Raw genomic sequence first — 72,089 nt, 5'->3', positions numbered from 1 at the left:
TTGCATAATAAAAAAGTAAACAAGTTTATTAAAAAAATTTTAGTTATCAAACAAAAACTAAGAAAGTGATAAAATCCTATGTATATTTAAATGAAGATCCAATATGCAAATCTTATCAAAAGCATATATATACTTTGTCTAAAAAACAAAGACCCATAATTGGAAAAAAAAATGGATCAATTGAAAAACTAGTGCAAGTTCCTGGTTGAACCAACGGGTCAAATGAGTTTTATTGGGTTTAACTGAATCAATTCCTTATCTAGTCAAATTAGAGACTCAGCTCGGCTTGATGTTCGAGCCACTCAACTGACCGATTTTACTATCGGGTTGCGTCGAGTTTAATAAGTATGTTCCAAACTACTTTTAGAAGGAGCCTCGTGACCATTTTGAAAGAGACCAAAGTGGGAAACTTGGCTGCTACCCTAATTTATTCTATTTTCCAACTAATCTGTGAAAATAATTCTTCCCACAATAAAACCAATGCCACTTCAATAAAAATATTAAGGTCTTGTTTGGATTGCAATTTTTCATCCCAAAATTTTTAAGTTTTTCGTAAATATATTTTTCAATCAATTAATTATTTCACATATATCAAATTACTAAACTCCGAAAAAATAGCATTCCACACGAGTTCTTAATGTCTTAGGATTTACAATTGTATTGGGCCAGTTTACATCAATGTAGCAATTTTAGTCCACTAGAATGTAAGCTTTCAAACTTATAGGCCTGTCAACGGGTTGGGTTCGGGCCAAAATTGAAAATTTCAGACCTGAACCCGTTATAATATACTAGTTCCTAACCCAACCTGTTTACCTAACGGGTCTTGTGCTTAGGATCCCGGAACAGGGTCTAACGGGTCCTGGATCGGATCCGGATCTACAAAAAAAAATATGGCCCAACAAAAATAAGGTCTGAGAGAGATGTGCGGGTGGAGCAAGAGAAAAGAGAGAGAGAGATGTGCAGGTGGGTGGATTGTAAGTTTAAGGTTTGTTAATTAGGTAAAAGAATTCTTATTGTATTTAGAAATATTTATATTTAATAAATATTTATGTATTGTGAACCATCCTCTTTCCTTTTTGTATCTTGAATTTATCCCAAATATATGAAGCAAAAGAAGTTAAAGGAAGCACGCTATGGAGGATTTCATGATTTTGGTAAGTTTTATTTGAAATTTCCACCTTTGATGGGAAGATATATGTAGTTTAAATTTAGAACTTTATATATGTAAAATTTTGGCTAGATTTTCTTTACTAGAACTGCATTGTATACCCTATGATATGTTATCTTAATTATTAGTGATTTTGCCATGAAAATAGGGTTTGATTGAGAGGTACTTGAGGAATTGGGAAGATGCTGCTGAAATTTTCAACTTGTTTGGTCAAGTGAGAGAGAGTAAGCGTTGAGAGGTAAGTTTAGAGTGATTTGGACTACTTTACTCAATTTAACTTAAGAAACACCTTGATTTTCCAACATAGATTGGATTTTTAAACCTAAAACTAAGGCGATTTAAGAGGAGAAAATGTTGTTTGCCCTAAAATATTTTATAGTCGGAAGTGTCTGGTTTTAAACTCAAGATTTTGTCACTTTTTCTTTTTCAAAAGTCATGTCTACATTTAACATATTTTGGCTCCATGATTATGCCTATAATAGTGAGCTGCCAATTTACGTGATTTTTTTCGTTAATTTTTCACAAGTCTAAGATGTGATTTTTGAACTCTATGTTGGAAATTTGATATTTCTTACTATAATAATATCTGATCACAGATCTGAAAAGTGGTCCAGGAAAGTGAAGATTGAGTTGGATTTGCTAAGATTTTAATTGGTTGATGAGTGTTTCAAATTGCCATGGTAGAACTTGCCATTTGATTAAAATGCTCTCTTGTTGTGATTGGACAGTATTTGACTTGTTTAGTTGGAGAGTGTATACTTTTTATCGCACTTGTTCTAAAACTTGACCTAAAGTACTATGCACTAATTCGCATGTGAATTGAAATATTTATTAACATGGACTTGAAAGTAACTGTTCGGGATCCACACCCCATCGACTAGTTAAGTCGAATCTAGCCAACCAAGAGTTTGGTCGATGAAATTGAGATGAACATGGGTACTATTTACTATTATTTCATTGAATTCGATCCACTGAATTTGGTATATTCGAGTATTACCTTCATTGTTATCTTTGGAGTTCAGGTTTGGTAAGGGTCGATCGGTGGGATGGAGATTGGAGATAAGTGTGCCTACTGAATTTGTTCACTAATATTTCCATGATTAATGGAGTGTCACGGATCCTAATCAAGTTTTTGCTTACTAGCTCGCAAGTTAATGCTTATCTGACTCGTTTACTTGAAATATTACTGACTTATCTTGTGAACGTTTACTTTCTTCAGTTTGAGATTGAAATATATGTAACTGTCAACTTGCTACTTCGTTTGTATGTTATTTTGGAACTTCACTGGACGATAGCTCATTCCGTTTGTTTGTTTTCCTTACAGGGGACAAAAATGTGGGAATGTGAGTTGGAGAAAACTAGTGTTTTGGTCTAGATCCCTTGTTTTTTGTTCTAGCGTTCTTCTTGTTTCAGTAGTTTGATTTGAGTTTGAATCTCTTAGTATATTATAAGTCTGTATGGAAACTTGGTGACCATGAATGTATATATCTAAATTTCGAAATTGTTATTGCTTTTGTTATCGAGATTCTTGTATTATATTAGGACTTATGCATGAGACCTGATGAGATCTAGGCGAACGGTTTGTCAAACTCTTGGGTACGCCCTAAGGGGATGTGGGATCATCATAGTAATGGTTTTGATCTTGTGTTAAGGGATGATTCTCCTCCACCTCTTACACATTAAAGTACCTCTGATAAAAAGAGGGATAAGGAAAGGTGGGAGTGATCAAATTATTTGTGCTTGATAATCATTAAAAATGTCGCTCCAAAAGGATTCAAAGGAACAATATCAGAAATGACAGCTACCGCTAAGAAGTTCATTCAGGACGTTGAAAAAAGTTTTGTTAAGAACGAAAAGACTGAAATAAGTACACTCTTGACCTGCCTAATTTCAATAAAATATAGTGAAAAAGGTAATATTAGAGAGTATATCATAGAAATGTCTCATCTTGTTTCAAAATTAAACGCACTTAAGTTAGTACTCTCTGAAGAGTTACTAGTACATTTAATTTTGATTCTCTTCCTACACAGTTTAATTAATTTAAGATGACTTACAACTATCAAAAGAAGACATGTTCTATGAATGAACTCATCTCACACTGTGTAAAGAAAGAGAAAATGTTGAAATAAGATTAGACAGAGAGTGCTCATTTGATTTCAAATGACATAAAAGAAAGAAGGATAAAGAAACTGCAGGTGCAGTACCTCAAAAGAAACAACAAAAGAAATCAGTTGATTTGGAAAAAAAATAATTGTTTCTTCTGTGTAGCTAAAAGGCATAAAAAAAAAATATTGCACCAACTATCACGTTTGGCATGCTAAAAAATGTATGCCTCTTAATTTGGTTTGTTCTAAAGTTAATTTAACTTTGATACCTAAACACATATGATAACTAGATTATGGAGCAACAACTCACATCAATGTGTCCACGCAGGGTTGCCTGAATTGTGAAAAGTCCAATAATAATGAAAAATATATCTACGTAAGCAATGGCAAAATAGTTCAAGTTGAGACAATATGAGTTTTTAAATTATTGTTAAAAATCAAATTTTATTTGGATGAAACATTTATTGTACTATCTTTTCGATGAAATTTGATTTCTATTTCCGTTTTAGACAAATTTAGTTATTTTTGTTCATTTAGAAATGAAAATTTTAAATTATTTCATGATTTAAAATTGGTTGATTCTGATTCTTTAATACACTATGATAATCTATAATTAATTGATAGAATTATCTCATTTAATGAATATCTACATTTGAGTATTAGAGGAGTAAAGAAAAAATTAACTAATAAGAATTCAACTACATTATGGCATAAGAGATTGGATCATATCTCTAAACGGAGAATGAAAAAATTTGTTTCAAATGAAATTCTCGACTCCTTAAACTTTACAGATTTTGATGATTGTGTTAACTGTATAAAAGGGAAACAAATGAATAAAAGAAGATTTGAAACCAATAAGTAATTGGACGTCTTAAAACTTATACATACAGATATTTGTGGGTTATTTGTTACATTTGTTTCGAATGATCAATAATATTTTTGAATATTCATAGATAATATTTCAAGATATAGGTACATATATCTCATTCCTAAAAAATCATAGTCATTGAACGTGTTTAAAATTTTTAAATCTGAAATCGAGAATCAAATCAACAAAAGAATCAAAAGCGTTAAATCTGACTGTGGTGGTGAATACTATAGTAGATATGACGTTTCAGATGAACAGCATCTTGCTAAATACCTAAAAAAATATAGATCGTCCCATAGTACACTATATCGAGTTCATCCACTATGAATGGTGTAACTGAAAGATGAAATGGAACGCTTAAGAATAGGTAAGGAGTATGATATGTCAATCTACCTTACCAAGATCATTTTAGAGAGAAACACTTAAAACTGCAACATATATTATTAACAGAGTTTCAACTAAAACAACTATCAAAATCTCTTATGAAATTTGGACAAAAAAAAGTCCCATTTGAAACATTTACATAGTTGAGGATGTCTAACCGAGACAAGATCTTAAAAGTCAAATGAAAAGAAACTGGATTCAAGAACAATTAATTATTATTTTATTGTATTTTCTAAAAGATTCAAGAATTATAAGTTTTATTAGCCCAAGACTAAATCAATTAATTGTTATTTTAGGATTCGAGTATGGGGAAGAAGATATAGTAAAGGATATTATTTTTGAAGAGAAATATGTTAAATATTTTCACAGGTGTCATTTATTTTATTCAGAATCCTATTCCTATTCTTAATTGTGATAAAACAAATCAAAATAATGTCGAAGAACAAACTGTTATAGGAAAATAAACTCTATCTCTTCAAAAATCAGTGTCATTAAGAATATCCACTAGAGAAAGGAGAAGCGCATTGCTAGAAAATTACATTATTTTTCTTCAAAAATATGAGGATGATGCTAGATTGATGGAAGATCATCCAATCAACTTCCGTCAAATCATAAAAAGTTTAAATTTTTAAAAGTGGATTAATACCATGAATGAAGAGATTGAGTACATGAAAGACAATGAGGTCTGGAATCTTGTTGCTAAAATGAGCGAAATCTATTGGTTATAAATGGATATTTAAAATCAAGAAAGATTCAAAAAGTAATGTGAAAAGATACAAAGTTCATCTTGTCGCTAAGGGTTTTACATAAAAGGAAGGTATTAACTATAAAGAAACATTCTCTCCGATCTCTTCGAAGGATTCTTTTAAAATTATCATGACATTAGTGATGCATTTTAATCTTGAATTACACCACATGGATGTAAGGAACATTTCTTAATGGTAACATTAATGAAATGATTTATATGGTGTAGTCAAAAAATTTTGTATCAGGAGATACAAAAAATATGATTTACAAATTTAAAAAATTCAATTATGAGCTCAAGTAAGTATCTTGATAATAATACTTTAAATTTCATCAAACGATCATCTCATTTAATTTTGATATGAATTAGTAGATAATTATATATACCATAAATTTTATAGAAGTAAGTATATTTTCTTGATATTGTATGTTCATAATATTTTATTTGCCAGCAACGATATAATCCTATTGCATGAAATCAAGAGATTTCTAATTTAAAATTTTGACATAAAAAATCTTGGTGATGCATCTTTTGTACTAAGCATATAGATACACCAAAACCACTCTTGGAGTATTTTGAAATTATCACAAAAAAATTATATCAAAACAATTCTTAAACGATATGAAATGCAAAACTGTAAATCAGGTGACACACCTATAGTTAAAGGAGACAAGTATAGTATCAATTAGTGTCCTAAAAATGCTTTTGAATAAAAGAAAATGTAAAAGTTTTCTTATGCATCAATAGTAAGGAGTCTAATGCATAGTCAAGTCAGTACACGCCTGAATATTGCATAAATTATTGGGATATTAGATTGATATTTAAGCAATACTGTATTAGATCATTGGAAAACAACCAAACAGGTCTTGCGATATTTGTAAAAAATAGAAAACTACATCCTCACATATCCGAGGTCAGATAAACTCGAAATTATTAGATATACTGATTCCGATTATACGAGATGTCAAAATAGTATGAAATCAATATTAGACTATATCTACTTGGTATTTGGGGTGTCAGATCCTAAAAGAGCACTAAACAATCTTTTATATTCTCTTCAACTATGGCTACAGAATTTATAGATTGTTATGAGGCATCCGATCATTAAATTCGGTATTGAAATGTTGTCACAGGATTATGTATAATGGATGGTATCGAAAGACCACTAAAATTATTTTGTGACAATAAATCCGTAGTCCTGTATTTCAATAACAACATGAGATCGAAAAAATCTAAAAATATAGATATTAAATTCCTAACTGTTAAAAAAAGGTATAAAGTGAACAGTTGTCGATAAAGCATATCGAGACAAACTCTATGATTGCAGATCCGCTAATTAAGAAATTTTCACCCAAAATATTTTATGAGCATACTGCTTGTATAAGTGTCATGTTATTAAATGATGTTCAGTTTTAGTGGGAGTTTGTCATTTTAAATAGTCTTACGATATTGATACTTTTCGGTTATTAATAATTTAAGGATATTTTATATATAAATAAAGTTTGAATTTATTTATACTCTAATTTTGATATGGTTTGATTTCATAAAAGTTTAAGGTGAACCAATTGAAAATAGACATGTTTTGATCACATTCTATGAAATTTTCATATTACATATCCATATCATGATTTATGTTATTCAATTGTATTAGCATATGTGACCATTGATGGGTTAAATTATCAAATTGTAATAAAGATCACTTTGATCCTATGTTGATGTAATCGATGGATCGAATTAACTGTAGATACATTTTGGTAATGATAGTAAAGTTGAACTGATATGGTTAATTGCAAAACATAATTATAAAATTACACATATAGTCTAAGTGGGAGATTATTGGATTTTTAATCCAGTGTTGGAATTATATGTGAATAATTATATGTTGCAGACTATCAAATAAGATTAAATCTAAATAAAGTAATCAATTATGATTTGGACTTTAATGTATTTAAGAGGATGTGGTTCTTTAATATATAGAGATTTAAGAGCAATTTCTATTTTTATGATGGATTGAAATAGGAGTCCAAAAAACAATAGAAAATTTATCTATAAACAGGGTTATGCTCTCCAAATCACACGTATTCTTATTGTCATATTTTCTAATACTACAAAAATAATTCTTCCTTGATATCCCATCATCAGGAAAGATACCAGAGAAAAACTAAAGGTATCTTTCAAGAGATTAGCGAATACGTGTTGAGTTAGAAGGTTACCTCAAAATCTCTGAGGTTTCAAGTACCAGTTAGTCAACATAAATTCAGGTACGTTTCCACAATTTATTGTTAATTTATTTTTTAATAATTACCATAAAGATTTTGAATTTAATAGGTGATGGTTTTCACCAAAAATGAATATAAACAACCACTAACATGAAATCCTAGAAATCAACTAATCGAATTGAAAAAAAAACCTTCAGATCTTGATAACCAAACTAAAATAAAAGCACAAGAATAATGAAGGGTTTCCCTCTAAGGATTGCCTCGCTCTGTTTTCCGACATTCTTTTTGCTGTGTTATTTCATGGAAGATAAAAGTTTTCTAGATTATGCTTTCACTTGCAAAGCGGCCATCAGCTCTATGCCTTTGGCATGGGCATTGTAGTTGGCTTAATTCCCTTGTAAGAGTAGAGAAATATTTAAGCACCTGGGCAAGATTTTGTATCGCTAAAGAAGTGGGCCAAGCTCTTCATAAATTGTAATAGAATTTATGCATATGCATGCTGATGAATATGGCTTTGTGAACAATTTTTGCAGCAGATGGTTGTTAAAGATAGATGATTTTCCCCCTTCACATTAGTTGTCTAATACAGCAGTAAAAAAAAATAAAAAGTTTTGCACTTGTGTGATTTGGAAGATTATGAATCTTGCAGCCTTTTTTGCACCAGCAACTAGGGACCATTGTTGTACATGTAAAGCTAACGAGTCCTAGGATGGGATTTGACATTTGATATTCATAATTGGCCACCTATTATATCACCATACAACTTATTCAGAGCTTACCCCAGAACTAGTCTTGAATATTAGCACCAATACAATGTGAAGAGTTTTGGAAAATGAACTAATGGCAATCAAGGAGGTACGGCAAATAGCGTATTTCAGCTTATCTAGTCCCTAAGGGTCCATTTGGTTCATGGGATGACACAGAATTAGATTACTAGCTAATTCTGTGTCGCCCATGTTTGGTTTAATTTTTTGCATGGGATGATATATCCCACTTAACCTAATTAATCCCTCATGTCGGGGATAAAATAATCCCATGAGGGAGATGGTATATAACTTATTCTAGAAGGAGTAAGAGGTATATAACTTAGGATAATACCAATTCAAATTTATTTATCCTTGCTAATAGAATAATACTTTACTCTAAAATTAATAACTCTACTCTCTTGCTATAATATAGTCTAAGTTTTGGACTAATTTGCTCTTATTAATGACATAAATTTTTTGAGACAAATTTGCCCCTCCCAATAAAAAATTAAATTTTGGACTAATTTGCTAATATTACTGAAATAACATAATGTTGGACTAATTTGTCCATGCAATTAACAAAACTAATTCTTTAATTCATTTGTCCATATAAATGAAATAATTAAAATTTTGGACAAATTTGTCCCTACCAATAAAAAATCTATGTTTTTGACTAAATGAAATAACTAAAATTTAGACTAATTTGCCCCTATTATTAATAAAACTAAAATTTTGACCAATTTGCCCTTACTAAAAATTTTAGACTATTTTTCCCCTACTAAAAGCAAAACCATATTTGCGTGGTCAATTTTAGTTCATAAAAGATTAGATATGTCAATTAAGACTTGTGAGTTTGGGCCAAATTTGAACTAGGATCGAAACTCCAAGATATTTGTGACTCAAGTATGGTCTCGTAGTGCTAGCCCAAAACCTAAAATCTAAAATTTCTACTTTTTACAAGTTGATTTTGGATTTATCAAGCATGATTAATACTCCTGATTGTTGGTTTGACAAAAGGGTATTTAGTCTATAATACATAATCCCACCTCATCCTATTTCTAACCATTTCTAACCAAACATAGGATGATGTTATTTCCTATCACATCCCATCTAATGTAAAACCAACTAAACACTAGATAATACGATTACTCACTCAAGAATGACTCAACCCAAGATGAGTAATTCAAGGATAAGTAATTCCCTGTCATCCAGCCCATGTGCCAAATGCATCCTAAGGTTATACATAAGGGACATTGCGACAACAATATAACTTAATTATCTAAAGAAACTCATGCAATCAATCTAATTTAATTAGAAAACTTCATGTACATGAAAGCAATTATAAGTAAAAGAAATGAAAGCAATTATAAGTAAAAGAAATTCGTGTTCCTCGCTAACCAAATGACAGTTTTTGGATACACATTAGACTAGTTTGGTCACGCCCCGAATCCGCACGTGCCAGTCACATGACATCTGCCGTATCCTCAAGTCTCGTTCAAGAATACAAGGCAACATCATACTATACTAAATTTTAAAAGTACTACATAACATAACTAGATAAAGTGCGGTACAAGTCTCATATGAAGGATAGTCTATAAATATCCAATAAATTCGCATATTTATTCTTTGGTTGAAACAGTGGAAACAAAAGTAAATAAAACTAACAACTAGAAGTCGCTAGCCTACTAACTTCTGTTCACTTAAGAACTAATAAAAGTCATCCTCAGCGTCTTCTACGTAAATCAACTCATACTCTTCAGAATCTGCAAAGATGGTAAAAATGGGTTGAGCGACAAATCGCTCAGTAAGTAATATCTACCCCTCTGTCGGACCATGCACTCATAACTTTATAGATACATATATAGATATAAATCAAACCATTTGCACATCGATCACATCCGTAATCATGAAAGTAACGCTGTTTATAAAATAATTAGTAGCAACGAGTGGCAAGCAATTTAAAAGCATCTTATTGATAACTGCAAATGAGAAATCATAAGGTCATAAATCATTTCATATCAATTCATAAGTCTTTTCATATCAGTTTATAAGTCTCATCATATTAGTTCATAAATCATTCGATATCAACTCATAACAAGTACATGCAATGACCGGCTACTGAGTACTCAGTCTAGAGATTAAACCCCTTCTAGGTGGATGACCAATAGATTTCGTGACTATCGATCGGTCCCATTTCATATATGGGTCAATCGGCCGGACTTTATACCAGGCTACCATGACCTTGTTAATCGGCCGGATTCTATACCAGACTACCATGACAATTAGACAGGACTATAGCCCCTACCGTCTGTTCCATGACTGTTTTGAGCTTTAGTTGTCATAAATTCATTTCACACGTTACATATATAGATCTTTGATTTCATAAAAGATACAGCTTGTTGGGTATGTAATAACATATCAAAATATTTCAAATAAGTCACATGGTCCATTTTAATATAGGAAAAATATAACTTTCATAAATATCCAAGTAAAGCATTTAGTCAAATATATTTCGAGTCAACACAACAAAATATGATTGACAAAAAAAATTTCATTTTGCACCTTTAAAGTCTTAGAAGGTCAAATGCCACCTACCTTTGCCTGGCTGCTCAAGTGGGGCTACCTTAGGTCTTTCAAACTTGTATCATACCTATCAAAAACATAGGTTTCCTAATTATTTGATATTTCCTATAGATGCATAAATATACAAACTCTGAGCGAGTCAAAAATTCGTGTCTAAACCATTATATGGCCCCCTAGCAGCATTTTCCTAAATTGGACGATTTCTATTTTTGAAAAGTTTCCTAAATTGGAAGGTTTCTATTTTTAGAAAGTTTCTTAATTTGGAAAGCCCTCTTTTTTGTAAAGTTTCCTAATTTAAAAGAAAGTAATTATTCATAATCATATTTATTATCTTGACTATTATCTTACTATACATATTTATAATTTATAATTATTCATTATTATTATTGTCCTCGTCGTCGCTACTTTATTTTATTACCATCTATATATACTTGTTAATTAATTACTATTATCTTTTGCTTTACTACCATTTTTGTGCACGTGTAGACGCTATTATTATTTATGTGTACATGTATATATATTGACTTATTATTATAATTATTGTCTTAACTTATTCCACTTGTATTTATATTTTCTTCTTTTTTTATTTTTGTTTATATCTTTAATTTGCTCCATCAATATCTATATTGTTATTATTTTAAGCATTTAAAAGAAATCCAAAACTTATCTTATATTGTATAACTTAATCTAATAGTGATAGATTAAAACGTCTTAGACTTCTACTTAAATACCTTAGGCTAATTAAATAAGCCTGACTGACGAAATCTTTTAAAATATTCATTTAATTTAGGTTGGGTCTTGAAATTTAGTTCCTATGTTAGTCCAAAAAGGTGGGTTGATTATACCTAAAATTTAATTATTGAACATTCATTAAACCCATACTATATTTTTGGTCTCAAATATACTTGCTATTTTTTTCATCTTCTATTATTATTATTATAACCTTTTATTATTCGCAATTTTTTTCCTCCGGTCGGCCCTTTGGCCGCCCTTCTGGCTTGTAAACAGATGAAGATCTGATGCCCCTCCTTTTTTTTTCTCAACCTTTCCTACTTGGTCAATGTCGCCAGCCACTTGCTAGCGACTTTCCTCCTTAATTTTTTTTTTTTTTTTTGCATTGCTGAAGTTAAAGCTTCAACAATGGCGCACAATTAGTAGCCGCAACAAGCCGCTGCTGTCCCCTTCCCCTCTTTTTTTTTTTTTTATAACTTTCCAATAGGTTTGGGTAAACCCTATTCATACCATAATTAAAATTCAATACTCTAATCCTACTAACCCAGATATGAATTCTCTTAAGTCTCTTATACTAGTATATATATATATATATACATATATATATAACATAATACATATCTGTAAAATCTTTAGAATAATTAATGCGACTAATAGAATTTAAACGAGGAGTTTTACGTGAATTTGGGACTTATAGGTCTAGGCGTTTAATCGTCTGCTTGTTCGATGCCGACGTCCTCTACTTCTCCTCTACTCTTAGTTGATTCTTGCTCTAGGGGAGGCAGATGAACGAAAGGTGGGGATGGTGTTATTTTCACTCAATGGTTGTGATAAAATTCTAAACCCTAGCACTACCCACTAGTAGTTGATTTAGATAAGAGTTTTAGTTTATTATGTACTCTTATCCCATCTTATATCCTTACTAACCCATAGTTAATCCTTTACCCCATCCTACAGTTATTTTATTTATTTATTTTTTTAACCCATAGTAATTTTACCTTTTTAATTAATTGGGAAAAACAAAATGATAAAAACATGTGCAAAAACATGGGTTTTACATTCTACCCCCTTACAAAAAGTTTCGTCCTTGAAACTTACGTGCCTTGATAAAAAGATATAGGTATCTATTCCGCATGTCCTCCTCTAACTCCTAGTTGCCTCTCGCGGTGTATGGTTAGTCCACTGCACCTTCACGTAGGATATGGTCCTTCTCTTCAGAACTTGACTTTTCCGATCCACGATTCTCAAAGGTACTTCTTCCACTGATAAGTTCTCTCTTACCTCGATGGATTGATCCTCCAAAATATGGCTCGGGTCAAATACATACTTCCTCAGTTGGGAGACATTAAAAAATTTATATATCCTCTTCAGAGCAGGTGGAAGGGTCAGTCGACCGCTAAAGGTCCAACTCTCTCTAGTATTTTGTAAGGTCCTATGTATCTTGGACTTAACTTACCACGTCTTCCAAATCTCATCACTCCCTCGGTAGGGGATATGCTTGAATATACCTTTTCTTCCGGTTGAAATTCTAAAGGTCTTCTCTTTAAATCCATCCAACTCTCGAATAACTTTAATCTTCTCCAAGGTTCGTTTCACCAAATCGGGGCCAGCGATCAACTTCTCACCTACTTCATCCCAATATAAGGGAAATCTACACTTTTGCCCATATAATGCTTCGAACGGTGCCATACCGTTCCCGCTATGATAGCTATTGTTATACGAGAATTCCATTAGTTTTACTAACTTAACCCAACTATCCGAGAAGTCTAGAGCACTAGCTCTTGCCATGTCTTCCAGAGTCTGCATGGTCCTCTTCGACTGACCATCCGTTTGGGGATGGAAGCCGGTACTTAATTTTAGATTAGTCCCCATAACCTCTTGACAAGATGACCAAAATCTAGACGTGAATTTAGGGTGCCGATCCGACACTACTCTCGCAATTCATTTTCAAACTAGATATCACATTCTCTCCCCTTTTAAAGGTTTCGTCCTCGAAACCTAAAAGACATAAACATCAAAATAAGTTAACAAAATTATCAATATTCTTGCAATACATCTTGAGAATTATTCTTACAATGTCTAAATTGGATTTCCTTATTGAATTGCATTAGCCTTCTGCTGCGCACTCTTATTTATCTCAATACCTTCCATCTTCATATATATGTAGCTCAGATGGACATAATATCTCTCACAAATCCGGCATTCTAAATATCAACTTATAATGCTCCATAGAGATCAACCTATAGAAAGGATGCCATAAACACTAACAGTACCATTTCTTCTTTTGTCACACATTCTATCACAACTTACTTATCCACTATCACAAAAAGTAGTCATTATCTCGATATACGGGTTCCTGCCCATTGTGTGTAATTGGTAATAAGAATATCTTATTTCCCTCAAATCTCATATCTATCTCATTTTAAATTCCAAAAAGATCAATAATACCTCAAATAGCATCACTCCTATTGCCAAATCCTATAACCTGAGTTATTATACCACTAAATGCCATGAGAATCTTATTTCCTTCGGTCATTTTTTTTCCTAGCTCAATTCAATTTCCGAAAACATTAATATTTCAAATATCATTTCACAAACCTCTTGATCATACAAAAATTATCACCAAATTCTCATATAGGAAATTAATAATTAACTTTATCATAACCTTGGTAAAGCATTATCTATGCATAGAATTTCAAACTCTCACAAGTTTAGAAACATACCATAAGTCAATTAATTGTACTTTTTACACTATTAGAACTTAGAGTACGAAGAGAATTTATCAAGAATTATTGTTAGATTCTCCCTATATGATATGATTTTTTTTTTTAATGTAGAACACATTTATCTATAGCTTTTTTTGAGATTGGATGAGCATCACGAAAATATTTTGTACAAGGTTATAGAATATAATTATTTATAATATTTATTTATTTTCTTTTATTGTTAACTTATGTTTCTTGGTGTATACATATTTATAGAAATTATATACTTATTCAAAAATCTTGATTAACATTTGTTTGCAAAATAAATTTTTTTAAAACAAGAACTATGTAAGATAATGTATTCTAAGAAATTTTTAACATATTTATTGACTAAGCACGATGTAATAATGCCAATAAGCTAGTTCAATAATTGTTTGGGGCATAGATCTAATCGTTGTAAATCTCAAAAAAGATAAGTCTATTCACTCTTGACCACATCTCCCACCGAAGGAATACTACTACTAGACTATATCAATTTGTATGGGATAAGACCATACACCTATTAGTTGTCACCAATAGTGGTAATAGTTCAACTGGAATAAAATAGTAGCATCATCAGTAGTACTTCTATCCAGGTAAGAACACTATATATAGAGCTTGATTGCAAATAGAAAAGATCCACAACATTTCATTCTTCGTCCTTTGAAATGGTTTCATCCGTGAAGCCTAATCCCAAGTCAAGATAAGTCAATATAATCTCCAATATCGTTGTCACCCATTGTGCAATTAATCCTACACTACTTAAATTGGGTCTCTTCATTTAATCCATCACGCTTGATGCATACTTTAATTCCTTGATACTTTCAATTTCCTGCAGACAATACTTCAAATATATATAATATTTCCTACACATCTGACATCTTAAACTTAAAATGTGCAATCAAAATCATATATAATAAAAGGACATCATAAACACCAATAGTACCATTTCGACTTAAATCACACATGCAAATTTTTAAGCCTATTTATTCAATCACAATTGATCATTTTCTGGTATGTATTTCTTCTAAAGAATAAATCTTACTCCAGGCTCAATTATCACTAAATACTATGAAAATCTCTTATTTCGCTCTAATCTTTTATCCAACTTCATTCCAATTCCTAAAATCACTAAAGGGCTGCTTGTTTCACAGATTGGAATCGGAAATGGAAATGGAATCATAGACTCTGGTTTTGGAATTAAAACTTTTCATTCCAATATCTAGCTTGGTTCACACATTGGAATTAGCATCATTCCAATTCCTGATGCTTGGTTTGATGAGTGTTTCAGAATTAAATGCAATTAAATTCCAAATTTACCCCTGATATAACAATTCTTCTAAAACAAAAGAATTACACATATGACAAATTAACATCTTCATAATTGTAACTACAATAGTTATTAACTTTTTGATAAAACATAAGAAAATCATAAATAATAAAAAAATTAATACCAGAAAATAAATATAGTGGCTGCATTAACAAGGAGTAAATTCCTAAAAAAAGGAGTTTTTAAACAATCACCCAAAAAGTGACGATTTTTGAGTCTCTTCCCAAAGGGTGAAAAATGCATCCAAGGAATGTGTTCTTCCAAATAAAAATGCAACTTTCAAATATGTTATTTTATGTTTTGAAAATTTGTTTAAATATGAAAAATTGGTTAAATAGCCCATAAGATACCAGCTCTTTATGGGAAACTGGCAGGTTTTGTAATATGTTTTGTACCAACTTTATGGGAAACATACCAGCTATTTATGGGAAAAATTGATTAAATAGTGTCCAAAGGAAAACTAGTATGTTTTGTATTTAACATAAATTAAATATGTGAAAGTTCAAAAAAAAAAAGAAATTGCCCATAAGATACCAGCTCTTTAAGGGAAACTGGCAGGTTTTGTAGTATGTTTTGTAGCAACTCTTTATGGGAAACATACCAGCTCTTTATGGAAAAAATTGATTAAATAGCGCCCAAAGGAAAACTAGTATGTTTTGTATTTAACATAAATTAAATATGTGAAAGTTAAAAAAAAAAAAAAAGAAATTACCCATAAGATACCAGCTCTTTATGGGAAATTGGCAGGTTTTGTATTTAATACGCTATTTAACCAATTTTTTATATTTAAACAAATTTACGAAAATTAAAATAACGTATTTGAAAGTTGCATTTTTATTTGGAAGAACGCATTTCTTGAATGTGTTTTTCACTCTTTGGGAAGAGACTCAAAAATTGCCACCCTTTAAGAAGTTAGTTTAAAAACTCTATCTTTTTGGAAATTTACTCCATTAACAAGTCGTTTGTGGTTCCTACATTAGATAATGATATGAAATAGATCTCTCCTTACATATATGAACAAAAGAAGGAGACTCAAATCACAAAAGCTAACCATACCAAATACAAATCAATTCTCTAATCCAGTCGAGAGTGCCACTCAATATCCACAATCTCCAAAAGACTAATCATGTAACCATCTAACAATCACCATAACAAAAAGAAATTGCCATCAAATCATCACTTTCCAGCTAACAATAATTTTAGTTCAGCGAGTAGATAGAGGATAAAGGAGGTTAATTACATATTGTCGTTTCATTTCTGCAGGAAGATTGTAGAACACATGAAACTTGGAAATCTGCTCCGAAAGTATGTCGGCTGCATTCATTACATCTCCACTCGGTAAAGCAAGTTTCATTAACTCAGCAACAATTTGATCTCTTCTATCGGAGACCAATTGCTCACGTTTATTCTCATTTGACATGGCTGCTGCCATAGTTGTGAAATTAGCTTGAATTCCCTCCACGAAATCTCCAAATTTGCTGGTGAGAAGTTGCAATGATGCATCAAGATCACCCCTTGTTGTTGATGCAGATTTCATTTTTTTTGACACATTTGCAATGGGAGGTGATTGTTTCTTTTGTTTCTTGGAATTTCTTGTGCTTGTTGAGCTTGGTTGAGTTGATTGCTCCATGGAATTTACTTCATCTTCTTCTACCTTATCATTATCCGAGTTTGACATAGCATCAAGCCCTTCATCTCCTTCCTCCAAATTTTGGACATCTTCCATATCTTGGACAGCTTGTGCAAAATCTTCAGCAACATTTCCAGTGGCTCTGTCTCTTCCATATACAATTTCAAGATCTCCTAAATATGGAAATTTGACATCCCAGAGGCCCTTCGCATCCTTATGAGTCTAGAGATAGCATTTCGAAGCTCGCTAATACAATAAGCATCACTCTCCCTAGTCAAATTGAATAAGTGTTGCATGCGCTCAGTGACTTTTTCTTCTTTTGATTTTATTTGGCGTCTTCTACTTTTGAGATGAATGAATATTAACTAGTACCACATCATAAACAGTGCAATAACAACCATTATCATTCCTGATAAAATCTGGCTTTGACTCGATATTTTTTGCGTTTTCTGTTTTCAATAGGCAAACGTGGAATCTTTGTCTACATAACAATATGACAACCAAACGTAAGTATTCACCAAACTAGATTACGGTATCAAAATCTTCAAATGCATTAAACATCAATTGTTCTTATTAAAAGGGCCTAGACATGCATCATACATCCGTAAACACAATGATGTATAGATATAAATAAGCATAAACAAACGAAATTGATGGTTGAAACTTGAAATCCTAATGTACGAATAACTATGAAACTGAAAGCTATTCAGGCAGACAATTTTACAAACAGGTACAGGGCATGTAGAAACCCACCCAAACTATACCAGTATTCACGGATCAAATAACCAAAAGATCAAGGATTGATTGACCTCCATTGAATGCGTAATCCAAGAAAACACATTAGAAACATAAAAATGACAAATCTAGTGACATTAACATTTATCTCACCAAAAAAAAGAACAAAATAATGTATCTGTTGAAGTACGTGAATTAAAATACATGTATTGCAACAAAATACATGGATTAAAAACATGTATTATTCTCACCAATAATAGTGTATTTGTTGCGGAAATAATGTGTAAAGTACTAAGCAATCTTCTTAATTAATTTCTTATTGGATTTTGTGACAAAAGAATATGAATTCATGGAAGGAAGACTTTTTTGCAAAACTGACAGATTGTGTAGCGTGAGTGGAATAAAAGTGAGAAGGTGATGGGTCCAGAGCATAGCATTTTGGTCCAGTTAGTGTTATTGTATCAGATTCCCTTCTTTTCTTATTTATTTTTAGCTACCCAGTGAGTAGCCTGAAAAAACAGAGAAGAAGAAAGAGAAAAGCTTGCATACGAAAAGAAAATTGCAGAGGCAAGGGAGTTTGTAATCCACTGACCTGGGATCAAGGAATTCACCCTAGTAGAAGACTCTTCAACTCTAGAATTCGTTGTCCAAGGAGAGTCGAAAGCCACTGATCTTTATGGTTGTCCAATTGGTGAAGTAGAAGAGGTAGAAAATCTGATGAAGAAGAAGAATAGAAGGTGCGGTGTGTAATGAAGAAAAAAAGAGGGTAGGTTCGTCATAAATGTTTTTGCTCGGGAATAAGTTGAGGGTTTTGTCCAAAACCTCCCAATTTACTCAGGAATGGTGAAAGTCCGATTTTTCAGAAATGATTCCAGAAATTGCATTCCAATAGACTTAACTCAAGCAACAAATAAGGGGTTCATTCCATTATTTGATTCCCAAACCCTTTAACCAAGCAGCCCCTAATATTATAAACATTATTTAACATACTTCTAGATCACATAACCTAAACTTTGATAACATTAAAAATCACGAGAATCTCTATTGCCTTAATCTTTTTTTTTTTAATCTCATTTCAATTCTCAAAACCCCGAATATCATAAACAACATTTCACATACCTCCACATCATATAACCTAAACTCTGATACTACTAAAAAAGTCACAGCAATCTCTTATTTCTTTTGATCTGTTTTTTCATCTCCTTTCAATTTCCACAATCATTAATATTCAAACATAATTTCTCGCACTCCCAGACCATGTAACCTAGGCTCTGATACCACTAAAAATGTCACGCCCCGAACCCGCACATGCCAGTCACGTGACATCCGCCGTATCCTCAAGTCTTGCTCAAGAATACAAGGCAATATCATGCTCTACTAAATTTTAAAAGTACTAAATAACATAACTAGATAAAGTGCGGTACAAATCTCATATGAAGGATAATCTACACATATCCAATAAATTCGTATATTTATTCTCTGGTTGAAACAGCGGAAACAAAAGTAAATAAAACTAATAACTAGAATTCGCTAGCTTGCTAACTTCAGTTCACTTAAGAACTAATAAAAGTCATCCTCAGGGTCTTCTATGTAAATCAACTCATACTCTTCAGAATCTGCAAAGACGGTAAAAGTGGGTTGAGCGACAAATCGTTCAGTAGGTAATATCTACCTCTCTGTTGGACCATACACTCATAACTTTATAGATACATATATAGAAATAAATCAAACCATTTGCACATCGATCACATCCATAATCATGAAAGTAACGTTGTTTATAAAATAATCAGTAGCAACGAGTGGCAAGCAATTTAAAAGCATCTTATTGATAACTGTAAATGAGAAATCATAAGGTCGTAAATCATTTCATATCAATTCATAAGTCTCATCATATCAGTTCATAAATCATTCAATATCAACTCATAACAAGTACATGCAATGACCGGCTACTGAGTATTCAGCCTAGAGATTAAACCCCTTCTAGGTGGGCGACCAATAGATTTCGCGACTATCGATTGGTCTCATTCATACATGAGTCAATCGGCCGGACTTTATACCAGGCTACCATGACCTTGTCAATCGGCCGGACTCTATACCAGGCTTGTCAATCGGCCGGACTCTATACCAGGTTACCATGACAGTTAGATAGGACTATAGCCCCTATCGTCTGTTCCATGACTGTTAAACCAGGCTACCATGGCAATTAGACAGGACTATAGCCCCTACCGTCTGTTCCATGACTGTTTTGAGCTTTACACGTCATAAATTCATTTCACACCTCACATATATAATTCTTTGATTTCATAAAAGATATAGCTCGTTGGGTATATAATAACATACCAAAATATTTCAAGTAAGTCACATGGTCCATTTTCGTATAGTAAAAATATAACTTTCATAAATATCCAAGTAAAGCATTTAGTCAAATACATTTCGAATCAACACAACAAAATATGATTGACAAAAAAATTTTCATTTTGCACCTTTGAAGTCTCAGAAGGGTAAGTGCCACCTACCTTTGTCTGGCTGCTCGAGTGGGGCTACCTTAAGTCTTTTAAACTTGTATCGTACCTATCAAATGCATATGTTTCCTAATTAGTTGATATTTCCTATAGATGCATAAATATACAAACTTTGAGCGAGTCGAAGATTCATGTTTAAACCATTATATGACCCCCTAGCAGCATTTTCCTAAATTGGACAATTTCTATTTTTGAAAAGTTTCCTAAATTGGAAGGTTTCTATTTTTAGAAAGTTTCTTAATTTGGAAAGCCCTCCTTTTTGTAAAGTTTCCTAATTTAAAAGAAAGTAATTATTTATAATTATATTTATTATCTTGACTATTATCTTACTATACATATTTATAATTTATAATTGTTCATTATTATTATCGTTCTCGTCGTCGCTACTTTATTTTATTACCATCTATATATACTTGTTAATTAATTACTATTATCTTTTGCTTTACTGCCATTTTTGTGCACGTGTAGGTGTTATTATTATTTATGTGTACATGTATATATATATTGACTTATTATTATAATTATCATCTTAACTTATTCCACTTGTATTTATATTTTCTTCTTTTTTTATTTTTGTTTATATCTTTAATTTGCTCCATCTATATCTATATTGTTATTATTTTAAGCATTTAAAAGAAATCCAAAACCTATCTTATATTGTATAACTTAATCTAATAGTGATAGATTAAAACGTTTTAGATTTCTACTTAAATACCTTAGGCTAATTAAATAACCCTGACTGATGAAATCTTTTAAAATATTCACTTAATTTAGGTTGGGTCTTGAAATTTAGTTCCTATGTTAGTCCAAAAAGGTGGGTTGATTATACCTAAAATTTAATTATTGAACATTCACTAAATCCATACTATATTTTTGGTCTCAAATATACTTGCTATTTTTTCATATTCTATTATTATTATTATTATGACCTTTTATTATTCGCAATTTTTTTCCTCCTTTTGGTTGGCCCTTTGGCCACCCTTCCGGCTTGTGAAGAGATGAGGGTCTGATTACTCTCATTTCCTTTCCTACTTGGTCAATGTCGCCAGCCATTTGCCGGCGACTTTCCTCCTAAATTTATTTTTTTATTTTTTGCATTGCTGAAGCTAAAGTTTCAACAATGGCGCACAATTAGTAGCCGCGACAAGCCACTGCTCTCCCCTTCCCCCTCCTTTTTTTTATAACTTTCCAACAGATTTGGGTAAACCCTATTCATCCCATAATTAAAATTCAATACTCTAATCCTACTAATCCAGATATGAATTCTCCTAAATCTCTTATACCAGTATATATATCTATATATACATATATATATATATAACATAATACATATCTGTAAAATCTTTAGAATAATTAATGCGACTAATAGAATTTAAATGAGGTGTTTTCACGTGAATTTGGGACTTACAGGTCTAGGCGTTTAATCGTCTACTTGTTCGATGGCGACGTCTTCTACTTCTCCTGGACTCTTAGTTGATTCTTGCTCTAGGGGAAGCAGACGTAAGAAAGGTGGGGATGGTGTTATTTTCTCTCTATGGTTTTGATAAAATTTTAAACCCTAGCACTACCCACTAGTAGGTGGTTTAGATAAGAGTTTTAGTTTATTATGTACTTTTATCCCATCTTATCTCCTTACTAACCCTAATTTATCCTTTACCCCATTCTATAGTTATTTTATTTATTTATTTTTTTAACCCATAGTAATTTTACCTTTTTAATTAATTGAAAAAAATAAAATGATAAAAACATGTGCAAAAACATGGGTTTTACAGGTTTGGCCTATATATTGGGCATTAATAATTATTGCCTTTATCTTATTGTAGAAGATAATTAATTAAATGCATAGAAAACAGTTATTTTGCTTCATAGATATTTTACTTTGACTCTTTATAAATCTTCTTCCCTTGTACATTTTGTGTATACACAGATTGAACTTTGCTTCTAGTTGTTTGTTCGAAATGACAAAAGAAGTTCAAATTCTTTTTTACTTTTAATTTCTCTGATACATAATATGAAAAATGTCCAATGGAAAATGGTTTGTTTCTTTGTAATTATAAGCTCAAGTATGATGATTAAATGGTTTATTTGTTCATGTGGATCTATTCTTTATTCTAAATAGTTTCTTATTGGTATATGTTGCTTTACTGGTTTATTTCTTAAATTTTCCTCAGCCATATGGTAAACATATAAATTATTAAAATTCTTTTGGACTATTTCTTTATTTACTACAGAAATTAATCATTCATTGTCTAATTTCCTTGAAACATACGCAAAATAAGTTCAAGAATTTACCTAAATATTCATGTATTCAAGAAAATCGCATAGGTTCTTTCATTACAATGAGGTTAGAATATCTTATGACTCAATTTCAAGAAATGAAGCGCCGAGTTTGCGACTACTACCAGCCATGTCTAAGTTATTTTTCGTTATTCTTTGTCACTTGAATTTTCATTTGGATAGCGGTAGTGATTTGTACCTACTTTTTTTTCAAAATTTTGCTTAAAATAATGACTGACAAAAATAACATATTTTATCAACCAATAGTCCTAACTAACTGAAACAAAAATGACATATTTTATAATGATTAATCCCGGTAAAGGTTGATAAGGTTTCGTGTTTGAATGTAAGTGAGAAGAGAGAAAGAAAGGCCATTCTTTGACCATTTTTAATCAAGAATGTCATTTCCAACTCTCAAAAAGTAGAGAGTTATTCAATTTGACTAAAATGAAATGGTATCATCTCCGAAAATCTTATGAATAAAATTTTTTTGTGGCTAATTCTCATTTTTCACTAACATGCACGAGCTGTGATAATAAAATAGTAGAACTGATAGCTATATATTCCAATCTCCAAGATTGTGTACCACGATAGAAATGGTGAGTGATTGACCTAAATACTCTGTTAAGACCTTGTATCCTCAGCCATTACCACATTTGTGTAGATTGTCATATCTATAGTTCCACACCACATTGCCAAAGGACACCATATTGTGACTCGGAATATTTGTTGCCAGAAAAGCAAGTCGCTAAATCAGCTAGCTAGTCCCATTTGTTGGGGCTATGTTATTTAGTCCTGAGACCAGAAAATCATTTTACACTTTCGGCTTTTCACTAACTTGTACTAATTCTCAAAAGGATTGCTGGTGCACTTTTTGTTTTTATTATACGAAGAATTAGCAATGACTCCAAAGGTAACTTCAAATTTTCATTCTCACCATCCTCTTGCACACTTTTTTCTCCTTTCATTGCTAAAACATTTTAAAAGGATTGAAAACTATAAATTTATCAAGAAACAAATATGACTTGCAAACTTTAGAAATCTAAATAACTTGTAACCTAGTAATCAGTGCACTAAACTCCAAATTTGTCCGTGCATAATGCTAAGAGAAGATTCGGAAAGTCCAAAAGATAAGGACGATTGGTCTCTTTTTTATTTTTTCGCAGCTAGAGATCCTGGTTATCATAAAATTTATCCTAAATACACAAGGCAATCAAGAAGTTTCAGATACAATTAATTCTTTGAGAGGATTATTTACCGAGTTTAAGAAGTTTCTTTTATTAGTATTTAGAAGAAAAGCCAATTAGAAAGTAAATAGCCTAGAAAGGTTTCATTTTCAGTCAAAATAAAGCAGATAGAGGCTCATTATTCTCATCTTGGATCGTTCTTCCTTTCTTCTTGATTCTTTTTTTCCTCATATTTATCTTAGATCCCACATGCACTTATGTCCATTTCTAAAAGTTTTAGGATAAATTACATATAACCTACTATGATTTTACATAATGCCAAATGATTTCCCAAAAGTTTCAAAATAACCACGTAACCCCCTGTGGCTTTATGTAAAGTGAAAAATTGATAGAATGCATAATTAGTTATGGCAGTTAGACTACGAGCACTCTAAAAGTGCCTATGATGAATCATAATACCCACTTAGCGCTCCCTATAGTTTACATAAATATCCTAATTACATCCCTGTGATTTTGCATTTATCCATGTAATTTCCCTATGTGACGACCCCACCTCCCCCTAAGGCGAACCAGAGGGCTTAGCGGGTCGCTTGCCCAACTCGCGCCAGGACTCGAAGTCAAAAGCAAATAAAAGCTAAACCAAAAGAGTACTATTCACATTATATACATCGGCAAAAGAGTTCTATTTACATCCCCAAAAGTAACTACCCATACCATTACATCCTTATGATTATAACCAAAACCAAAGAGTAGACCCTAAGAAGGGTCCTTACACGGATCACTATAATAGGGAAAAACATATTAACTATTCGGTTATTACAAACAAAACCCAACTATACTAGTGATGGTGCCAAAATTTCCCCGCGTCGGCCCCTGCTAAGGAAAACAAAAGAAAAGGGGGTAAGCTATAAGCTTAGTGACTAACCAGGGGTAAAAATATAATTTTTACATGTCAACATTTGCACAGTGAGAGCAAAGCAAAAGCAGAAAAGTAACACCACATGGTAAGGATACGGGTGGCTCCCAAGCCAACTCATTTGTCGAGCTTGATCACTGGTTGACCCTTGAGATCCTGAGCCACACAGCTCGCTTCTCTTAAAGGATCCCACATAGAGAGACCATGAGCCTCAGCTCAAGTCACGAGCAATAAATGCTCTAAAATATTTTTCAAGCAATAAATGCTCTAAGTAGTTCAAGCAATAAATGCTCTAGTTCAAGCAATAAATGCTCCCAAATTGCGTCACAAGCAATAAATGCTCCGCAAATGTTTCACAAGCAATAAATGCTCCATAACAAATCACAAAATCATATTTCACAGGTATCAATAGCAACTAATGGGGTTTAGATCGAGTGCGATAAAGTACACCCTCGCCTAAGTGCCCATTTTTCATAGTAAACTCATATTAGTATTGAGTTACACAGAAACCCTGATTACTCACCTAAAGAGCAAGTATAACGAGAGAAAGTACGGAAATGAATTCAAGTCGTCAGCTAGTGGGCCCCACCGGCTCCGTCTAGCCCGTCACCGCCTGTAGCAGAAGGTTGAGCCATATTATCACACAAACAACTACTAAAGTGCGTAAATTAAGCAAAACGGCAAAATTGGCACATGCATGTGCGGAATCGGCAAACGGAAATGGAAACGGCCGGCAAACGGAAATGGGCATAGTTACTGTCCCAAACTGTTTTGACCATAAGTTGGGCTAGGAATGTCGGATTAAAGTGTATGAGATACCGTTTCGAAGCTAAAAGAAAAGGCTACAACTTTCGTGAAGACACCTAAATCCGTATCTGAACAGAAATAGGTCGAAAGTATGGAAAACAGTGCCAGAAGTTCGCACTTTAGGGTGACGGACAGGGTATGTTTGCCAGACCATAACTCACAGCTCACAAACCCAAATCAAGAAATTCCAAAGGCATTGGAAAGCTAAGACATAAGGCTAAAACTTTTATGTTTTGGCCAAGACCTGGATCAACTCAGAACAGAACGAAAAATGAGTGCCAAATTACCTGTCAGAACTGTCCAGTGTTCAAGGCAGTTCTGACTCACGATCTTGTTTTGGCTATAAAGGGAGCTACGAAGCTCGGATTTGGATGCACTTTATACCGTTTTGAATCTGAAACAAAGATCTACATTTCTTATGAAGACACCAACACCCAGTTCCATCGTTATCCATGCGAACTGAGCATGGTCAGAAGCTAATTTACAAAATGTGACCAAACCAGAATTTGAAAGCTGAGTGAGGGTTTTGGCTATAACTCAGCCTACACACCTCCGTTTGACCTGAAATTTTGTAGGAATAACAAGGACTTAAGAAGCTACAACTTTCGTGTTTTGAGCAGCTTCCAAATCAGCACGCAGCATAAATAAAAACAGAGCCTAATTCGGATTTGTGGACTGCCCTGTTTCCAGTTTTGCCGGTTTTGTGTATTGCAACCGTGTGATCCGTTTCTCTAATTCTTATACAAGTCTTCTAACCAATTTCATACCAAATAATATTACATATATCAGATTCTAAAAGACCTAACAATGGTCCGAAATTTTCTCCGCAAATTATCATAAAATTACCAAATACTAACCACCATTTAGATTCCAATTCCACTAGTTCTTTACTAACTTCAAAACCCTAATCAATCAAACCTTAACTTTCCAAGTTCCAACTAAACCAAACTAATTTCCCTTTTCATTAGGGTTTCATAACCAAATCTGATTTTTGCTAAAAACCAACATACAAGTGCATTTAAGATATCAAGGATTCCATTTACAAGCTCAAAACCAACCAAATCAACTTAATAGCTCATGAGACCAAAAGCCCTAATTCTACATAGCTCAACCGAAATTTAAGCAACCAGAAATCAACAACATAAACCATTAAACCACACCATAAACACCATACAAACCATACAAGTTCATATCCTCAACAAGAAACATCACTTTCATGGCTTCACAACTCAAGCACCCAACTTTACCTTTCAAAGAGAGATGATTTACCTTTCAAATAAGCTTTGTGGATGATCAAACCATCCCAATCAAGTTCCAAAGTTGTTGTTCTAGGCTCCAAGCTCAAGATTAATGGTGAAACTTGAAAAATTGTGGAAGAAATCTCCCCCTCTCTTGCTCTCTCACTCTCTCGGCCTTCCCTCTCTCTCTGTTTAGTTTTTGATTTGGTTTATGTCTTGTGTTCTCTTGGATGTTCTAGAATTAATATTTAGTCAAGACCATTAGTAGATATTTTCCACCAACCAATCACATAAAAGATGATTATTCACTTCCTAGTCCTTGCAACTTCCTTTTTGTTTTCTCACACTCTTGCCCACAAATGTTTGGAACTCTTGCACTTAACTCCATAGGATACAACTTATTCTAACCAAAATACTTTGTCACACTTAATCATTTCACTAATCACCTTATTATCTTAATCACCCACCTTAATTATTCCTTATTCCACATAAAAGTAACTAAACCACAATCTTTTTACATTAGCTAGATTAAGGGTTTTAAACCCAACTTAAGGTTGTTCAATTAGCAAAACACTAGGGAATTTACTAGTGTAAGACTTTTTAGCTTCCTAATCCTACTTAACCTTTATAAAAGAAATCGAATCCGGTATCTACTCATACGAAAACATACATTAGCATGCATTATATTTACTACCACATAAACTTATGATTAATACGTAAACTAGGGTTTTGTGTAAAAATATCAAAGGTGTAAATCCATTAGGGTTTTAATAAAATTCCAAATTAACGTTTTTCGATTCTAAAAAACAAAATCACATGTAAAGAATTACCATCATCCTTAAAATCAAATTTTATAGCAAAATTTAGCACTAATATTCCTTATTCAAAATTAAGGACGAATCGGGATCTCACACCCTATGATTTTGTACAAGGAAGCTAAGTCATTGAAGCTAAGTCATCGTTTGATTTAGCATTTAAGTGAGTGTACTATTAGTATTTCAACTAATGATGTTACATAGACTATTTTCTATTAAATTTCTAGTTCATGTGAAACTATAGAGGGTAAAATGGATATTTTGAAACAATAGCAGGGTTATATGGCAATAGATGAAACCACAGGAAAATTATTAGTAATTTATCCAAAGTTTTATTTCATACTATCAGAATAACTCATAATCAAGTATATTCTTATTTTTAAGAGTAAAATACCAAAAAACTCCTTATGGTTTGCTAAATGTTCAATTTAACTCCCTTTTGTTTAAAAACCTACACTATAACTCTATGTGATTTCAACTAAATTGAAAATTGGATGGAAAATATCCAATATAACAGTTATAAGTGAAATATCAATATTGTTTCTATATATATGAACTCCCTATGGTTTGTCGAATGTTCAATTTAACTTCTTCTGATTTGAAAAATTACATTATGACTCCTTACGGTTTCGACTAAACTGAAAATTGAATAGAAAGCATCTCACATATGGTAGGGGCAATATTGACATTTCACACACAACTGTTAGGTTTGATGCTTTCTATGCAATTTTCAATTTAGTCGAAACCACAAAGAGTTATAGTGTAGGTTTCCAAATGAAAGATAATTAAATTGAACATTTATCAAATTTCAGGGAGTTTTTTGGTATTTTACCCTATTTTTAATAGTAACACTCTTTGACGCTGCAATACTGTTAAAGGGTTCTCATTCTCATGTTATTTAGTTCATCTAATAAGCTTGTAATTTTAAAACATTCTCATTGTCATGTTCTTTTGTTCCTTTAGTAAGAAGTCATAAAATTTGTTTTATTTATGATTTTCATCATGCTCAAAAAAATAAGTTGCTTATACAAAAAAAAAAGTTAAAAGTTCAAGAATTATCTAAATACAACTTTAATTAATTGAGAAGCCTTACTTGTTATAAAAGTTAATTTTTTTGTAAATAGTTTGTTGATAGTTGAAATTTAGAGTTTTCAATGGATCATACTTTTCAATCTATTGATATACAATACGATTAAAAGGCTATTATAGCATCTTAATATCCTTTAACCTGAAAGAAACCATTTACATATTAATAGGATGCTTTTTTTGTTATTAGATTTATGATTATTTTGCCCTTGATTCTAGCCAAATATTGTATTAATTAATAGATTCTACTTATATTTGGTTAATGGTGTTAATTGTAGGAAAATGAGCAAAACGCAATTAAGAGGAGCAATTTTCCAGTATGTGAAGAATTAGTTTGATGGTGGCACGATCGAACCTGCTTTCAAGTCCAAAAGAATCGAGAATTTACTACACACAAGGATTTCTTAATTCGAGCCAGCTATGGGTACTTTTGGTTGAAGATTTGGAAGGCTTTGATTATCGCTGTTAGTAGTAGTATTGGATTAGAAAACATGAACATTATCTTTTGTAGTTTCTTTTTTCTATTTAGGAAAATATTTTATTATTTTTAGTAGTAGACACGGAGTAGAAAACAAGGGGAGAGGAAGTTGGCTGGCTTCTTGATTAGTACTTTGGCAAGAAACAAAAGTCATGATTTCATTATGTGGGAGTTAGAATTAATTCCTGTTTATCTACTTCTATCTATGTGGGGAGGAAAGAAACGTCTGTACTCGGCTACAAAATTTATTTTGTATACGGCGGGGGGTTCTATTTTTCTCTTAATGGGAGTTTTGGGGACGGCCGCTTTCTTTCTTTTCTTTCTTGGGAGTTTTTCTATTGTCGAACACTTATGCGAACACTCTCATCCAATTCGTGCGGATTTATCCTGATGATGCGCAACTAAATTCCTCTTTTCCAGTCGAGGATTAATAAAGGATTCGGTTCAACTACATCTATGAGATCTAATTATTTTATTTATTTCTTAGAAAAATCATTCAAAACGCCCCTCACATTTTGTAAAATAATTTTGTTCGTCCCTCACTTTTAAAAATATACTTTTACATCCCTTACAAATTCACATTGGTCAAATTTGGTCCCTATCTAGATTTTCGATTGATTTTTGGTCGGAATCCACCACATGCGATCATTTTTTAAGGGCAAAATTTTCAAATCAAAATTTACATAATCCAATCCATATTCCCTCACATTTCACAAAATGAATTTTTTTGTCCCTCATATTTCACAAATAAATTATTTTGTTCCTCACATTTCACAAAATGAATTTTTTCATCCTTCATATTTTACAAAATAAATTTTTTTCATGCTTCATTGATCATATATATTAATAAATTTTTTTTAATTCATGTATATATTTATTTAATTTCACCTAAATAATATGAATAGCATAAATATATCTTTATTTGATTTCGCTTGAATGTACTGTTCACTCATGTTAATTTCTTTTTACTCGAAAATTGAAAACAAGGAAGACATTTAATTCTAAATATTATCAAGTGTTTATATCGAATAAAATTTGGACAGAAAAAATAAACAAAGGAAAAGTATAACAAAGAGAAGTAAATGATTGACACCTTCAAATTTGGGTAAAAAATTTCAGCGGCCACTAAACTATTAGTCAGATCAAGTTTTGACCATCAAATAATTTTTCGTCACAAATAGGCCACTCAACTAATTAATCAATACACCTGTGACCATTGCGTCGATTAATGCTCTTAATCTATGAAATAAGTAGAACACGTGGTGAAGTGTAGGAGCAGTTTTGCCCACCATTTACATGATTAAAAGCAAAACCATGCCACGTGTTCTGCTTATTTCATAGATTACAAGTATTAATTGATGCAATGGTCATGAGTATACTAATTAGTTAGTTTAGTGGCCAACTTGTGACGAAAAATTGTTTGATGGTCAAAACTTGACCTGACAAATAATTTAGTGGTCGCCAAGGTTTTTTGTCCTTCAAATTTTAAGAGTATCAGAAGGCACGAAATTCAACTGTTGGTTTTAAGGGTAGCGACTAAAAATTTCAGATTTAAACTGCAATTTGTTAGCATGGCTATAGAATTTGAGTTAGGATCGATTAATTAGATGGCCTTATTACACAATTCAATAAATGAATTATTACCAAAATAGAAAAGGCTACAAATATTGAATAGATTTACATGGTGAAATCAAATAGATATGTATATGTGTATATATGGGTTTAAAACAAAATTGTTAGATTTAAACTCATGTATATATCTATTGAATAGCATATATATAACTACAATTAATCTGTTTAGGTGAAATCAAATAGAAATATATTACGTGCTATTCGTACTGTCCAGGTGAAATCAAATAAATATATACATGGATAAAAAAAAACTATTCATACACATGGTCAATGAGGGATGAAAAAATTTATTTTGTGAAATGTGAGGGACGAAACAATTCATTTTATGAAATATAAAGGACTATAAATGGATTATGTAAATTTTGATTTGACAATTTTGTCCCTAAAAAATGATCACATGCAAGGCACGTAATGAATTCCGACTAAAAACTAGATGAAAACCTAGGTAGGGATCAAATTTGACTAATGTGAATTTATAAAGGATGTAAAATTACACTTTTAAAAGTGAGGGACGAAAAAAGTCATTTTACAAAATGTTAGGGACATTTTGAATGATTTTTCCTAATTTCTTTTATTCATTAGTATTTGCATGTTTTCTGATTTAATTTCTCATAGTTGTTTTGTTGTTTGAATATCAAGGGCCTCAATATTTAATTCAACTTAACAAACTATTACCAGTTAGGGCAATTAAATCCGTAATTGTTTAATTATCTTAAATTAGTGGTGACTAGTGTGATTGGTTTCATGTTAGGGAAACATATGATCTAATTTAAATGAACTCTGATAGTATGTTTGTTGATTAGAATAGGGTTTTTCTAGTTTCTAATGCAATCAATAAATTAAATTCTACGGGCGTACCTAGGGTTATTTTTTGGTTAAGGAAGTGGTTAACAGGCATACCTTAACTATCGAGACGGTAAGGAAAAGTTGGTTGTCATCACTTATTTGGCAACTATAACCTATTTATTAACAAATAGAAGAAATAATTCTTGAATCAATGAATAGTTGCATGAACCACTTCTGAAAGTATCTCTTTGGCTAGGGCTTGTGTATTTATTGATTTAATTTCAATTCTCTTCTATTTGCAAATTCTTATTTAAGTTTTTTGTTTAGTTTAATTTCAATTTTCCAAACTTCCCCAGTTAATTTTCACTTGAAAAGAAACGAATTTCCCTCAATCCCTGAAGAGACGACCTTACCCACCGCTATTCGTAAATTTATATTTTTGTTGAGTAGGTTTTTATTATTGCATATGTTCAACACTTGTCACATATGAAGATGTATACCAAGCTATTCCAAAACATTCTTGTATGCACCATTAATCTACAATTGACATGACTCCTCAATTATCAATTCATGGTTGGCGTGATGTTGTAATAAGCAATCTTTTAATTCGTGAATTTTGATTGCCACTACTTGATTATTTGCAAAATCGCTACATTAAAGTTTAGAAGTTCCAATGTAGATAAAACACAATAATATGTTATATTACTAAAAGCATATAAAAATCAAGTTTGGAAGAAAAACCTATATGGTATAAGAAAGATGGAAGAGTGATATCCTTCTACTTCATCTTTTTCTTCTTTAATCTCGTGAATGCTCTCCCTCTATGTGATTTGAATTCCAATTGATACATACTCCTATTTAATACTTGTCTTTTAGATCCTCAATAGCTAGCATCCACCAGCGAAAATTGAAAAATAACATAAAGAGTAAAGAAGTACTTTACATCAAAAAGAGTTCTTAAACTAAAGTTATAAAGCCGTTGCTTTTGCTATTATTTATCTGAAAGTCAATAAATCATAACATAAGCTGCTAAGAATTTACGTGAAAATTTATCATGTTTCTCTGCCTCATCATGTTACTTATTCCAATAAATGATAATTAGGATCATTTAGGAGAGGGAACGTGTAACAAATGTTTAGCTTTGTATGTACGTATGTGATTGCTAATCAAGTGGTTAAATTTGATTAAGACTTGGCAACTGAGATTGTTTTGCTCTCCCCTGCACGTAATAGACTTCTAAAAGTAGTCATAACTGATTCCCTTGAACTAAAATTTGGACTCAACAATTTACTCTCCTCAAAAGTTGTCTTCTCTGCACGCGATAGACTTTTGAAAGTTGTCTTCTCTACACGTAATGGACTTCTGAAAGTTGTCTTCTCTGCACGTAATAGACTTTTGAAAGTAGTCATAAGTGATTCCCTTAAACAAAACTTGGACTTAGCAAATTTTAGGAGTATGGAAATGGGATTTAGGTGTACGGATTCATTAAGAAGAAATATGACTCTAATTGACGGAAGTAGTTCCCTGTAATTAAATGAGTACGACAAGTTATTAGTAGTAAAAGAAGTTAAAGATGTTTTAGACGTGTAATAATTTCATTAAGGATATATTAGGTGTTACAAAAGAACGGAAGAACACGATTACATTGTATAGTAATAAATAGATAGATAGATAACTGCACAGAATTGGACAAAAGCACAATCGCTTACAAACTTACTCAATTGTCATTCTACACTTTCTAACCAAACAGAATTATAAGAAGCATATTAATCGATCAACGGCCACCAGAAAGAACAGAATCAGCAATGAAAGAAGAAGATTTAGAACATGGCTTCTCCGCAGAAGATGGATAGGAGCTAATAAAATCATTAGAGCCATCATAACCTGCAGATGCCAAGCCATTTGCAGTAATACCAAGAGATGGCAATTCAGGTAGTTCCGCAGAGCATTCCAAGTAGAGCAGAACTTGCCGCATGCTTGGCCGAGCAGTGGGCTCAGAATGCGAGCATAACAGACCTAGCTTCAACACCAATTCCGCCTCCTCAATCACATAATCAGCTCCCAATTTTGGATCAACCGCCTCAAGAATTTCACCTCTATTCCAGCATGAATACACGCGATCAACCAAAACCACATCCTCCGTGGGCGCTGCTGGCTCGATTGGCCTCCTCCCGCAGGCAACCTCAAGCATAAAGGCCCCGAATGCATAAACATCCGTGCCTGTTGTGGCCTTTCCCCTTCTATTAAGCTCAGGGGCAAGGTAACCAAGAGTTCCCACTACATGGGTAGTTTGTGGGGCAGTTCCATGATCATATAACCTTGCAAGCCCGAAATCTCCTAACCTTCCATTCAATTCACTGTCTAATAATACATTGCTAGCTTTTACATCCCTGTGAATAACTACTTGCTCCCATTCCTCATGTAGATAAAGCAATCCAGATGCTACACCTTTAATAACTCGAAATCTTTCATTCCAATTGAGGGTGTAATCCTTCTGGTTGTATAAGAACCTGTCCAGACTCCCATTGGACATGAATTCATAGACCAAAAGCAACTCGCTCTTGCGCCGACAATAACCCAAGAGTGGCACCAGATTTCGATGGCGCAGACGGCCAATACTAACTATTTCAGCCACAAATTCTCTTATTCCCTGTCTTGATTCATGAGATACCTTCTTGACGGCAACCTCAATGTTGTTTGTTGGCAGAACTCCTCTGTAGACCTTTCCAAACCCTCCTGCACCTAGTAAATCTTTATCTTTAAACCCTTTGGTGGCAATGTATAAATCTTTGTACTTGAACCTGTGTGGTCCGTAAGCAAGTTCCCATTCTTCCACCACTTCTGCAAACTTCCTCTTCCTCCTTACATAGTAAACTACTCCTGAGATCGCAATTGATGTTGAAATTACGCAAATCAGGGGCAAGCCGATTGTCAAAAGTTGAGACGCCTCCTTTTTTCCAACTCGAGGAAGCTTTGGAAGCCTACTGAGATCGAGCCTTTGTGCAATCCCATTTATCTGGAAGCTCCATCCCAGGATATAATGGGATGTTGGTCGTGAACCCGTGGATGATGAGAATCCAACATACATTTTCCTCTTCAATATTGGTGAAAGATCGTAGGACAGAGTCAAGAGAGAAGCATTTGGCTTACCTTGTGACAACGGAGCTAATGTAACATCTATTTGCTTATCCAACCCATTATATTCCACCCAAATTTGAATTGGCTGGCCACTAGTAAGACTTATATCTAAATCTGAACCATTACTAGCCTGGTATCCTGCTGGCTTTGCTGCTTTAGACCTTAAACTGTTAATATCTATACCAACATGATTGTCATTGATATCACCGAAGTCATTGGTCTCGTCAGTGTCCAGCTCCACCCCGAAAACGTGATTAGTGGCATTGCCATTGTTGCTCTCATTGAACAGGCCCAAGAACCCCTTCGATTGAGCCCCTGGAAGACCTCTTGTTGGTGCAATCACGAAAACAATCCCGTGACCACCTGCCAGGGTTGGAAATTCTGGCACCATAGCGAAGACGAAGTAGGTGGAAAAGGAGAAAACTGAACTGTTCGAGGTGTTTTTGAAATTGATGGGATTGGGAAAAAAGGCATGCCCCATGCCCCCTTTTCTGGAGTCAGATGTGTTGGTCAGCTCAAGGATGCCATTTCTTCTGATTCTTGCTGCTCCATCAACAATCAGGTTCGCTGATTGGAACCCGTTATAGCTGAATCCGGGATCGTTCAAGGCTGCGCATCCAGCCAGTATACACGCCACCACCAGTACTAAAGTTGTTTTGAGTAACATTGTGAAATTAGGCTTGTTTTCTTCTGTATGCTATAGAATTTATCTTGGCGCCAAATCAGTTCTTGACTAGTCTATAATAACAAGAATAAGAGGCTACTGTTCTTTTCACCTTCTTTTTTGTTTTTCTTCCTTTCGTGTTTTGATGAAAAGGATAGTCAATCCCGTATGTTCCACATAAATGCGACCTCAAAATTTCTACATTCACCCGTCAAAGACTCGTAGGCGAATGAAAATTTCGCAGCATATCACTGAGTAGTATCTAGATCTCCAACCTTCTTTGATTACTCCGCGTACACTTGCATCGCAGTCTTCCCCGTAGATGCATAAGTGACTTCCATTGGAAAATTTGATTTTTCAAACTACGAATTCTAACCTTTGTAGGACGTATAGTTATCGATCTTTCTGTTTGTGCATTCTTCGGTCAATTTTACCTAAGACTTTGAAATTTCAATGGTTATACGTAAAAGGAGATTATGAATCTATGATGATTCTCAAAATCCTGTTTAGCCTGGAAGGACATAAGAAATAGAGGTAAAGAGATTTTACGGATGATTTTTTTTTAATCATTTTTTTTTTTTTTTGCATAGACCAACTTATGTAAAAGCGACCAAATGTTATTGCATGTAATTTGAATAGGTAGTCAGAAAAACTTCATACAAGTCGTTTGCCAACATTATTTGGATCAATCATAAAAGGACTCTGAATTCATAACAGATCAAAATGTTTGAGTATAACCTTTTTTTTTCAGTAAAAAATAAATAAAACCATGCGAGACTAGTCAAATATATATTGCCTCAATAAATCCCTCCTTAGTCATCAATGTAGTAGACTAGAGTTGCAGTCTGTGTGTTCAAATTGAAACACAATTTGTTCAACAATAAAATTTGCTTTAAATCAGTGTAAGTGTAGAAATTATTTTTGCAAAACCACACGTGGCAAAATCCTATAGCATCAAATACTTGGCGAACTTAGATCAAGGCCTTTCAAATTGAGTTTTATCCAATTCAGTCGGTTCTTATAATTCTCATAGTAACTTTTAGCACAAACTCATACAATTTTGATGTTATCATAGTTGTTATTTTAATTTAATTGTATGAATTGAAAATTTCATATCTACATCAAAATTGTATCAATTTGCACTAAGGGTCCGTTTGTTTCGGGTGAAAATGTTTTCCAGGAAAATATTTTCCTAATTTCCCGTGTTTGGTTGCACAAAAGTTACTGAAAACATTTTCCTATGTAAAATATTTTCACTCATCTTATGAAAAACAACTTCCCTTCCAAATTTTTTTTTAGTGTAAACAGGAGGACTCGAACCCAAAACCTCTTCCTTACACTCCCTCCCCCGTACCACCCAACCCAACCCAACCCTCCCCCTAGTATATTCAAAATAAAAAAAAAACCTCATCCTACTCATCCTATGCTAGTAATTAATTATGTATAATAGGGACATTTTTTTCTAGAGAAACTATCAGCAGTAAGAGTGCAAGATATATGTCACAATAAGCATTGCATGTAATTGATATTTGACACTAAATGGCCAGCAATTTGTTTATTGCTTAAGGATATATTTTTTATTCATATATACATTTCTCCAAGATTTTTTAAAGTTAAACAATGAAATAAATTTTTTTATTTTGCATGGGAAGAAGTATGTAGTTATAATGTGTAGAAAGTAAAGATAGAGATAAAAGTGAAAATATTTCAAAAGTTAAACAAACACCAGAAAAATGAAGTAAGAAAATATTTTCAATAAGTTGACCAAACACCTGAAAATGATGAAAGGGAAATGATTTTCATGGAAAATTACTTCCACGAAAAAAATTTTCCCAAGGAAAATATTTTACTTCCAACCAAACAGACCCTAAATGTTATAACAATCACATAACGGGACACAACTGAACACTCCAGCTTGAGAGGTAATGGATGCGGCTGACTTGCCTAGTTCCAACTAAAGCGAGACCCCGGCCAAAATGTCAAGCCACGACCATTTAAATATGGGCTAGCCTTGGAAACTTCAAGTCCAGACCCGCTGAAAACCTAGGTCCAAGGTCCAGTCCAGTCCCGGTCACCATGCAAACCAGTGACCCAAAATTCTAGCCATATGGCCATTCTTGATTTTGACAGCAACAAACAAAACAAGTATTTAAATATGGGCTAACCTTGGAAACTTGAAAGCCAGACCCGGTGTAGACATAGGTCCAAGGTCCAGTCTGGTCCAGTTCGGGTTATCATGCTAACTAGTGGCCCAAAGTTCTGGCCACATGGCCAAACTTGATTTTGAAAGTTTTTTTTTTTTTTCTACCGAAAATGGTAAGAACACACACACACAGTTAGATTAATATTCAGGGAGACACCAAAAAACGGCCCAAAGGACAATTTAAGAGAGATCCACAAAGCAACCCTGTTCAGCCAATTGGTAACTGCAAGTTACAAACTTAACAATTTTATTCCTACGCTGGCAAAAGAAGAAATGGTTTACATGCCAAACTCGACTTTTGAGAATACATAACATTTCTGAATATGGTTAATTTGTTTAGAGAGAAAATGAGACAATGAATAGAATTGCCGCTATTGGATATCTACATTTGTGTCTTTTAATTACAAGCTAGCTAAATCTACACGTTCACAATCTAAATTCACATCTTTATAATCAGTTGACTGAAAAATCCCTAATATTTATGGGGCTTTGGTAGAAAATTTTTCAATAAAAAAAATTAGTTTTTTTTTTTGTGAAAATAGATGGCACCAATTTTGGATTTAAAATTTACATCATTATGAATGATCTTAAAATTTCTGACCTTTTTTCATTCACTTTGATGACATTTATTTATTTTTCCTCTTATTTGGTGGAGAGAATGTTTTATATCTTTTTATCATGTAAGAGGAGATAAGAGATTTTTTTTAATTGTGTGAATAAAATATTTTTATCTTTTTGTCACATTGCACTTTAATGTTAATTAAAGTATAATTTTAAAAAACACTAACGGATCGATGATTAGGATGATGGTATCAAACAATTTCAATTAATTAAAATTTATAATTGATTTTTTAAGCATCTTTTGTTGCATGAAAGACAAGTTTTGCTATTGGAAAAAGTTTCTATCAAACTCCTATGGGCTTTATTATCATCATAATGCTAGAGGTGTGGATTTAAACTGAGGGAGTGTAGATTTAGCCCCATCCTTTACATTATTCTATCAACTTAATGATTTAGAAGAATTATTTAATAGTATTAACACGTAATTTTCCTTTCACTTATAGACTTGTACCATGCCAAATTAAAACTAGATTTGGTCACATAGTTTTTAAGGCCATTGTACATCTTAAAAGTACCAATATTTTCATTGCATACAGGTAGTTAATTTTAAGTTTCATAAGAAACATACAAACTAAATCCAGATTCCAAGATATAACTTCTAACTCCAAATCCTAACTCAAATGGTCGAGATAATCTGACAATGAAGTATTGGATTAGTAAAAACTACAAACAATCCAAAAAAAAGGCTGTCTTAGTTTTATTTTTCTTTAAGTTCACGAGAAACTCTTATTAGTTACGAGTACCAGTTCATAGTTGAGGTTGGAGGAAACTTTTTTGGACTAGTGGATACTAATCTGTTTTCACTATTCAGTAAATGAGACAGCTGTTTCTAGCAAGAAATTTTCTTTTCCCCCTGTTTTGAGTACATGAAGGAGATTGCAGAGTAAATGCAAATTGGAGCAACGAGAGTTGAATCTTGGCATATGAATACAAATGGGTGGATGTGCTAATCTGGACAAATTATTCTAAATTAGGTTGCTTGTCAACTTTCCAGTCTCAAGAGTTTAAACTCAATGATACTGTAGCGCTACAGGAAGCCTCAATCTTCTCATGATTAATGTAAACCTCAAACATGGTGAATCAAATAGATAGCAATACTGAGTATTCAAAAATAAATGAGGCCTTTATATCCTCTTGAGTGATTGGTTAAGATGATCAGAATTAAATTTTACGATCATAATTCATCCAAGGAGTCCAATTCATCTACTGTGAATTGTTAGTAATGCAATTCTTTCAATCGTGCTTGTTGTATACATTACTGTCTGATTTTCAGGCACTGGCAGGAGTTCATAAGGTCAAGTACCCTCCAGTATCTTGGTTTCAATATATCCATCTTGTCAAATGATAAAAGAAACGGATAAAGATAGTGGTACTAAGTACCCTTGATTGATTTAAGATGTTTGTTCAATCTTGAGTTCAAACAAGTGGTGAATGACTCTCAGGTAAGAATTCATACATGTGGCTTGGACCAAAACCGATAGTGATGATCATGAACCCTGAACACATAAGGGAGATCACAACAAAGATTTACATCTTTCAAAAGCCTCGTGCTAATCCACTTACCAAATTGCTGACACAAGGGCTGGTGAGCTATGATGGAGATAAATGGGCTAAACACAGAAAACTCATCAATCCCGCTTTCAATGTGGAGAAATTGAAGGTTCTCTCTCATTTTATCTGGGTATTTAATGAATTAACTCTTCATCTTTTATAAGATCTACAAGGTAAGGTTGTCATACCAGAAACCTTGGAAACTTTGATTAGTTCATTGGAACGAATGATTTCCCTGTGATGAAGTGGTAAAGTATCTGATTACAGGAAAAGCAAAAACAAATATGATACCTAGTTGACAAAATGAACTGAGAATTCTTACTGGAGGAATAGCATTGTACATGACCTCTTTTTCGCTTTCCCGTGTTATTGCCTGTAGCATATGGTCCCATCATTTTATGCAAGCGCTAGTGAGATGTTGAGTAAATGGGAGGAGATTGTTTCAACCGATGGCTCCTGTGAGTTGGATGTTTGGCCGGATCTTCAAGCTCTGACTTCTGATGCAATTTCACGGACGGCATTTGGAAGTAAATATAAAGAAGGAAAAAGGATATTTGAACTTCAAAGAGAACAGTCTGAACATTTCCTAGAGGCTAGAGAATCAATATACATTCCAGGATGGAGGTAAATTTTGTTAACTCACTGCCTTCTCTGTTCTAAAGAAGCTTTTGACTTCTAAACTCAATGCTATTGCTTGGAAAAGATCCCTTTACCCAGTAAATGAAGTTCGATATATAATCTTTTGTTGCTTGTTTGTGAAACTATATTCTTTTCAGGTTTTTGCCAACAAAAAGAAATAGAAGAATGAAACAAATTGCCAAAGATGTTCAAGAATCTATTAGAGAAATTATAAATGCAAGATTGAAGGCAATGAAAGAAGGGGAAGCTTGTGCTGATGACTTATTGGGTATATTACTCGAATCCAATTCTAAAGAAATTGATAATCACGGCAACAAGGATTTTGGCATGACTATTAAAGAAGTTATTGATGAATGCAAGCTGTTCTATTTTGCGGGGCAGGAGACCACCTCAGTGCTGCTTGTATGGACAATGATCTTATTGAGTAGGTATCCAAACTGGCAAGCGCGGGCTAGAGAAGAAGTTTTGCAACACTTTGGGACTAACAAGCCTGATTTTGAAGGGTTAAATCACCTAAAATTGGTAAGTACTATTTACAATTTACATATATCGTCGTATCATTGTGATATTCTAATGCTTTTACGGTTGCTCTGTGAATATTTGCATAGTTCAGCAAATCCAGCAGAATGTGAATACTGAATATTCAGCTTACTATAAAACGTCCGTGGGATTAATACTTATTGTTTCTGTCGATTAAATATCTTTAATGGAAGCCTTGTAGGTTAGGAATTGGACCAGAGCCAAAGGGTTGGTACCTGAGAAAGATGATAACATATGGGATGATCCTCAATTACAAATAAGTAATTCTCTTTAGATTTCAATGTTTTTCTTTTATTTCTGTGGTATTTGACAACAAAATTTTGGTTAATCACCAGATAAGTTTTTTTCTTTTTTTTTTTTTAAATTTCTACCTATTTATTCCTTGCAAAGAAGAAATGTATGATCTGCCATTTGGCACGAGACATCTAAGCCAACAACATTTTTTGAAACTTTTCCTTAAAAATTTTTATATTTTCTGTGAACACATTTCTAAATCACTTTTTTATCTCATACACATCGTATCATAGATGTAAAATCTCCTCAAACTCTTGAATACGTACACTCTATAGTTTCTTGCTTAGGAAAAAAATACTTGGATGTATATAATGTAGCTTTGCTAAATAGATCTTAATTTACTTTTGACTAATCTTTATTTGCTTTCAATCTTCAATATTAGAACAAAACTCTATGCAATAATCTTGTCCAGTGCGGTCTCAAGAACAGATACTCTTAAAATGGTGCTATGGAGAGTTTTAGTGGGGAATCTGAGTGGTTTATCATCTGTAATAGGTCACCATGATAATACACGAAGTTCTCAGACTATATCCGCCAGCAGCTACCATTGCTCGAAGAGCTGCTGTAGAAATTCAGTTGGGAAATTTAAATCTACCAGCTCAAGTGCTGTTATCATTACCAACAATTTTGTTGCACCATGACCCTGAAATATGGGGCAATGATGTGGAGGAGTTTAAGCCAGAGAGGTTTGCTGATGGAGTCTCAAATGCAACGAAGGGGCAAGTTGCGTTCTTCCCATTTGGTTGGGGACCTCGCATATGCATTGGCCAAAACTTTACCATGGTGGAGGCAAAACTGGCAGTAGCTATGGTTCTCCAGCGTTTCTCCTTTGAACTCTCCCCATCTTATGCTCATGCACCGCGTGAAGTCATAACTATTCAACAGCAGTATGGTGCTCACTTGATTTTGTACAAATTGTAGTAAGTAATTTGCAGCTGTTTGTGTCCATAGCTTGTAAGGATACAAAAATTAAGATGTTCAAATTTGACTTCTCTTCCAAAATCGAGATAGATCTCATGTACTCCTTCTGGAGTGAACAACAGTTGTATGGAGCAGTTTGTCCCTTCTGCATTTACTGTATCATGTGGTGTTCATAAATGCCTCAAACCTGATCGTAAATTTTAAGCAAGCATTGTTAAGTTTTCTTGTTAGAAGTCATTTACAAATGAACAAAAACTCAGCAGTCACACTTGTCCGCATAGGGCTTCACTTGCTTGAAGTCAGATTCTGCAGCAATGTGTTTATTAGTTTGTGTTAGTCTTACAAAAAGGTACGCAGCTGCCTAAGTAATGACATGTTAAGCAGAACTAAATCTGCAGTTGCTAATGGTAATAGATGCAACTTAAAATCGTGTTTGACAATTGACAGTGATGAATTACTTAAACACCAACTATTAAAACATGTATTCTTTTTGTAATTGACATCATTCCAGACTTAGCTGTGAGGAATTCGCTTGGTCAATAATCAATACTCAGTTGCCTGGTTCACGAGAGACAAAGAAAAACCATAAATGATTCAATTAACTAATGAAATGAATGCCAGGAGAGTAAATTTCTCGAACTTTGATGATTGTAAAATGCATAAGAACAAAGTATAAAGAGATTAGAGGTGGTCATGCCGTTATTCAATCTCGTACTTAGGCAATATTAGTATTTCAACTAGCAATGTTATAGAGGTTATTTAGGGTCCGTTTGGTTGGACTGAAAATATTTTCCCTATGAAAATATTTTCCATCGAAGTCATTTTCCTGGAAAATCACTTCCTTCCCCATAATTTTCCAATGTTTGGTTATTAAGTGAAAAAATTTTCCAAATTCCTTTTTTCCTAATTTTCCGGTGTTTGGTTTGTTAATGAAAATATTTTGATTTTTCATATCTCATTCTTATTTTTATTATATAGTTATCATTTGTTAGACTTTACATTAAAAATGATAGTAAGAGTGTCATTATAAAAAAGTGAAATGCGATGAACATTTCATTTTTGGTTATCAAGACACAAATGTTTCAAGTATAATTCTTTGCATTGAAGCAAAAAAAATCTTGCTTTAGTTGGACAAATGGCAACTTCTGGTGACAAAATGGGAACGAACAACAAAACAAGAAGTCGAGTTCCCTGCATCCAAATTTATATTTATATGCTAAGAGTATATATATACACATATATATATATTTTGGTGTAGTTGGTGGGGAATTGGACGGCAATGAATCATCAAGTGTAGTAGCAACTGCTGCTGCTACTCAGCATTGCAAATTTGCAATATACACATTACAAGCCAAGAAGACAGTTGATCCCCCGATCTTCAATCAATCTCTAGATATATAGATTCAAAAGAAAAGAAAAAACATAGTCTTGAATAGATATCAACTCAAGCACTGATCAGCTAGAAAAACAAAGCTTTGAACAAATCCAGTTGGCCTGCACCTACAAATTCGCAAGGCCACGGCAAGTGGCAAGTCAGCCCTACTTTTTTTCACTTCTAGATCACCTCCAAGGTTCAATGGTGCTGAAACACAACAGGAAAAATAAATATCTTAATATGTGAAAGAAACATCAAGTCCACTCGTGAAGCACAACCTATTATAACTCATAGGCCATACAAGAAACAATTAGTCTGACAAGGCAGTTGCATAATTCAGTTTACATACTTTATTCGACACCCCAATCTTTCATGATACACACTAGGACTGGCAGTTATCATCTTCAAAGTATCATCCCAGCCAAATCCACTTTTTTCAAAGTATCATTCGCTTGCTGATATTGTTGTTGATTGATATTTCCATAAAGTATTGTCGGATGACTTATTTATATGCAAATTTTCTTACAACTGAAATTTTCTTGTCCTGTTTTCCATTTTGCCTAGTCAGAAAACTAGGCTTTCTAGCCTGAAGCTCGGATCAAATTAATCTATACTCAACTGAAGCTTGGTTGATTAACAGCTGATACATATATGCAGTGATCTTGTGAACCAACCAAGCAAACTTGAACTGAAGGTTTCTGGCCTGGGAGGCTTTCTAACCAGTGGTCATTCGTTAATGCTATTTCTAGTTCAAATGTCTAACAGGATTGAATTAAAACCTAAAATGAAAAGAAATTCCCCCTTTTGCCTTTTCTTTTCTTTTTTTTTTTAATTCTGCAAGTAAAGCCAATGGCGACTAGTCGATCAATCAGACATCCAAAGAAGTTAACCTTCTTTGATATCCATTAATTAGAGCCTACAAAGACCAGGTCTTTTTTCTTGCCAATTTTCTTTGAGGCCAAACGTCCAACAGCAAAACAAAGCATTAAGATGGAAAAGAAAAAGAAAAATTTCCCTTTTATAGTTTTATTAGGTCAAGCAACTATTCTGATTCAAAGAATCATAAAACCCCCAAAACTCAGCAGCCAAATTAATTCATTAGCATCCATCAAATCAGATTTAACCCTAATCAGGTAAGAACAAACTAAAACAAAAGCAACCCATAAAAATTCATTCAAATCCAACTTCAAGAATCTACACCAGTAATTCTAGACAATTTTTCAAAGGAAAAGGGAATAAGAGACCACCATACCTCTGGAAATACTTAAGGAGTCTTCACCCTTGTTGGAAATGCTATTGTAGCAACGGGAATGAGATGTTGCTGCCAGAGCCGGAATGAGCCAGAGTTGGAGATGCCGCCGGCGAAGAAGAGTGGGTCTTTCCCTTGGATTTGTTTGCTGATATCGAAAATCCGATTGGCCGAGATAGTGTCGTCGGAGGAGGTGATTGCCACCGAGGACTGACGCCGGAGGAAGCGGGAATGGGGGTTCTTCGGGAATGAAAGGAAAAAATATGAGAGAGAGAGAGAGAGAGATGCTGGAGTAGTTTACCTGATGTCGAAAATCCTTGCGAGGCTGTGAAGAGAAGGCCGAGGAAAATAACTTCACGATAAGAGATAAGGAAGTTATTTTCCTTCGGTGAGTGTAACTTATTTTCAGTAGGAAAAAATTTTCCCAAATCAAAAACCCAACCAAACAATAAAAAATCAGGAAAATGTTTTCCGGAAAACCTTTTACACCCAAACAAACAGACCCTTACTGTATCAAGTTTTCAGTTCACATAAAAGATCATGGGGGTGATGTGGATACTTTAAAACATTAAGAGATCACATGGCAATCTATGAAATCTACAAAGGCGAAATATGCAAAATCAAATTGTAAGAACCAATACCTGACAAGACAATAGGACATGGGCTAAAATCTCAAATCTGCCCAAAATCATAGCATGGGATTGCCCTTCGGAATGACTTTCCAAAGTCGGCTGTCCAATTGAAAATTCTAGAGTTGGATTGCCCATCATCATTATTTACAAGTTTGCCCCTTAGATTAATAGAGCGACACATACAAACGGCCAGAAATAATGAAAACAATTTAAAGAAGAACAGATCATGGAGTCGAAGCCCCTTCATCCCGCTCCACCAGATAGCCAAGACCCCGACTCACAAAGCTTCTCCTCAAGCAATGGCTCAAGGAAGAAGAGCTAATCGTCAACAAAATAGCCCTCAAGGAGACTTAAATCGACTCCGTCCGCAAAGAAATCTCCCAACTCTACTGTTTCTTCTTCCTCTTCCTCTTCCATTCCACAGCCCTCATCCTCCTCTTCAGCGCTGCCTCCTCTACAGGCCGGGCCTCCTTCTGCCACAGGTCTTGGATCCCATCTTTGTGTTCCCTGTTGTGCTCTCTCGGGATCATATGGGCTGTCAGGTACAAGACTGACGTCCAGGGCCATCTGGAGAGGAGAAGGGGCAGGGACACCTGCCAGTTAATGGCCAAGATTTGGCCAACAAAATTTCTATGGTCCAGATTTTAACACATGTGAGACCCACAAAATATTGTTCTAGTGCTACTTGCTGTTATTTTAGTGTTATATCATGTACAAATGATATTACACCGTGTACAAAATGCACACAAGCATCCAGAATGGTCGTCCGTGCAACCATTCCAGCCCCAGGTCCATCTGGAGAAAAGCTTCTGTAGAGGGAAAAAGAGGAAGGCAAATTGTTGGCCACGTGCGTTGAGGAGGTGAAGAACAAGGGGGTTGAGTTTGACCCGCTGAGGAGGGTTGAACCATCCAAAGCAGCCAGGAAATGGTCTTCTAGGGACTTTGTCTCTCTTTTTCTTCACTGTGGCTTGTTTGGTCATTACTCTCATGAGGGTCATTTTGTGCAATTACTAATTCCAAGTTTCTAATCTTTGCAATAGAAGGCAGAGGAGGACCGGGTTAAGAGCTTCTACCGTCTGCTAATAGATTTCTTGAATATGAAAGTGAACCTATTTTTGTCTTTTGTATAGCATCTTTCTTAACTTTTTCCTCAACTTTCATAGTGTATGTGGAAGTTCCTGTTAGGATTTAAGCGCGGAACAAATAATTATTGAGATATCAAGTACATAATAATTTAATGATAAACAAATCACAAGCATGAAAGATAAGCGAAACACAATATTTAATGTGATTCGACTCTACTATTGAACCTATGTCCACGGGAAGAAATTCATTCTTTATTATGAGAGAAAAATCCTATATAAGAATACAACTTAAATTCAAGTCTAGTCCTTACATATCATCTCTCATCTCCTAAGAATTTTCTCTTACCACCCATGTATAAGGTTTGCCTCTTGTGTGTTCTTGTGTGTCTCTTGTGTAGTATGTCAACCCACCTATTTATAGAGAATATTATTTGGCCAAAACCCAAAAAATAATAGGAAATCAGTGTTAATTCCTAAACTAGTTTAGAATGAGAAATAACTTCTATTCCTAAACTCATACAAAAAGGAAATTCCTTGACAACTATTCCAAATAACTATAACCAATTAGAAAATTAGTTATTTCTACACAATAAGAAATATGCCTAAAAGAAATTAAATGAATTTTTTAACAAATCTCCACATTGGCGAAAATTTCTTTTAATAACCATTTATCATCAAATACCAAATAATATAGTACCGAACTACACATCCGAATCAACTACCAAATAATAGGGTACCGAACTATATATTCGAATTAATACAGTCCTGACACCAAATTGATTTAATCAACAAATGAACATGCGTAGTTACCTCGAATCCAACCTCTAGTTGACTCGTGAGAAGATGTCTCAATTCACCATCTTCCTTCGCAGGATTTCTTTTCACCACCACTTGTAAATTGGGATCCCCTTTTGTGAGTTCTAGCCCTAATCAAGTGATAACATCACCATATTTTTTTTCCCATCCTTAGAACTGTCTCGTCACATGTAGTTTCCAAAACTCCACCTAAAACAAAAAACTCATAACTATCAGTGGTGCATGAAAATTAGATCATTTTGTTTCTTTAGGACACGTGTCACACTACCCAAAGAACATAATCGAAATCTAAAAGCCACTAGAATGAAGTTCAACTGTTGGAGGTGTGAGAACGTCTCCAGCGATTCATATCCAAAATTAAGATTGAACTCCACCTTTTCCTTGACCCTTGAATCACCTGTCTAGATTCAACGTCAAGTATCTTCATACTTTTCGACTTTCTATTCTTCACCTTCAATGTTTCTTCCCAAACTATTGAAACAAAAATACCACCTATTAAATTGTTCAATTGGTAATAGCCGCCAATCTAGTTGATCTCAATAGGTAATTAGGATCCAACCATGAACCCCGCTCTGATATCAGTTTGTTAGAATTCAAGTGCTTGTGAGCAATCCAATTTCGTAACCAAGTTCTGATACCACTTGTTACGATCAAAATATGGAATAAACAACTATTAAGATATCAAGTACATGACAATTTAATGACAAACAAGTCACAAATATGAAAGATAAGGGACGCACAATATTTAATGTGGTTCGACTCCACTATTGAGCCTATGTCCACGGAGAGAAACCCGTTCTTTATTATGAGAGAAAAACCTTATACAAAAATACAATTTGAATCCAATCCCAACCCTTGTATATCATTTCTCATCTTCCAAGAATTCTCTCTCACCACCCATGTTTAAGGCTCGCCTCTTGTGTGCCCTTGTGTGTCTCTTATGTAGTATGCTAACCCATCTATTTATAGAGAATATTATTTGGCCAAAACTCAAATAACAATAGGAAACCAGTGCTAATTCCTGAATTAGTTCAGAATAGGAAATAACTCCTATTCCTAAACTCATACAAATAGAAAATTCCTTGACAACTATTTCGAGTAACTAAAATCAATTAGAAAACTAGTTACTTTCACACAAAACAAAAAACTTGCTTAAAAGAAATTAAATCAATTTCCTAACAGATCTGTTAGAAGCTTTAGAAACCAAAAGTTATAAACTGCTACATTATTGATTTGGGGGCGTGGATGACAGCTGCAGAATCCTCTATTCTGCTTTCTGTTAATTTGGAATTATTTCAGTATTCAATACAGAATTTGGTTTTATTTGCAGAAAATATCTTTCGTGTACTATCATTTTCCAGAAGATATAGTTCAAGCAAGGCCCAGGATGGTGCTATAAAGGTTTTGTTATGAATCAATTACTGCTCAATATTATCTACCAATCTCATTTAAACCTACTAAATTCTCATTAATGGCTAGCTTTTGTTCTTTATGTACATCGCTTACTCCCTAATGCCAAACTAAACAGAAAGCCAGTGTCTTATTGATCAGCAATTGCATCAATTGCATAATTCTCCCAAAAGTCATTAACCGAAAGCTTTGTCCTCAATCACCGACCTCCAGACAGTAGCGATTCTGCAGCAGAGGAGGAAGCGTGTGAAAATGGCTTGTCCATTGAGGATGGGTATGATAAGTTAAAATCACTGAAACCTTCTTGACTTGCAAAAGACAGGCCAGTGGCAGAAATCCCAAGTGAGTGTAAATCTGGCAGTGCCAAGGCGCTGTCCAAGTATAGAACAACTTGACGCATGCTTGGCCTTGCTGTGGGCTCTGACTGCGAGCACAACAATCCGAGCTTCATAACCAATTCCACCTCCTCTTTCACATAATCAAGTCCCATGTTTGCATCAGCTGCTTCAAGAATTTGCCCTTTCTTCCAGCAAGAAAACACCCGATCAACCAAAATATCATCCTCTGTTGGGGAGTGCGGCTCTATTGGTCTTCTGCCACAAACTACCTCAAGCAAAAAGGCACCAAAGGCGTAGACATCTGTTCTGGTTGTAGCCTTGCCAGTTCTAGTATGCTCTGGCGCGAGGTATCCAAGTGTTCCAACAACATGAGTTGTTTGAGGGTCTGTTCCATGATCATACAATCTGGCAAGCCCAAAATCTCCTAATCTTCCATTCAATTCACTGTCTAACAGGACGTTGCTGGCCTTTACATCTCTATGGATCACTATTTGTTCCCATCCTTCATGTAGATAAAACAATCCAGATGCTACACCTCTTATGACTCGAAATCTTTGGTTCCAGTTCAGAGTGTACTCAGGCTGCTGGTATAGAAACCTGTCCAGGCTTCCATTTGGCATGTATTCATAAACCAATAGCAGTTCATCTTTTCGCCTGCAGTAACCTAAAAGTGGAACCAAATTTCGATGGCGTAACCGGCCTATGCTGACAATTTCTGCCACAAATTGTTTCATTCCTTGCCTGGATTCATGAGATACTCTCTTGACAGCAACCTCAAGTTTGGAGCTAGGCAGGACTCCATGATATACCCTACCAAAACCCCCTCTTCCTAGTAATCCCTTGTCCCTGAAACCCTTTGTAGCGATATACAAATCTTTGTACTTGAATCTGTGAGGACCAAACTCACGCTCCCACTCCTCAAGCACTTCTGCAAACTTCTTCTTTATTCTCACATGATAGATTACACCAGAGATTCCAATTGACAGGGAAGCAATCAAAATTATAGGTAAACCAATTGTTAATGCTTTAGACTTTTTCTTAGGTCCAACTCGTGGGAGCTTAGGAAGTTGAGAAAGATCAAGCCCTTGAGCCACACCGTTCATCTTGAAACTCCACCCCAGAAGGTAATGGAATGTTAGCACTGAACCGGTAGATGATGAAAATCCAATATACATGGTTTCATGTAATACTGAAGAAAGATCATAGGTTAAAGATAAAAGAGGTTTGCTTGGTTCACCAGCACGTATTGGAGCTAATGTGACACTAATATGCTTAGCTGTTCCATCATAGTCCACCCAAACTTGCATTGCTTTACCACTAAAAAGAGTCAAGTTCTGAAAAATACCGTTGTCATTGGAATAATAACCTGCAGGCTTTGCTTGTGTGGAGTTCAGTCCGTTGATGTCTATCCCAACGTGGTTATCATTGATATCATTGAACTCTTTGCTTTGGATCGTGTCGAGTTCCACTGCAAAAACATGGTTGGTGTCATTTCCTGTGTTGGTTCCGTTGAAGAGGCCGAGATACTGACTAGGAAGAGCTCCTGGAAGGCCTTTTGTGGGTGCAATCACGAAGGCAATTCCGTGGCCGCTCAAAATAGGATCTTCAGACACTATAGCAAAGATGAAGGTGGTGGAAAAGGAGAAAGCAGAAGAATTCGGAGGATTCTTGAAGCTGACAGGATTAGGAAAGAAGGCATGACCTTTCTCTTGCCTGGTGGCATTGGTTAGCTTCAAGAGGCCATTTGGCGTGACTTCAGCTATGCCATCCAGACTCAAGTTTGCAGAACGGAATCCATTGTAGGTGATGCTAAGGTCCTGGGAAGATGCAAAGCTAACTAGAGCAGAAACCACAAGCAGTATAAGCTTGATCAGAACCAACATGGCTGATGGCTCAATGCTGATACTAGCTTGAAAATTCCTCCAAAATCCGATGTTGGTTCAAGTAATTTATCAATGTGGAATCAGCAGTTTCGATTGACTCTAGCAAACCCGGAAAAGAGGTTTTGATTTCTAGGCCTAGTGGCCCTTGGAAATATTGGATGGTTACGCTAATGGTGGAGCTTGTTTTAATTCCTCCATTCACTATTACGAGTCCATCCGAAAACCATCACTTTGTACATCGTAATGTGACAGCATTATCTGCACAAAAGAATTACTTCCATATGTTGACTAATCTATACAATCTTGAGATCACATTCTGAGAAGCTTTTAGTATCACTTAGAATAGTTGAACATAATTCCGCGAAGGTGTTAAAAGTCATTATTTCATCTAGAACATTAGATATATATTTGCACTTGATTCCTGTGTACCTTGATAATACTACGAAATGAATGTCCCCACAATGCTGGTTGCCAGCTGTGCTGGAGGACCAACCCGTTTGTGTGTACGTATCCCCAATTTCAGTGGTCCTTGTCTCATTTCTGCTGTAGTGAAACGAGACTGTACTACGAAGGGAGGAAATTCTTTACACAAGATTCCACGACTCTTAAAATCCTTCCAGATAAGTATCGGAATTGGAAAGCTATAGACTCCAGAGTTGACTTTGTGGAAGATTAAAAGAACGGAATTATTAATAGGACTAATTTCACTTTGTACCCTGCACTTGTTAGTGATTCTCACAATGCTTACTAAATTTTAAGTTTGAATACTTTGCACTCTAACATCTCAGATTTATCCCACCTAATTCCAATCGATAATAATGTTAGCAAAACTAAATAAAATAGAGGATCATGCAAATTTACACATTTTTGATAGACTGACAGAGATTGTAAGATGATGGTAAATATGCTATCACTTAGTAGAGTGATAGAGGTATAACGATGTGTGTACAATATTTCATGGAATAAATATGAGAAGTTAGTGTGTAAAGGATCTAGAATTAAAGCTTAAGGTACAAAATTAGGATAGGGTATAAGTTTGGAGGTGCAAAATGAAATTAGTCCTTATTAATAACCAAAACAATAGTAGTTAGGTTGCTAGGTTAGGTGTGTGTAACTTTGAAAATTACACACAAGTGTAACACTCCCTCCAACCTTATTTATATTGTTTTGGAATTTAAATAATCTGAAAAATATCTAGAATTAAATTATGTAAAAGATAGGGATTAATTAGCGTCATGGAGCTGAAAAGTCTGCAATTAATATGTTCACTATTTTCAAAGGCATTTTTGGGATGAGCCCCAAATGTCCCAAAACGTTTAAACGAGACGTTAGTGCTATTGTGTGTTTGCCCCATGTTACGGGGCAAATGCTCCGTGGGGGGGGGGGGGGGAATGCTCGGTAACGTCGGATGAATGCTCGAATGAAACTCTTAGTCAATGTTTTTAAACTCGGACCAGCCAGTAAATCCGAGAAAGGGCCGGTTCGCGGTTCGACCGGTCGGTTCATCAGTTCTCTGTTTGTTTTTTTTTGCAACTTTAATGCTAAGTACTTCATGGGTCTTCACTCTACACTTGAATTTAAAACTAAATTTAAATTGAGATAATAATAAATTTCCTAAAAGTTATACATGAAACTCCAAAAAATTGTAAAATTATAATAGTAGATAATACACTTATCACAAGACAAACGGCATCTCTGTCATGGACTAGTTGAAAATTTTCTTTTGATAAAATTTTTTGAATATTTGTATTGAATCATTTGCAAATAGAAATAGAAAACAAAAATCTTGAAAAGGAAAAAAAATTAAACTCATCAAAATGAAAAAACTCTTATGAAAGTTGAAGCTTCCAACTTGCTTATAAATCAACTAAGATTATAACTTGATAATAATGGGGAAGGCTTGAGAAATATTTTGTCATGGGTATTTGATTTGGAGGTGGAAAGGTTACAAAGAAAAAAATGAAAAAAAAAACAAGAGAAGAAGCAGGGACAGAGAATCAAGGATAAGGGAAACAAAAGCAAAAAGTGTTGTTTGGTGTCCGTGTCTTAGTGCTAGGGTTTCCTTTTGTTTAATTAGATTTTAGTTTTTAACTTAAGATAAATAGCATTGTACACAACAAAAAGCTTGTCTTGTGAACATAGTCCAGCGGTAGCAAGCCTTTGATGTGATTGTAGAGACCTGAGTTCGAATCCCAAGAGCTCCATTCTTATTATTGGTTTGAAAATTTTGGCTGAATATTTGAAAATTTTAAAAAATCGCTGGTTTACGGTTTGAAGGGTTCGCTTGGTTTTCAACAGTTTTTCATTACCTTGCGACTTTAACACTAGATCGGACCGGTGACATGTCCGGTTTAGGGTCCAACCGGTCGAACCGGCCAGTCCGATCCAGTTATGAAAACACTGCTCTTAGTTTGTAATTCCATATAATTTCGAATGAAAAATGCACGAATTTAGTGTGATGCATCACCAAGTTTGCCATTTTTTTATAGGAGAGTGAGAAGGTGTCTTAGTAGGTGTAATATTTTTTTTGTCAAACATCATATCATTAACTTGATAGTACAAGATTGGATACATCAGAATTGCTTCCTTTGTAATCATTTTGTGCACTCTCATGGAGCCACATGAGAAAGTACTCTTTCCATTCAACATTTTTAGTTAGCTTTACCACAAACTTTGCCAAACTACATGCACAACAATTTCCAGTTCTATGGACAAAAGAGAAAGTACATTTTGCAAACAAATATCTCATATTCGCAATGTCCTCAAGGATAATATCTACCCTTGATTGCTGCCCAGTTTCCTTGTTTATCATATCCACCACCTCTTTGCAATCAGATTGGAATTCTACTGCCCTCCAGTTTGCTTCTTGAGCCATTTGCATTCCCATCCTAATTAATGATGCTTCCTCCATTTGTGGTTCACTAGTCTTGTGTGCAGCTCGTGCCCAGGCTTTGACCAGTTTGCCTTCTGCATTTCTAGCCACAACACCTATGCCTGTTCTCCCTATGTTTTGTGAGAACGCAGCATCTGTGTTTATCTGTATCAGCCCCCCTGGTGCTGGAATCCATTTCCCTCTACTGCTTGAGTTTGTTGTTTGTTGAATGCACTCTCCATCTGTGTCTTTTTGAGCTTCTATATGCTCTTCCCACTCTACTATAGCTTGCTGTACTGACTTTCTGGGATCTGTCTCTTTTGCCTCAAAAGCTTTCCTGTTTCTTGCCTTCCATATTTGCCATAGGATATTTACGGTGAGAGCAATGTGCTCCTGTCCGTGATCCCTTTGTTTTGCTCCTAATATTCCTTCCCACCATCTTACAAAATTGCTTCTCATATCCTTCAAACCATCCCATTGCACTGGTGATAGTTTCCAGGTGGTTTCAGCATTTTGGCAGAAGAATAGCATATGCTCGATTGTTTCCACCTCTTCCCAATAGCTTCTACACATTGGACTACCTTTGACAGGGTGTCAGCCTGTGCAATAATAAAAACTTGCTCAAACTAAAAGTAATTTCAGTAGATAGCGGTAAGCAGGATCGAATCCACAGGGATTGGGAGTAATTATTTCTTTTCAAGTTCACAGTGACAAAGGGGTGTTTTTGTGCAGAAGGTGACAACTAAAGAAATTCAACTAAAATCTAAGAAGCTACTAAAGATTAAATAACAAATTACTAAAATCAAATGGGTGATAATTAAGGATCTAGCCAAGAAATAACTTCAGCAATGGTTCACCTAATTGATCATCGATGCAGAGCCAATTCCAATTATTTACTAATAAATAGGTTATAACTGCCAAACAAGCGATGACAGTCAACCCCTCCTTACTGTGTTGGTGATTAAGGTACGCCCTTTAATCACTGCCCTAATTGGAGAATAATTCTAGATACGCCCGTAGGATTTAATTCTCCAATTGCCTTATGTATTAGAGGAGCCCTATTCTAACCAAATAACACACTACCAGGGTTATTTTAGGTTAGCCCGCGTATTCCCTTGACACAAACCTAATCATGCCAGTTGTCACTATTTTAGAGCAATTAAACAATTACGGATTTAATGCCCTAATTGACAATAGATTACCCAATCAACTAATTATCCGAATCCAAGACAATCAATTAATTGAACAATCATAATCACTGTAATCAGAGAATATGCAGATACCAATAAATAAAAAGAAAAGATAAAATTAAATCGATCTCACAATTTTAGATGACCCAAAGCATCCGTTGTCCCTTGACTAGACAAGGGAAATTAGTTCATTCTTACTGAACAAAGCCCACACAAAATTGGCGAAAGAGCCGCGGCCATCAAGTGAAAGATGGGCAAATTAAATTTAGTCAAAGGGATAAAGAAAAACAAAGGAGCAGGAGATGATTCAATGTTTTCCTAATTGTTCCTCCCATCCACGGAATGAAAAGGTAAGTACTAAGAACTAAACAACTAAGAAAAGTCAAAGGCTAAAACGTCCAGCTAGTGCTCATCAATTGCCATTCCATTTCGTATCTAATTAGTCTCTCTATGCTGCGCGGCGGCTCTCTCCCTAGAGGGAGAAGAAGACTCCAGTCCTTCGTTCCTTTTCTTCCGCAAATTACCAAAAAGGACTTGTGTCCCCCTCTTCCAAAAATACCCTGTATGCTTGCTACTTGAACTCTTTCCTGATAACTGTCAAATTGACATTTATTATGATATTTTTGCTCTACTTCCTGAAATGAATGTAAATTACGAAAAGTGAGTAGAATCTAATAATTAATCCACATCAAATCAGGTAATAGGAAAAATTAATAATAAAATAAATGATAAAATTGCAACCGATCAATTCCCCCCAAACCTAAACCATGCTTGTCCTCAAGCATGAGAACAACAAACAAACATCAATATTTGACAAAGACTATTGCCCTATCCACCATATTGCCAAAATATCAAGAAAAATATATATCAAGCATCAGTGATCAAGATCCAAGAAACATCACTCTGGTTAGTTTCTAAATCACAAACTCCTCCAATTTCAGGTTAACTAATCTAAGAAAATGGAATGACGCACAACATTTATCAGCAAATGGTCCAACTATTAACCAAAATCTCAACATTAAATCTATAAATCGGCGAGCTGACTATTATTATACACTAACACAACCTTCACTTTTTTTTATCACATTTGTCTACTTTTCTCTTCTCTTTTTTTTTTGATTTTTTCCCTCTTTTTTTTTTTTGCTGTTCTCAATAGTAATAAAAGACTTAGTCGCTAGCCATTGGAGCCTTTTGACGCGAACTCCGACATTTGTCAGATGAAAGAGCCCGATTACTCAGCTTCTATCGCCACGTAACCACGTACTCATAGCAATTAGTACTTTTTTACGCGAGAATCGACATTTTTGGTGAAGATCCCCGGTTACTCGATAGTAAAGACTAGCGGAGTACAGCCAACTCTTATTCACAGTTAAATAACATCAGAAACTCAAAATAACACAAAAAATCAAAAGAAAATTTGCGTCAGCTAACCTCATTTTTCAAACATGGAGAACTAAAATTAATCATTGGACCAATTCACATGAAAATGCCAACAATTATTTCCTATGCTTAGAGAAGTTAACCAAAAATTAAAAGAGCTACATAATCACTGATATTCACCAAAGAAATGCTCTTGGATTCAACCACATTAACTCGATACATTTTTATTATTAAAACTAGGCAAAAGTAGAAATAGGGGCAACAATCCAACATCAAACCTTGGCATGCACATGTGAACTAATCACTAAAAAGAAAGAAAGGAAATACACGAAAGATGGCCAAATAACAAACTAAAAAGAAAGAAAGGAAAAAAATATGAGAAAAATAAATAAATAAATAAATAACACCTAAAAACTAGAAACGCTAGCACCCCCCATTTGCTCCCCCCCACACCTAAATCACACATTGCCCTCAATGTGATAAACTAACAACAAAAGGAAGGAGAAGGGCAACGGTACTTCCCTGGAGTCGTCAAAATAGTGGAGGGTTAGGCAGAAATTAAGGAGAAATTCCGGTGTGCTGCATAAATGCTGCCAAATTTCTGCATAAAAGCTGACAAAACTTGCCCATCCCAAAATCTTAATAAATGTCTCCAATTGGACTGTTAATTTCTTAACTCAAAATCGGCAATTCCAGCAAAAGCAGTTTAGAAATTTGATAATAACCACACAATGACAAGCACTTAGTTCCCAATCAGGCAGCCAACCAAATAGAAATAACAAATGCTAGTCAAAACATCCCAACCAATGCCACTGATGCACACACAGGTAAGAAACAATGCAAACAGGCAACCCAAATCACTAACAATGTCCCTCCAAATCAATAATAGAAACCAACAGCTAGAGCGCCCCAACAACTCAACTGAAAACTACCAATCTCAACAAGTAAATCAAGCAACCAGGTTTCCAAATCAACAGGCAGTAGCAGAACCAAATCACCCAAATATCAATAGACAATTGCAGTATGTAGGTCCACCCAAAATCTCAACAGATGGTTCCAGTTGGCCAGGCAATGATAAGTCAAAACCAGCAAATGCAACTACGACAGCTTAGAAATTTGTCAATAAGAACTCAGCCAACCAATTAGAGGTAACAGATTCAATTTAAAATATTCCCACCAGTACCACTGGGGGTAAACTCTAGTAAATGAAAAATCTCAACTAGCCAACCGAATCAGCAAAAATTTCAACAAAAACCCAAGTGAAGCAGCGCTCAGTGGATGCCCATAGTAGTCCAACAATTCACTTCAATTTACGCAATAACTGAAGCGGCAAAATAAATCCCAAATGACTCCAAAATTGCCCTATGCACTTAAAATTGAAAAATTACCAACACGGGCTGCTGGACATGTTAAAGAACAGGAGTTAGACGAATACCTCCACCTCGATGACTACATGGAGCGAAGGTGCGGCAAGGGACTCAGTAGCTTGCGACGCTCAGGTGGAAAGCGGCGGCGTTTGGAGAGCCGCGGCTTTATGAGTGGCGTGGGTTGAGAGAGAGAGAGATCGGCGGACAGCAGTGGAGCGCTGCCGCTGCTGGTGCCGTTGGCGCGCGGTGGAGGTGGAGAGGAGCTGCGCGCGCGGAGGCGAGAGGAGCTGGGCAACTGCAAGGGAGCGTCAGTGGCTCGCGGTGTGGCTGCGGTGCGCGGCAGAGAGAGAGGTAGCGGCGGCAGCGCGCCCGAGACGCGAGGAGGGGAAAGATGGAAGAAGGTGGTTGCGGAGCTTAATGGAGCTGGAGTCGCGCAGCCATGGTGGGGGCTTCGTCGCCGCTGCGATGGAGGGAGAAAGGCTGCAGCGGTCTTTGAGAGGAAGGAGATTGCGGCATACGAAGGAGCCTCGGTCGACACAGAGGAGAACAAGGAAGAAGAAAGAAAAAGGAAATAGTTTTTTTTTCCATTTTATTTTTTTTCTCTTTTTAGAATTTTTTTTACGAGAAGACTCTCCCTTTTTTTTAGTTAATTACTAAAAAAAAAAGTTTTTTTTTTTTGAAAATTTTTTTTTTGAAGATTTTTTTTTATATATAACTTCTTTCCTTTTTTTTATTATTGACAAAATTTATTTTTAAAATTCAAAAGTAGAGATTAACAGAAAATCAATAATCGTTCTTGAGTTTTTTTGAATACTTACCTTTCCCGCAAACGTGACGCGGGCACGTCAAGGAGGCACGGAATCTAGAGCTCTCCAGGCGACTTGATGCAGGCACGTCATGAGAACAAGAACCCCTTCTGACGATTCTGACCATGAACTCTCCCTACGTCATGACGCGGGCACGTCAAGGGAATCGAAACCCTTTTTACTAAGCACAGGCACTGTGCCACACGCCCAGTTGATGCGGGCGCGTCATGTCAGAGGGATGCCTATGAGTCATCAAAAACGAAAATTGAAACCATAAATCAGTCAAATCCAAGGAAAAAACGTATTTAAACTAACAAACAAAAATGAACAAACAACTAAAAAGAATTGGCTTGCCTTCCAATGAGCGTCTTTCTTTAATGTCTTTGGCTAGACATTATCATGTTTTGTTCATGGAGGATAAAATCTTGTAATTCGTCTTAATGTTTCATCCTCTATATAGTTCTGATAACCCTCGTAAATAGAGTAATTCTTGGGCACACGAGTTACGGATTTCCATGGACTAGTAAATGGTGCTAAACAAGTCAACAATGATATGCATTCTCCACTCACTCCTCCCTCACTTGCATTTATTGGTTCAAGATATCTTGTCATCGCTACTCCTAATTTATTCCTGTCATGAAATTCAAAATTTTCTAGTATAATAAAGTCAATTTCATTAACAAGAATTGAAGAATAAGAGTCAGAAGAATATTGATGAAGGAATGGAAGAGATGTCACCGCATTTGGAGATTGTTCACTGAATTCATTCACTTGAACGAATTGATATTGGGGCCTCATTTCTTGCACTTCACTTTCCTTTGCAACTGCTTCTTTCGATCAGTTTCCTTGAAACTCTTGCAGTTCCATGTCATTTGGTCGGATAATTGCACTCTCATCTTCCTCGAGGTCAATGTTGGTCTGTGAGGGTAATTCTTCAAGGTGAGAAGCTAATCGCTCTATCCTGAATGTCAATATATGCATTTGATCTGCCAGGTTACGTATGCTTGCTTGTGTCTCCTGATGAAATCGATATGTATTAGTAGCAAATAATTCAATCAATTCCTGAAGAAACATACCTGACATGGATGATGGTTGTTGCGACTCTTGCTGTTGAAAACCCATTGGTCCGGTCACATAATTAAAATTAGAATCATCCCACCATCCTTGATTATACCTGTTTGGGTAAGAGTCGTACCACGTTTGAAATCGAGGTGGAAAATCTCCAAAAGTATCAATTGGAGCACTTAAATTATCTTGAAATGCGGGGCATGTGTCAATTGAATAACCTGAGGCAAAATAAGTTTCACAATTTGCAATAGCCCATTGATTATTAGAAAAACATGAGTCTCATAACCCCATTCAGGAATAAAGTCCAGTCTATCATCAAAATATGGAGTGTTAGCAGCCATAAACTATATATAAAAAGAGAGAAAAATAAATAAAAAAAAATGAAGACAAGATGAACTAAAAAAGAAACAAATTAATCTGGCACCAGTCCCCGACAACGGCGTAAAAAATTGACAGGGTGTCAGCCTGTGCAATAATAAAAATCTGCTCAAACTAAAAGTAATTTCAGTAGATAGCGGTGAGTAGGGTCGAATCCACAGGGATTGGGAGTAATTATTTCTTTTCAAGTTCACAGTGACAAGGGGGTGTTTTTGTGCAGAAGGTGACAACCAAAGAAATTCAACTAAAATCTAAGAAGCTACTAAAGATTAAATAACAAATTACTAAAATCAAATGGGTGATAATTAAGGATCTAGTCAAGAAATAATTTCAGCAATGGTTCACCTAATTGATCATCGATGCAAAGCCAATTTCAATTATTTACTAATAAATAGGTTATAACTGCCAAACAAGCGATGACAGTTAACCCCTCCTTACGGTGTCGGTGATTAAGGTACGCCCGTTAATCACTGCCCTAATTGGAGAATAATCCTAGGTACGCCCATAGGATTTAATTTCCCAATTGCCTTATGTATTAGAGGAGCTCTATTCTAACCAAATAACACACTACCAGGGTTATTTTAGGTTAGCCCCCGTATTCCCCTGACATGAACGCAATCATGCCAGTTGTCACTATTTTAAAGCAATTAAACAATTACAAATTTAATGCCCTAATTGACAATAGATTACCCAATCAACTAATTATCCGGATCCAAGACAATCAATTAATTGAACAATCATAATCACTGTAATAAGAGAATATGCAGATACCAATAAATAAAAAGAAAAGATAAAATTAAATCGATCTCACAATTTTAGGTGACCCAAAGCATCCGTTGTCCCTTGATTAGACAAGGAAAAATTAGTTCATTCTTGCTGAACAAAACCCACACAAAATTGGCGAAATAGCCGCGGCCATCAGGTGAAAGATGGGCAAATTAAATTTAGTCAAAGGGATAAAGAAAAGCAAAGGAACAGGAGATGATTCAATGTTTTCCTAATTGTTCCTCCTATCCACGGAATGAAAAGGTAAGTACTAAGAACTAAACAACTAAGAAAAGTCAAAGGCTAAAACGTCCAGCTAGTGCTCATCAATTGCCATTCCATTTCGTATCTAATTAGTCTCTCTGTGCTGCGCCGCGGCTCTCTTCCTAGAGGGAGAAGAAGACTCCAGCCCTTCGTTCCTTTTCTTCCGCAAATTACCAAAAAGGACTTGTGTCCCCCTCTTCCAAAAATATCCTGGATGCCTGCTACTTGAACTCTTTCCTGATAACTGTCAAATTGGCATTTATTATGATATTTTTGTTCTACTCCCTGAAATAAATGTAAATTACGAAAAGTGAGTAGAATCTAATAATTAATCCACATCAAATCAGGTAATAGGGGAAATTAATAATAAAATAAATGATAAAATTGCAACCGATCAATCTTTGCCTGTCCTCTTACTTAGCTGTACATTCACTGGCAGACTGTGATGTTGACACCTCCAAATGAAATGCTTTAATTTGTGTTTCAGCTGTAAGGACCATACATTCTTCCAGATTTTTTGAGCTCTGTTGGTCATAGCTGGTGCTTCCAATATTTGTTTGCATCCTTCCGCTTTGCTGCTCCTAACTTACTTCCATTGCTGCATCATAGGCTGATTTCACAGTGAATACGCCTAATTTGGTGTATCTCCAGTACAATCTATCTTGGCACCCTGTGGTACTTATTGGAATAGTCTTTATCTTTTGGATATCCTTCTCTATAAACCAACGTTTTAGAGTTGCCTGGTTCCATTCTCAATCGGTGATTAGTTCAACTGCTTTCCTGATCGTGCATTGTAGATGTCTTTCAGTTTTTAATCTTCCATTGTCACTCCCTGGTATCCATTTATCCTGCCAGATATCAATTGTTTTCCCATCGCTTACTCGTTTTCCTGTCCCTTCTTTCACCATTTTCCTGGTTTCCATTATGCTTTTCCATACCCAAGAGGCTGCTTTTGGGGGATCCTTACTCCAGTTCTGTGGTTTTGCTAGATATTTGGCCTTCATCACCTTACTTACAAGCAGATTAGGATTGGTGAGTATTCTCCACATTTGCTTGGCCAGGAGTGCTTCATTGAATTTTTCTAAATCTCTGAATCCTAGATCCCCTCTACCTTTTACCTGAGACATTTTTTTCCAACTAGTCCAGTGCATTTTTCTTTCATTTTCTCCCCCACCCCACCAGAATGTAGCTATCATCTTGCTTATGTTCTTGCTCAATACTTTGGGTATCTTGAAGCATGACATGGTGTAGGTGGGGAGTGCCATTGCCACAGATTTGATAAGGGTCTTTTTTCCTGCTGGACTTAATAGGTTTCTCTTCCATCCTTGTAGCTTGTCCTTCACCTTTTGCTCGATGTAGCCAAATACGTGTTGCTTAGACCTACCTATCAGCATAGGTAGGCCTAGGTATTTTCCACTTGCCGCTTCTTTCATATTCCCTAGTGCAGTACAGATGTTCTTTCTCATTTCCTTGCTTGTGTTTGCACTAAAGAACACAACAGATTTTTCATAATTGATGGCCTGTCTTGAAGCTCTCTCGTAGATAGCAAACATCCCCTTCATTAGTTCAGCTTCCTGGATACTAGCTTTATAGCAAAAGAGAGAATCATTAGCAAAGAGTAAATGAGACAATTATGGACATTCCTTTCCCACTTGGACACCTGTTATAGCTTTGTTTTGTATTCCTTGGTTCATCAAGCTGGACAGCCCCTCAGCACATATAAGGAACAAGTAAGGAGATAGGGGATCTCCTTGCCTTATACCCCTCTGTGGTTTGACGTATCCCATCTTTTGGCCATTGACATTCCCCCCAACACCAAAACAATGCTTGTCCTCAAGCATTTCAAAACTCAGAGATACAACCACGGTTACATACATGTAGCAGTTCACCATGCGAACACAAGTACCCAATCATCCTAACAATGTTATCAAATTTAGAAATTGCAAGACTTAACCCTCTCTTATAGAATGGAGTATGATTACTCACCACACCGATATGAAGCTCAAAAAGGGCCACTCTCACCACACAATAAAATAATGTTACCATATGCTTGCTAATATATAATATCACTACCACTGAAACCAAATTTAATGCAAAAATCGAAGGGTCTTGATGCGGGTTGTAATGGGGTTTAAGTATAGGCAGGATCAAATAGGTAGTTTAGGCTCATTATGTCAAAGAAAATACTATTGACCCACTGCATGACTTTCAACTTCCTTCTTCATTCTAATGATCTTTTCAGAACATACCCATAAATTTTTCAAAAATTAGCAAGTGCAAGCACAACCAAGAACTTCACCCAATTATCTCAAAAGAACACATGTTGATAACAACACTTCAGAACTCTTTTTTTTCCTTTGTTCTTTTCTTTTTCTTTTTCTTTTTCTTTTTGTGTTTTTTTCTTTCTTGGTGTGCTCCTTTTTTCTCTTTCTCCCCCTTCTCTTTTTTTTTCTTTCTTTTTCTTTTTTTTTTGTTTTTGCTCCTTTTTTTTGATGTTTCATTTTCAATACGCCCAACTACATGGGGATATACACATACTTGCTAATTTCAATCATCCTCTTCAACCCGATTCGAAATCATCATGCACTGAAATCAAGGCATTTCTTTGACACGGGTAAAAAGAAACAAAGAGGGTTTGAACACGAGAGGTTTAGGGGTGACAAAATGAGTTATTAACCAAAGAAAAGGCTAGGCTCAACCATGATCAAGTAGGGGAGATCTGATTAGGATTGGTCTTTTAGAAAGCCAAAAAGGGTTAACCTAAGTGCCTTTATCATTTTAATGCATCAAACTCAGGAATGTGATCTTGACATGGATAACAAAGCAAGTTCTAGAACAATCAAATCATGTGTGATATCACTCAATGAAAGAAAATAGAGCAGTTAACAATGAAATGCTCATTGGCTCGATAGCTCACAAAATGGTTACTAATTGCCAAGTCTTGCAAATTCATCATTCAATTCCATTATTAAGAAGACAAGATATTTAACTCGCATAATATCATTGCTCATGTTTGTAGAGTAATTGCAATCATCATCATAGCATAAAGTTCTAAAAACTTTTGACTACTTCCTCCCATACCTAAAACCTACATTGTCCTCAATGTAGCAAAGAAAAATAGAAATCAAGTAGAAAGGAGCTAGAACTTCCCTAAAAGACAACAAGGGCACAAGAGCACTATAGGAAAGGAGGTTGAGGGGGTTGCAAGCTGATGTGGGCGAAGAAAGTTGCCAGATTCTTTGTTTGAATGGTGAAATGGACTTGCAAGGCTCTTTTATTTTTTCCTTCCTCGCAATGGTTGGAAGGCGTGGGCACGCCTTGGAACCCATAGTTTTCTGTTCATCAAAATCTAATCCTAGTAAAACGTTACAGAACACACCCAAGATCTACAATAAAGATTTTTTATCAATAGGAATCCAAAACAATTTGAACTTGAACACAAAAATATGAAATAAAAACACAAAAAAAATGACTAAAGATTGAAACTCTTGGGTTGCCTCCCAAGTAGCACCTTTCTTTAATGCATTTGACTAAACATTGCCCTGTTTATTCACGAAGGATAAAATCTTGTGCCTTTTTTCAATGTTTCATCCTCTGTATAATCCTGATAACCCTCGTAGATAGAGTAATCTTTGAGCACACGAGGTACGGTCTTCCATGTATTTATAGATGGTGCCAAACATACAAGTAATGACCTTAAATTTTCATTCACTCCTCCATCAAGAGCATTTATTAGTTCGAGATATTTTGTCATCATGACTCTTAACTTATTCCTGTCATGAAACTCAAAATTTTCTGGCATAATAAAATCAATCTCACTAACAGGAATTAAAGAATAAGAATCAAGAGAATATTGATTAAGGAATGGAGGAGATGTCACCGCATTCGGCGATTGTTCACTGGATTTATTCACTTGAACAATTTGATGTTGGGGTCTCATTTCTTGCACTTTAACTTTCTTTTCAACTGCATCTTTAGATCTGTCTTCTTGAGACTCTTGCAGTTTTATGTCATTTGTCAGGATAATTGTACTCTCATCTTCCTCATGATCGATAATAGTTTGTGAGGGCAATTCTTCATACATTTGAGAAGTCAATTGCATTATCTTAGATGCTAATTGATTCACTTGATCTGTCAGATTACGCATGCTCGCTTGTGTCTCCTAATGAAAATCTATCATTTCCTGATGAAAATTCATTATCTCCTGCTGAAGTTGACATGTCTCATGTTGAAGTTGATATGTCTTCTGTTGAAATCTCTGCGAGTCCTGCCATATTTGACAAGTGCTATCAGCTAATGATTTAACCATATCTTCAAGAGACATACCTGATATTGATGATGGTTGTTGAAACCCTTTCTGTTGAGAACTTATTGGCTTTTGTTCATAATTAATATTGAAATTATCCCACCATCTTTGATCATATTCGGTTGAATAAGGGTTATACCATGTCTGATATTGAGGTGAAAAATCTCCAAAAGTTTCGATTGAAGTACTCAGGCCATTTTGAAATGTGGGGTATAGGCAAAATAACTTTCACAATTCACAACAGCCAATTGATAATTAGAAAAGGCATAAGTCCTATAACCTTTTTTAGAAATAAAATCCAGTTTATCACCAAAATACGAAATATTAGCAGCCATAACTAGGAAAAAAAAAGGTGGAACGAATTAAACAAAACAAGCTTGTGCAACAAATCACTTCAAGCACCAGTTCCCCGGCAACGGCACCAAAATTTGGTGGCTGTCAAATTACCAAAGATAAAATTTATAATGATACCTACTCCCAAAACTGAATGAGTATAGTAGTAAGTAGATCGTTTCCACAGGGAACTGGTAGATTTATCACACACGGATAATTGGGGGATTTTTAAAAGAGAAATAAATAAATGAAACAAATTAAAGACTTAAAATCACTAAACGAACAATCACAATGAATGCAATAACTCAAGAATGAAATAAACAATTAATTGACACAACCTAGTCAAGGAGATAATCTCGGCACCGGTTCACACAATTGATCATAGATACCAGGGATCACAAATAAATTGGTTCTAGCAATTTAGCAACCGCCAAACTCCCAATCTCTCCTTAATTATATGGTAGTCCAGAGACGCTCGTAAACTACCCTCTTGTAAAATAGATAACCCCAAAGACGCTCGAAGGATTTAATCTAATTACAGTTTTAGGAATTAGAGAGACCCAATTTTAGTTAATAAACACATATGCGGGTTCATTTAAACTAGATTAATTATTCTTACGACCCAGATTAGACTGCTTGCAAGGTAATGAAATTGGTACCGTTTGCCACTAATTTAAGACATTCAAGTGATACGCACCCCTGTCCTAATTGACAATATATTATTTAGACAATTGAACAACTGGCCATATTGATCCAATAAATCCAAACAATAATAGGCTATTCAAACAAAGAATAATTAAATACTCACAAACACAGAATTTAGAATAAACAAAACGATCTCACAATTATTCGTGCTCCGGGCCTTGATTACTCCTCAACTAGATAAACGATCTAACCTTGCCACAAAGGCATGACAACAAAGCAATTCAAAGTTTTCATGGAGTTTTTGTTGATGAAAAGTAAAAGGGTATCGCCGCCAGTCTAAGACTTGCATTGAGAAGTAAAAGACAAAGACGAAAGATGATAAACCCTAGTCTACTCCTGTCTTATTTAAAGTCTCGTAGCCGCCTCTTTCTTTGCCAATCGAGAGTTTGTTTTCATAAAGGATAGCTTCCTTATTTTCTTCCTTAAGTTGTTGCCAAAGGTATTCTTTGAAGATATTTCCTAATCCCACGTAATTTCAGACACATCTCCCAAGAATTACAGCAACTTTCAGGGACAGGTCCCGCAGTCCGTCTTTTTCACGCATCTCTGCGGTCTCTGGCATGTGCACGCTCTGGAATGACTAGTCTTCTGGAATTTTACCTCTTTTTATCACTTTTAACACTGGTTGCCTGCAAATAACACAAATACCAAATATGAGTAGAAACCCATTACTCTGGACAATAAATAGTCAAAATCAAGACCAAATATCAATGAATAAAGCGCACAATTATCTCCCTATCAGACATTAACAGAATAAGCTGCAGTAGTGATATAGTTTAGGATCCATTTTACCCAGATGGGGTAGAACCCCATTTTCATTATCATCCTTCCTAGAAATTGCCATTCTACTCTATCGTAGGCCTTGGATAGATCGAGCTTTAGGGTCATGAAACCATTTCTGCCTGTTCTCTTATATTTCAAGAAGTGAATCAATTCCTGGGCTAGGATAACATTGTCAAGGATATGTCTACCAGGGACAAAAGCAGATTGGGCATAGCTAATACATTTTGGGATGACTCTTTTCAGTCTGTTTTCCAACACCTTTGCAATGACTCTATATATGACATTACACAAAGAAATAGGTCGATACTGGGACAAGTTAATAGGGGTTTCTACTTTGGGAATCAGGGTCACTGTTGTTTCATTTAAAGCTTTGAGCAGATGTCCACCATATAGAAAACTTTGAATGGCCAACACAATATCAGTTTTGCAAATATTCCAGTACTTTTGGAAGAAGAATGGGGACATACCGTCAGGGCCTGGAGCCTTATCTAGATGCATAGAGAATAAGGCAGTCTTCACTTCCCTCTCCTCCACTGGTTTAATCGGCATTGCATTCATCTCCTTAGTGACTATACAGGGAACTCCCTCAGTAACTTCTTCGATGTCAGATGGCTGAGAAGATGTGTATACTTTCTTGTAAAAACTGCATATTTCCTCTTCAATTTCCTGTTCTGTCTCACACCATTTCCCAGTTTCATTTTGCAGGCATGTTAGTCTATTTCTTTGCCTTCTAGTTTTCACTCTTGCATGGAAGAAAGCTATATTTTTGTCTCCCTCTCGCAGCCACCTGCATCTTGCCTTTTGTGCCCAGTACATCTCTTCTTGTTTGTAAGCCTAGCTAAGCCTCAGTTTTAATTCAGCTATGATCCCTTTATTCTTTTCATAGTTCCTTGTCTTTGCTTCCATAATCTGCTGCTTCAAGCTCTTTATCTCTTTCCCAAAGTTTGTATTTTTTTCCTTACTCCACTCTATCAAGCTCCTTTTATAGCTTTTCACCTTCCTTGTCAGGCTAAACATTTTGGATCCTTGTTGAGGTTTTTCCCATCTCTACTTATCACTTCCTGAATTTGTTTCTTCTGAGCCCATCTTTTATCAAAATAAAATCTCCTCCCCCATTTCTCCCTCTTGGCATTGTGTCAATCATAAGCAAACTATGGTTAGATGCCTCTTTTTCAATGTGGATACACTTTGCTTTTTCAAACTGTTGGGTCCATTCCTGGTTTGCTAGTGCTCTATCTAGTCGTTGTTTTATCTCCTGACCTTCCCAATGAGACCACCAGGTCCAAGGCTTGCCCTCATATTCTATATCTACTAAATTATTCACATTAACCAGTCCCTTAAAGTCAGCAAAATTTCACTCAGGTCTTTGTCTTCCACCCCACTTCTCTCCATTTGACAATATATCATTAAAATCACCTGCTATGATCCATTTCTCACCCCATTTGTTCATTTTCCTCTCTATCTCTCTCCACTGGCTTCTTCTCCTTCCATCATCCGTACTAGCATAAATTCCAATAAAAGTCCATTCACACCTGGCCTCTATGTCCGTCATACGAGCAGCAATGTAAAAATTTGAGAGTTCCACCTCTATCATCTTGATCCAATGTTTCCAAAATAAAGCTAAGCCTCCAGCTTTGCCTACTGAGTCTACTATAACACTATCTTCAATGTTCAACTTCTGTTTTACACTTTCCATAAACTTTTTTTAGTTTTCTGTTTCACTTAGAAATAAGACTCCCGGGGAATGAAGATGTATTACCTCCTTAAGTTGGGGAACTATCAAGGGGCTCCCTGCACCTCGACAGTTCCACACCCCAACCTTCATTGACACATTGGAGGCCCTTTAGGGATTGCCTCCGTCACCCTCAGCAGTGTTTCCAGTTGTACTTCTTTCTTTGGAACCTTTGTTCTTCCTTGTTCCATAAGTTCTGAGTCCACCATCATGTCATCTAGTTCATTCCTTAACATGGTCTTCCTTTTCTCTCTCAGGCTGGACTGCTTTTGTTGCAAACTTATCTCTGTCAGAGGAACTCTTCTTCCTCTCATATTCCCTCTGGCAAGTCGAGACTTCCGTCCAGTTCCCACATTTTTCTTCAGGGCCTCCTTCTGTTCTAAATTCTTCCCTTGTTCTCCTGTGCTATTCTCCTCTACCTCATTTCCTCTCTGTCTCTTGTCTAACTCTTGTCCTCCCCCTCCTTCACTTACGTCTACCCACATCTCCTGTACTTTATCTCTTGGCTGATCCCCAATGTATTCATTTGGACATGTGTTTGATGGAGTATTCACCTGATCATCCTCTCATTGTCCCTCATTCTTCCTTTTTTCCTTCTCCTCCAAGTTCCTTTTTTGTACCATTTCTCTTCCTTCCACCCGTCTTTCCTCTTGATTGTCTCTCCTTAGCATGCTCTCTTGTCCTTTCTCCGGCACCCCTTTATTATGAGAGGATCGTTGCTCTGGTCCATCTTTGTTTAATTTGCTCTTTTCATGTCTAGAATTTAGTGTTACCAGTCCTTGTATTTGGACTTGTGTTTGTGCCTCCTCAACTAGCACTTTTCCTCCCACTAGACTTCACATGGGCGATGTCATAATGTTTCCTGCTTTCAGCCATGCTCCATACTGACCTTCTCTCAAAAGTCTCCCAGTCTTATTCTCAAAGTTACAAGTTTTATCACTATGTCCAATCACCCCACATCTGTAACAAAAATCCGGACATCTCTCATATTTAAATTCTGCCTATACTTCAGCCCCATTGTGTTTGACTGGAAGTCCTCTAACGAGAGGTTGGGATATATCTATTTCAGCCAGGATTTTCATATTCTTTCCTTCTTTTCCTCCCCCTGGGGGGATTATAACCTCCATGACTGATTGAAATACTTTCCCAATTTTAAAGCCTGCTGCTCGGCAAAGCCAGTGAATTGGGAGTAGCCATACTTGTATCCACATGTATGAGGTATTAAACCTCTCTGGATCCATTTCAATTCTCTCACTCCATGGTTTTAGCACTAAGAGCTGATTGTCCAGAACCTAGGGTCTGCCTTTCAGAGCTCTCTCTTTATCTTTTTCCTCCTCAAAGTTAAACAGAAACACATTTGGGCCCAGCTCTGTTACCGTCATATTCCTAGGGTATCCCCATACGTGGTTTGTGAAATTTTTTACTCCTGTGAAATTTGCAATCTTTTCCCCCATAATGCGCCCCACCAAGCTGAGGCTACACTTCTCCCTCCCTGCTTCCACATCTCCCCAGCTTAGGTCTACAGTTCCTATTTCCTTTTCCCCCAAATCAAACTTCTGAAAAGCTCTGTGCAAGGAGTCAGCCATGGTTACGCTATGAAGGTTCCCAGTACAGTCACTACAGAAGTACACAAATGGATTCTAAACCTGTGGCGACAAGAGGTACCGTACACTTAGATATTAGATCCAAAAAGACAAGGCAAACAGACGAGATAACAAAAACAGAGCTAGACTTACTAAGATAACGACAAAGGGTTTATAGAAAGAACTTTCCTTTTCTGTTTTGCAGGTTTTCAAAGCAATAAATGATGCTACCTGGTATATTCTTGTATAAGAGAACACGCAGAAATACTTCTTTCCCTATATAGCGGTTGAACTTCCCCTTTTTTATTTGTGCTCCCCGTCTTCAGACAGGGTTTGTGTTTCCCCTGTGTAGGCCCACCACCATAGCTTCGTGTTTTTTCCTTTTCCTCTGGACTATTGGTCTGAATGCTAGTGTAGAGATCAGGTCTTACAGATTTTAGGAGGTGTATAAGAAGAATGGGTTGTGATTTGCGCTTTTTTCTTAGGACAATTTCATCAGTTTCCAACTTCAAAGTTAAAAGTTCAAAAACCTTTTTCTCCTACAGTGAGGGGGGGAAACTCTACTAGAGAGAGAGGCTCTCATTTTAGAGAGGGAAAGTATTCGCTACTTATCTTTGGTAGGTGTAATAGGATAAATGCTTTTCTTCTTTCCTTTAAAAAAAAAAAGACCAAAATGCTCCAAACGTTGACTATCCGATAAGAACTCGTATGTATGAAATGGGCCCTTTTCAATAATGTTGGTTTGTTTTCTTTGACCTCAACTCCAGTGGTCCTTCTCCCCATTTATGCTGTAATGAAACTAAACTGTACTATGAAAGGAAATTCTCTACATAAAATTCCACAATTCTTAAATTCCTTCTGGACAAGCATCGGAATTGGAAAGCTAGAGACTCCAGAATTGACTTGGTGGAAGATTAAAAGAACAGTAATATTAAGGGAAAATTTCAGAAACCTCACCTGAGATTTTTGACTATTTCATTGACCTCTTTTTAGGTTTTAAAAATTTCATGAACCTCCCCTGAAATTAATTATCTTGTAACGTTTAAACTCAATCGATAATTAAAAAGTAATATTAGGAGAAAGAAAAAAAATATGATTGCATCATTGCCCCTCATCTACTACATTATTTAATTAATTTAATACCAACCCACACATTAAACATAAATACTAAAATTTGTTGTTTACCCATGGGGATTAAATCATGTAGTATGAAAATAAAGTATATCATGTTATATTTTTTTTTTTAATACAAGATCCAAATTATTCGTTTCAGTTACATATCCATTGTCAAACATGATCAACAACAAATAATCAAAAAATTTGTATGTAAATTTTACAGAGAACAAACTTTAACATCACAAATATTCTTGTCAACATATTAAGGTTAGTTGTTGAGATTTTTATGGTATTAAAGTTCACTCTTTGTAGTATTTTGATTACAGATTTTTTTGATTATTTATTGTTG

At 35.0% G+C, this 72,089-nt stretch overlaps 4 protein-coding genes and 1 pseudogene across 4 annotated transcripts; 2 read left to right on the top strand and 3 right to left on the bottom strand.

Moving 5' to 3' along the window:
* Positions 1-33,507: 33,507 nt before the first annotated feature.
* LOC113759631 (L-type lectin-domain containing receptor kinase IV.1-like) lies at positions 33,508-35,538 on the bottom strand. Its single transcript, XM_027302212.1, has one exon. It carries the CDS (start codon positions 35,536-35,538, stop codon positions 33,508-33,510), a length of 2,031 nt encoding a protein of 676 aa, XP_027158013.1.
* Positions 35,539-39,809: 4,271 nt separating this feature from the next.
* Positions 39,810-42,462, top strand: LOC113763383 (cytochrome P450 CYP72A219-like). Its single transcript, XM_027307164.1, has 4 exons — positions 39,810-40,019; positions 40,290-40,534; positions 40,687-41,071; positions 41,879-42,462. Exons 1-4 carry the CDS (start codon positions 39,816-39,818, stop codon positions 42,302-42,304), a joined length of 1,260 nt encoding a protein of 419 aa, XP_027162965.1. The 5' UTR covers positions 39,810-39,815; the 3' UTR covers positions 42,305-42,462.
* Positions 42,463-45,786: 3,324 nt separating this feature from the next.
* LOC113759630 lies at positions 45,787-46,574 on the top strand (annotated as a pseudogene).
* A 2,408-nt stretch (positions 46,575-48,982) lies between these two features.
* Positions 48,983-51,145, bottom strand: LOC113762900 (L-type lectin-domain containing receptor kinase IV.1-like). Its single transcript, XM_027306530.1, has one exon. The coding sequence runs from the start codon at positions 51,090-51,092 to the stop codon at positions 49,071-49,073; it is 2,022 nt and encodes a 673-aa protein (XP_027162331.1). The 5' UTR covers positions 51,093-51,145; the 3' UTR covers positions 48,983-49,070.
* A 2,492-nt stretch (positions 51,146-53,637) lies between these two features.
* Positions 53,638-54,537, bottom strand: LOC113759629. The gene has a single exon (XM_027302211.1). It carries the CDS (start codon positions 54,535-54,537, stop codon positions 53,638-53,640), a length of 900 nt encoding a protein of 299 aa, XP_027158012.1.
* Between the last annotated feature and the right edge of the window lie 17,552 nt (positions 54,538-72,089).

This window comes from Coffea eugenioides, chromosome 2, assembly GCF_003713205.1.
Source record: "Coffea eugenioides isolate CCC68of chromosome 2, Ceug_1.0, whole genome shotgun sequence".
In the NCBI taxonomy this organism is placed as follows: domain Eukaryota; kingdom Viridiplantae; phylum Streptophyta; class Magnoliopsida; order Gentianales; family Rubiaceae; genus Coffea; species Coffea eugenioides.
The sequence above is the reverse complement of the archived record's forward strand: the minus strand, read 5'-3'. Positions and strand labels throughout refer to the sequence as shown.

Bases quoted from the DNA above. Each gene is read 5' to 3' on its own strand.
- LOC113759631 (XM_027302212.1), bottom strand. From the start codon at position 35,538: ATGTTACTCAAAACAACTTTAGTACTGGTGGTGGCGTGTATACTGGCT.
- LOC113763383 (XM_027307164.1), top strand. From the start codon at position 39,816: ATGTGGCTTGGACCAAAACCGATAGTGATGATCATGAACCCTGAACAC. The intron at 40,020-40,289 runs GTTCTCTCTCAT...TATTGCCTGTAG, and splicing joins TCAATGTGGAGAAATTGAAG to CATATGGTCCCATCATTTTA. The intron at 41,072-41,878 runs GTAAGTACTATT...CATCTGTAATAG, and splicing joins GGTTAAATCACCTAAAATTG to GTCACCATGATAATACACGA.
- LOC113762900 (XM_027306530.1), bottom strand. From the start codon at position 51,092: ATGTTGGTTCTGATCAAGCTTATACTGCTTGTGGTTTCTGCTCTAGTT.
- LOC113759629 (XM_027302211.1), bottom strand. From the start codon at position 54,537: ATGTGTAGAAGCTATTGGGAAGAGGTGGAAACAATCGAGCATATGCTA.